We start from the raw sequence: 71,082 nt of genomic DNA on the forward strand, positions 1-71,082 counted from the left end.
TTTTATTTAATTCTTCCGCTGTTATCATGGAAGCGATTAGTTGCATACAAGAAGAATGAGTTCATCTGATTGCAGAAGAGACCCACGTTTCTCCATCTCCCAGAAAAATAGACTGAAATCCATGTAAATGAGGCATGCAGTTTATAATGAATTGGCCTGAAAAACATGATGATCTATCTGTTCATGAGCATTTCATTAACTTTATGTACTATATAAGAGAGAACTGCACCATGTCTCCTATTAAAGTGTGAGTTTTCAGATTTGGGGGGGGGGGGAGTGGGGGAAGAGAACTGTTGCATTACAAATCTCTCACTGTGCCCAGGTCCAAAAAGGACAAAAGTGAGCTTGCTGGTTCCCTCCCGTGGTTTATAAATTAATAGAAGGGCTATGGTTCAATTTAGTGTGTTTTGATTAGCTTCCGCAGTGCACAAAACACACTGAAATGTTTAAAAATTAACATCTATTTCTGACACATCCCTCCAAAAACAAAGTCCATATGGTACACAGTTTTGTTATTTAAGGCCCCAGATAGAATGAAGAAATGTCGGGAAAATACAGATTTTAAAATACACATACGTGCATACGACCCACTGGCATGAACTCAAATGAAAGAACTGCAAAGACTTGAAACAATACTTGACCCTGTAGATGCTGCTGCTACGACAGTAGAGGTTGAATGAGTGAGAGCAGCCCACAGTAGGCTCAGAATAATTCTAGGGTTAAGGCTTTGTTCTGCTCTGTACTCAGTGCTTATTAACAAAGAAGTGGATGGAAATTGAAGAGATAAAGAGTATATATTGCGAGGCACCGTGAGGCATTATATAGGAGATGTCATTTCTGAAGCTATAATCACTATTTGTTTGACTACCCTGTGGTTCATTTTGTATACTCCTATGCATTAAGGAAGCAAAAGGAGACACTCTGACACATGTACTGCGTACAAAGTTATATTTGTAGAAGATACTTAATTGAGAGCGGGAACAAAATATGTGAATAAAAAAAGAGGGATTTATTTTAAAGTCAAACTCCGAACAGGTGTTTTGTATACTCAGTGTTGCCATTTAAATGTTTAATAGTGGTGTGGCAGGATTAATTGATTGATAAGTGTGGCTTATCAGTCATAGGTTGTTGTTTTTAAGTGATTTTTTTTTAAAAAAAGATGTTTGTGAAGGAGTGTTCAGCAATGATGGTGTCATGGCAGACAATCTGTGTGCAGATTTTTGACTCACATATAATCTTGACCCAGATCCACATGTACACGTGTGTGTGTGTGGACAGAGCTTCTGTTGTTTACAAACTGCCCAGGTTATTGCAATTGAAGGATTGGATCTCTGTGCACAAAAGAATATGGATTGTGCCTGAAGATCTGCTCCTTTACTGAAATGTGAATGTCTCTTGTTGACATGGGAGCTCCACATGCACACCAGAGATTTCATACCTGCAAGAAATCACTGGAATCGAGAGGATGGGCTCCAACACAGAAAATGTCTGCATTTTCAGTGGCAATGTGATCATCTTTTCCAAACAGCAGGCATGAACATAATATTGCAGCTCAAGTAACTTTGGAAATCAAAGTGTTTCAGAACCAGCTTATGATGCTAGAGTGGAGATTGTGGGTTCCTATCCAGGAAAATGTGTTGAATATATCTAAAAGGTCCTTGCTAGTGGGTGATCTTTGTTGTTAATCTCTGGCATTCATTCAGTGGCTAACTGAAGCATGGCCTTCTCTGCAGTGGCATCCTGTCTATTAGAATTCCCTTATAAAGGATCCCTGCTAGGTAGGGCAGATTAAAGCACTCTGTGTCCTCTGATTATTAGCACTGGACAATGGGAACCATTACAGTTGGAAAGAGATATGCAAAATGCTGTAATTAAATCAATAAATTTAATGGTTTATGCTGACTCTGCCATCTTTATTACTTTCATTTTTATGATTGTTCTATTTCTGTAAGGTTATGATTTTTAAATCTTTTCATCCTCTGAGTTGGATCCAGAGTTAACCATGCTTAAACCAGACCCATTAAAATCAATGGAACCTTAAGTTTGACACAACTAAATTAAGTCTCATTGATCTCAGTGGGTTTACTCTAAGCATGACTATGATTGGATCCAATGCACTGGTGTAACATTCTTTTGATTGTGAGTGAAGGTGAGTTTCTAGCTTTTGGTACTTTGTACGATCCCCATAATTGCCAATGTTTGGAATAATCCATTTGTGAGAGCCAGCATGGTGTAGTAGTTAAGAGTGTCAGACCAAGAGTGTGAAGACTTAGGTTCAAATCTAGCTTGAGCCATGGAACTCACTGGGCGATCTTGGGCTTCTCACCATCTTTCATTGCATTTACCTCAAAAGGTTATTGAGAGAATAAGATGGTGGGGAAGACCCATGTATGCCTTGAACTTCCTGGAGATAGGGTGGGATGTAAGTATATAACCCCTCCACCATCCAATCAGCACTCAGGCATTCAAACCCCCTTACGAACCCAACCTGTGGCTAACAAATCACAAGTACATTGAGGCCTACTTACTTCCTGGAACTTTATGCATAATATAAACAATAACTTGACAAATATTTACATTCAATGCATAATAAGCAGCTGAACATCACATGGATCATTTTATTTTTTATTGTTATTTATTTATTAATTACATTTTTATGCTGCCAATAGCCGAAGCTCTCTGGGCAGTTCACAATTTTAATTCTAAAATACATCTAGTCAGAACATAATACAAAGCTATAAAAAAAAATTGGGTGGGGGAAGTACCACATAAACCCCAAATAAATTACAATCCAGGGAAAGCCTGTGTGAAAAGACATGTTTTCAAGAAGCGTTTAAAGGATGTTATAGCTTCTGCTTCCTGAATGGCACAAGGGAGGGTTGTCCAGAGGGTGGGGGACACTACAGGGTAGAACCACCTTGAGGTTCTTCATGGCAACATTCCATTCATTTTGGAATGATCTTCAGAGGAGACCAGACCTCCTCTGAAGATCGTAAATGTCATCCAGGTACATATAAGGGAAGGCAGTCTCCTAGGTATCCTGGTCCCAAGTTATTTAGGGCTTTATAGAATAATAACCCAACCTTGTATGTGCCTCAGTAGCTAACAGGCAGCCAGTTTTTAAAAGCAGTTAAGACAAATTCATGGATAAGTCCACAACTATCAGTTGTGACAGCTATACAGGAACTTCAGTTTCAGAGGGAGAATGTCACTGAATACCAGTTGCTGGAGTGCAACAGCAGAAGGAGGCTATAGCCTTCTTGCCCCAATGTGGGCTTCCCAGAGGCATTTGGTCAGTGACAACCTCTCTAGGAAGCAGGATGGATCCAACCCAAGGTTGAAAATGGCAAGGCCTTCCCTTGATTTCAGTTTCACTGCAGAGTAGGAAAGGCAGGCTGTAAAAGAAATCTGCATCAGTGATGGTGACAAGGCTGACACACACTTCCATACAGGAAGAAAAGGGTAAAATGTGAGAAAAAGCCATTCCCAAAGTGGTCCAACACAACAGAACAAAAGTGGGTGGACGACAAAAAGACTACTTCTGGTAGAACAAATCTGTTCATAGGAGACTTAAAAAAAAAAAGCAGTGAGGTTTAAATGTGATTGTAAATCCAGCTTCCTACGTGGCCATGAACTGATTTAAAAACCTAAAAGTAGTGCATTTAAGATTGCATTCTTGTCTTTCACACATGCACACCAACAGCAGGAGAGTGGCTCAAAAGTTTTTTAAGTGGCACGTGTGAATTCTGTCTAAAACAGGAGCATCTACAATGGTACTTGCTTAAAATGTCTGCCATTATATGGGATGCCAAGAGACCACCTCCTGCTGTTTCCTATACAAATGAAAGGGAAACCCAAAGATAAATTACCACCCACAGTGCATGATAGCGGACATTGTAAGCAGCTGTCACGGCGGCTCTATAATTATGCATGTATTCTTCCAATATTATACAATTAGATGGCCCCATCTCTCTTTCTTTCCACTGATAATGTTTTTGTAGGTGTCAAGAGCACTGAACTATCTACTTGTACACTCACTTATGGATTAGTGGACCATATCCAGTATTTTGCTGGATACTACCAGAAATGGCATAGAGGCTATGTGACTGAGGGTGTGTGTTTCTTTTTCATTGTCATTTCCAATGTCAAGCTGCAATTTAATGAACTGGATTCTCTTACTAATTCTTTTCTCAGAATAGGATGAATTGATGTTATAGGGGTGCAAATAATAGTCCAACCAAGAAAGTGCCTTGTTTTTAACCCCCATCCTTCCACCCTTGCCATTCCCTAAAAGCTACTTGTTAATATAGAAATGTTATTGTTTTCTGCAGACAACATCATTGTAAACTAGCAATACCCCATTGTGTGGGTAGCCCTCTTAGAAATTCTGCACAACTGGGGAAGTCAAGATTCATGAAGTGGAATAATCATAAATTACATTTTGTACAGCCAAGTTTCAATTTCACTGTCTTGGTGGAGGAAGGTGTATAAGAAAAAGTAACCATACAAGAATCACAGTGGACTAGCATCTTATCGTGACCTTTTCTTGTCAAGAGAGATCACTCTAGGTCTGCTTCTGTTTTACTAAATAGATCACAGTCAATCTAGGTTCAAAAGGCTCTTGAATAGTACATGTCCAGCTCCCAGGCAACTGATAAAAGTGAAGTAATGTTATCAAGGAAACTCCTGGAGAACATATTCACGGGGAACACTATAGGGGAATACTGTACTTTGTATTGTTGACACAAAGGTAACCTAAGATAAGACTAATATGTCTGCTAGTTTTGTGCTAACTAAGTATGCACCCTAGAAGATGTCCCAGTATCCTTTTCAAGGGTGCATGGCTTCAGTGGCACAGAGGTTAATATAAAAGTTTTTCTGTGGGGGTGAGTATGAAAAACCACTGGCATAAGTGATGTCCTTTTTCATCCCAGTCTTTTCTTCTTGAAGAGTTCCTTTTGGAGCTCTTTTGTTAACCTATTTTGGATTAGCAGTCCTAAATAATGTGCTGTCATCAGCAGACTTGGCTGCCTTACTCTATCAGGCTGCAGCAGAGAGAAATGCAAAGTAGGACCATTCTATCAGCTCTGCTGAAAAACCAGCTCCATTAAATTCCTCCTTTACCTGAACTGTTATGAGAAGAATAACAGTTTAACTTCAACTATTTAACTTTAACTATTTAACTTAAATACTTAGTGGCTGCATTTTCCCTCTCTTTTTACCTTTTGTGTCATGCCTTTTCGATTGCAAGCGCACAGGCAGAGACTATTTCCTTCTTCTTTTATTATATGAAAACCATTTTGGGAGCCTCTTTGTTTGAAGAGCAGGGTAAAAATGCTTTAAATAATGCTTTAAAAATGCTTTAAATAAATAAATTGATTATACACAATAGCCCACTTGGTGTCATGATCCCAAGCTTGGAGGCTTAGTAGCACCATAAGTATGACTCAGTGTTCAATGTTCCACAGTTTACCCTACATAAGAAAGAATCCTCTGCACCTCCTCATATACCTCCCAGGCCTTAGGATGTAGGTTTACCCTCATCCTCAAATGCTGAGGGTGACTTCCCCACAGCTTCTCCTGTTCCTCAAGGAGCAAGAGTCTATAGAAAGAATGGGTTACAGCTAGCATTCAGTAGTGGTGAAGCCTCTGAATATTTTGGTCCTGCCAGCTTTCTTAAGGGCCTCAGTTGCTTACAGCTCTGTACTGGGACATCAGCTCTCTTGTGAGGAGACATTTCTGTCTGTAACTAGTTGTGTGCTGAAAAATTCTTTCACTTGTTTTTCTACCATTTATATTTAATTAAAACAAAAAGGGGGATATTGCTTTTGAAAAGAAATTCAAGGGAGAAGCAATTTCAGATAAATTCTCATGGGTTTGGTTCAGGGTTCTTTTGCTTACCTTACCTATGAGATGACAGAGGAGTGTCTATGAATGTCCTGTCTTGCATTGTATGATCAGCATTCTGGCAGCCTGTAGTTTCTTTGGTTTCCCACATTTCCTACCCAGAGGAAGACATTTTGAGGAAATTCCTCCCATAGGACATTCTCAGTTCAGGAAGTGCAGACAGACTTGGAGACTGCAAAGCAATGGAGAGATGCATAATAGAAAGTAAAATACACATGCAGTGCCTTTAGCCACCAAATAGTGAATAAGTCAGGTCACAAACACTACCAAAAGAAATTAAAAATAAATGATAAAATGCCTTGGGAATGGCAGAAAAATGGAAACCTCTTTCATGAGATTGGAGGTCAAATTTTCGCACAGCACTAACTCCACTTCTTCCCTGGAGCTGGGTGCAACACTGCCACTGCCCCCCCCCCCCATTACAGGACTTGCAGGGAAGGAACAGTGTTTTCAGCATCTGCCTTAGAGAAAAGATGTATCCATAATCACAAAATCAGAAATATAACATTTGGAAGATGCTGCAGAAGGTGCTGAACCCTGAAGAATGACAACTGCTAAGCCAAAATTATTCAGAAGACATTTTTATCAGAAAAGTCCTGAGATTTTTCTTTTCTTATCCCCCTAGAAATAAAAGGCCACTTCTCCGTTATTTTTTGTGGTGGCTGCATTCCTTCCCCATCCTACAATGCCGTGGAATAACAATTGGGTTTGGTGGAGGTTACAAAATGGAGGCCAGGCTGCCAATACAGTTGATGCTGTTGCCACTTGCAGGGGCAGTGGGGGGAAAGCAAAGGGGGGGAATCGGGTGGGGGTGGGGGTGGGAGTATCTGTGTTACAACCCATGCCAATGATCAGCCCTACCTGTGAAAATTATTAGAGAATTTTTCTTCCTCCTGGAGAATTTGGTGGAATCTCTCTCCCCCCACCCACCTGGGTTTCTCTGCCCACAAAAAGGGTGGAGAATTTCAAGAGGCTGTTTGCACACAGCGTGATACATTACGCTGTCCAGGGTCCTGACAGTCCTTACCTTTCTGTGACCCAGCCTTACCAGACCTGACAGCTCACTAGCTGACCCTCAATCATTTGTGAGTGCCGGTTCTGTGGGTTTCTTCCTCTGGGCATCTAACCTAGTCAGGACAGTTAGCTGGTTAGTGTCAATAGGACTGTAGTCAAAACAAGACCACTGAAAAACAAGGGGGAGCTATCAACATGCTCAGGGGAATTTGCAGGCTTAGAGAAGTACAAAATATCTTCAGGGGATTAAAAATAAATAAATCCCAAAACACTCCAATGAGGAATGAGCATGCTAAGTGGCCACAGAATTCTGAATGTCGGTGGTGGTGCTGGAACACTGAATAGAAATACGTTCTGGAAGGTCCCACTGAAAGAACAACAGCAGTAATCCCATATCCAGCACTTTGGCTTGTGTGTGCAGAAGAGGCTCCAATCCAGTATTCTCCAAGTTGTCCTGTTTATTACGTAGGAGATTATGTGATTCAGAGGAACCAGCTGCCCCATTTCCCCAATTGCTGCGTCCCATGGATCTTAGAGAAAGGAGGGGGGGAATCTAGGATTGGGACAATAAGTATAAATGTCGGCAATGATGGTTTTGCATACATATCTTTAGGAGTTTTCTTTAAAGACCATTTTAGACTTCCAAAACTTTGATAACATGATTCTATATTCACTCATACAATAAGCTATGGTGGATTAGAAAAAGTACCATGGCAACCCAATGCTGCCTATGGCTTTGGTACATATCCACAGTAAGATCAGACAGACAGATAGACTCAGACACACACACACACACACACACACACACACACACACACAGAGGCACACACGCATTGTGCTTTGGCTCTTCTAAATCAATGATGTTCATAGGTACTGCAAACAGCTGACATTTATCATCCTATCTACCTTAACAAAAGCATCATTGCTTTCAGGTTACTCTTTGATGATATGATAACTCAGTTTAAGCCAAAGGAATACCATAGTATCCATGTTTATGTCAATAAAGTACACATTCCTACCTTCACATAGAAATGAACTCAATGAACATTATTCATTTCTCCTCCAAAGTGACAGGTTCAGTTGTATTATATTAAAACAACCACTTGGTGGCAACATTCTGTTAAACAATAGGAAACACAGTTGTATTTGACTGTAGAAATTCTGCAATTCAAAGACAGTGTACAACACTATATATCTGTATTTCTTGGGGCATTTCAAAACATAATACAATTTCATGTCTTGCTCACCATAGTTTTGTATAAAGGCAATATGATACTGGCCGTTTTATTCTCAATTTCTTTTCTAATAATGCCTAACATGGAGTTTATGTTCTTTACAGCAGCTGCACACTTGGTTGACATTTTCATCGAGCTGTCCACCATAACTCCAAGACCTTGCATTCACCAGGACTGTGAATTAGCAATATTGAAGCCCAACTCCCCACATGAGTTACTACCCCAGTACAACTCAATTATGACTACTATGCTAATGTGATATTGCACAATAGTGAAAATACAAAACTGTGAAGTAGCAATGTTGAAGCCTCCCTTCTACACAGAACTGAAGCAGCACAACTGAGAAACAGAGCAAAGTAAAAATAAATGGGAAAACCAAGAAGCGAAACAGCGCTACTGCATAGTAGTGCTAAGTGGGAAAAGAAGCCTGTGTCCAAAGCAGCTACTGCCAGTGGGGGTGGGGACAGGAATGGGGGGAAAGAGGGATGGCCCCATCTGTTGACCAGGTCACAACGAGGTCCCAGACATATCCCTAGGCATACCTAGAATGCAGGATTTAATTTGGGGGAACTGGGCACACTGCAGCAGAATAGCATGGGGGCTGCATTTAAGGGAAAAAATATGCCCTAAAAGGACTTCACAAAAATCCACCTTTTTGAGATGGAAGCTGCAGGGTTGCTGCAGAGTGGTGACATTCATGTGTCACAAATGACCTTGATGTGCTCTCGCTTTGCACTAAATCATCGATGTATATTGGGTCCTGCTACTGGAAGGAAGAATGAACTCTATCCAGACTTTTCCCTTGCAAAAAAAGGTGGATACCACTTATCAATTATTGGAATAGGTTCCAGCCAGGTGATCTAGCAACTATAGGTATACTATATGTGTGTTAAGCTGAAGTATTTTAACTATTTAAACTATTGGATTGGGAAACAAAATTTTTAAAAAATGAATTAGGGGGAGAGCCCTTATGACTGGTTCTGGGAGACTGCTGGATGATTAGTCAGGATAGCAGGGAAGTAGTTGGAATTCCTTTAAGTGGATTGAAGTGGTAGGGGGGCATTCCTCTTCCCCCCATCCCAGTCAACTAAGGATAGTCCAAGACTGTGTCTGTGTGAAGAGTTATAAAAGAGAAATAGCAATTGGAGATAGAAAGAGGAGAGTTCGCTTTATATTGATTGATTGATTGATTGCATTGCATTGCATTTCTATACCGCCCAATAGCTGAAGCTCTCTGGGCTTTGAGCTTTGGAAAGGATCATTGGGTCTGCCACCTTTGGCACCTCAGAGAAGATGGGAGAAGAAACACCACACATCTCTAGTCTTTTCTCCTTCCAGATAGAACCAAACCCAGATAATCAGTGTCCCCAGAACTGCTTGAGTCAGTGGCGAGTGCACAAAAACATGTGTATGTACATACATCTACATACATACCCTGGCAGTTGTAACAAAGGACAAGATGGTGCACCTTTCTACCATTCCACCTACAAAAGCTGACTGGGCTGATAGCAGAATCTTACTTCAATGCAGGTAGAGACTCAGGATGTTCTTCTTCACCTGGAAGAACAGTTTAGCTTCAGGGGTGTATGGCAGGCTTTGTGACACACACAGCTCTGCCCTCCAATAGACAGGAATGGCCAGGGGCAGCTCAGGTTGAGGGAAAACCTGGAGGGAGTTTATTCTGCCACCCTCCCAACGTCCCCAAATACCTAATAACAGGTCAGAATCTACCATTAGGGGCCCATTTCCCTATCTCTTTAGGTACAGAAAATTTGTTTGAGGAAGTGAGGTCAGAAATGCAGTTTACGAATAAAGCTATCCATTTGGTGCTTGTGTGGGTAGAGGACGGATGTGCAGCCCATTCAGGGAAAAGTGGTCTGCTGGCAGCTGAATCCCATCTCAAATGATACATTTAGATTTTGTGAACTACTTCTTGAAGTTGCTGTAAATGCAATAATACAGTTTTTAAAATAATAATAATAATAATAATAATAATAATAATAATAATAATAATAATAATAATACACCCACATGTGGCAATTCTTGTAGGCACACAAGCACCAAACACAGGTACAAAATCCTGCTGCTTTTAAGAAATTTTCCATTTTCTTCAGCGGAGGGGACGGTGCCATGTTCTCACATCTTCAGGTGTCCTCCATAGTGCACATGGAGTTCCATTTCTGGAGAGGAGGAAGAGATCTAATTAGCATTTTTATTTTTATTTTTGCATAGCAGCTGGGATTTAAAAGTTTTTTAAAAAACAACAGTCTTCATACATTATAAAGCTAGAGATATACAGTGAGCTGTGTGGTCAATAGAAACCCTGAAGGTTATTTACTTATCCATAATCTAGGAAACTTCTTCAAAAGCATGTCATGTCATTAGCTTTCCCAGGGTACAGCACAGCAGAGCTAATAATGCAAATAAAGTTCATGTAGTTAAACACTGCTATTGATATTTTTGTTTCCCAGGAGGCCTCCTTGTCTAGCAGCTATAATCACCCTCATTGTAAAGTGGTATGGATTCTACATTTCACTTAGAAAAAATTAAAACTACATACAAATATCAAGAGTGCTGTCTTAATGTTTTTGTAAATGCCAGATTTATTCACCATTTGCCAAATGCTAGAGCCTATAAAAGCTCATATATCTGTTCCTAAGTCCCAAGGTTATAAGCACTTTTAAATTGGGTAGACTGTGAATACAATTATGGCCATTCTTTGATAAAAACCAAATACTGATCTTTTTCCCATCATACCCTCTTATAGCAAAGTTGGTAGCTCTGTGCTGATTAGTTCAGAAGCAAAACAGGGTCGCTAAGGAAACCTCAAAGTATGAAGAAGTATTGTTTCTTTTTTTCAAACAAACATCCCAGCTTTATGGTTTTTTTCAAAAAATGTTTGTTATCAAATTGAACCTTGGGGGCCCCATGGAAGTCCAAAAAGTGGGCTAAAAAGTATATTATAAATTAATCCATAAATGACAGGCTGAATCTTCAAGAATTCTAAGTTGCACATGCACTAACGACATATCTTAACCTCATCCCCAAATATGTCCAAATGGCAAAATAAGAACAATGAATTGTTAGAGACCAATTGCACAAAACAAGTTCTCACTGGCATGAACCACCTATGCTATTGAAATTTCCCACACACAATGTCTTCTTCCCATAAGATTCACAGTCACTATAACTGATGTGACAAAGGAAGGTGAGGATTTTCTTCGCTGAAGGTCAAATGTGTAAATGCAGAGATCCAGAAGGCTTTATTATTACATGAAGATAATATGCAACAACAGTCCATTCTTGTTGCATATCTATGGGGTAGGACTTTGAAGGGGGAGGGGGAGGCCATCCTTGGATAGTTTCTCTGGCTCACCCGCCACCTTTAGCATGGGTAGCAGATGGGCAGTGTAGAATTCCACTGATCGCTGGTGAGAGAAATACAACACTCCAGATTAAGCAAGGAAGTATTCCACAGGTGCTGTTATGCAGAGAGACAATTCTTTTCTGCAGTTCTTGGTTTCCATCCTATGCAACTTAATACCATCAGCAGCATAGACCTTGCAGCTACATATACTACCACAGCCCAGAGAGGGTATGGAGGAGGCTGGGGATCTTTTTGTGTTCCTTACCAGAAACATGGGATCATTCCCCTGCCAAGTTTTTTTACACTTAGGCCAGATCTACACCAAGCAGGATATGACACTTTGAAAACAGATTGAAAACTGTATATGGAGTGTGTCCTGGGCCCCAAAAGTCTTCACCACTCTTATAAACTGTTTTAAAGAAGTAGTGTAGATCCTGCCCAAGTATGTTTTCTTGGAAACGTTATCAGATGCTAAGGCGTGGGAAGTGTTTGAGGGAAGAGGTGTACATGCCACACAGCCCATGCTGCACCCCCCTGAGCTAACCTGCTGTCCTCAGATACGGGGTAGAGGATGCTGTCCTAAACCAGTGTTGAAGTTCGATTCAGGTGCTAATCTGGTCAGCTTCTATCCATCGGATGGGGAAGGATGCACCATTGTGTTATTTTCCTCAGGGAGCACAATGTCTTGGACCAGCCCTACCCATTAGCACAGATCACTCAAAGTTCCTTTGAAAAGGAATTTTGCCCCAGAAAAGCCACACTCTATGGGCCCCTGTTCTCTGCTTGCTTCATATTGTGGCCGTGGGAGTGGCTTAATTTGTGAGGGGCCTCATTGCACAGGTAAGACTAGATGCCCTCTGGGTTCCTGCTATCCATGTGATCCAATAACATTTATTTATTTATTCATTCATTCATTCATTGGTATGTTGCCTATTTGTAGCTCACTGGGAACTGTTTTTTTTTTAATAAAAACTCTGATAAATGTATAAATGAAAAGTATCTGATTGATTGGAGAAGTTCTTGAAAAAAACCTACATCTCCCATAGACCTCTGTGCCTCATCATGCTGCAAGCAAGAATGTGGTTAGGGAGTGAAGAACCTTTTCTTCACTCTTTTCTTGTGCCTTTGTTGCTGCTCTGTCTCTGAATTAAGGGAATGCAAGTATTGGAGAGGAGGCAGGGACCGGGAAGATGAAGTGGGGAAGAATGGAATTTTCTTTTGGCTCTGATCAAAATGCAAGGCACCATAGAATTTTAGGGCTTGTACAGTTCACACTGGTTTTTAATGTACAACCAAGGTTCATTTTCATAACTGGCTCTGGAAATTTCACCAGAATTGCTAGGGTGTGTAGAGATATATGGGATATATATTTTGTTAAATCCATTCTGTCTGTATTTCACAGAGTATCAGGGTCTTTCACTCCATCATCCACTCATTGAAGGAAATCAATTTTTTTCACAATTTTTCACAATTTCCCAAACTTGCACTCCCATTGGAAAGTGCATGCTTGCACAAATGTGCACTTCCAAAAATGCATATTTGCCCAAATGCACTAATCAGCTCCAGAATATGCATTTTTACACTTTCGCCTTTGGGGGGAAATGCACATTTTTGGTCAGAAGGTAAGACTCTGGAGCCCTTGCCATTGGAAGCCCTGGTTCATAACTACTTGCTCTCCTTGGCAACTAACAGAGCAGGGCTGCACCTGCCCTGACTTTCCCACATGACATGTTTGAATGACACTCTTCCTGATGTGGCATTGTTCCAGAACAACACCATAAAATGATGGAGCATCATTCAAATAATCAATGCTGGGCATGGGGGAACATGGTGGTCTGCAGAGCTGCCACACTCAGCTCTGTCACCGCTTAGAGTAGACCATTGACATGAATAGGACTTATGTTGATCATGACTAATTTAAGTCCCATTGATTTCAATGGGTTTAGTTTAATAAGACAAAATCAGTATCCAACACATAACATTGAAGAAAAAGCAAGGAAAACAAATAAAAACTAAATGGAAATGCTGCTTTCCTCCCAGTAATCCCTACCCTGAAAAATGTAAGAGTCCCATCCTCCACCCCTAAAAAAATGCCACCAGTTTTCTTCCCCTATTTACCTCCTTTCCCACCCACTCACCCACTTATTCAGAGAGAGAGAGAGAGAGAGAGAGAGAGAGAGAGAGAGAGAGAGAGAGAGAGAGAGAGAGACTCAGAAGAATCTTCGGCTCAGAATTAATTTAAATGCTCCCTTTCATAAATGCATCTTTTCCCATTTGGGAATTTAACCAGATTTTTCTCTTCCCAGCACTGCTCTGTGCACAGACAATTGCAAAATTTCACCAATGTGGTTTGAACTAAAACAAGACAATGTGGTAAAATCCAATAAATAATTAGGGACAGAATGATAGGATAAGTTACTGCATTTCAACTTGGTCATTCAAAAATTACTGATCAGATGTGAAAATCTTGCTGAGTGCAGCAAGTATTCCCTGTGGGTTACACATAGGGAAAAGAAATAAGTGAATGCATTCAAAGATAAATTAAGGAGATAGGTTCGCCTCTTGTGCATTGCAGAGTATTTAATGGGCAATCCTGCTCCTTGCATTTATAAAAAAAAGATGTTCTGGGATTTGTCCGGTAATTTATCAATTGCTTACTGACCACTGAATTTACCAGGTATCTTCAGACATAGTGAACCTGCTGTGATGGGAATGCATAAGCTACAACCAAACCTGCTATTCATTCTAATGGAATGTTAATGGAAAACAGCCACTTGAGCTGATCCCTGCAAAAGGTTTTTTTTTTAACAGCCCATATACCCTTCTTTTTGTTATCTGCATTAATAGCAGGGGAAACAATATGAAGAATGAACTGATTTGATGCCTAGGAGAAATAACGACTGCAGGGGAACAGAATAATGTTGTCATCCATGCCATCAGGAAGATATTTGAAAGAAATTAAGCACCAAAAAATAAAACTTTTATGAATTAAAAAAGATTACTCTGCAACTACATTGAATAGCTTCTCTAAAACATTGCTATTAAATGTAGAAAATAAATTGGATTAAGACCCTTAATTCCTTTTATTATTTTTTTAGGAGATGAAATGTTTTATTACAATTAAACTCATCTGAAACTTATTATTCTTTCAGTATGCTAATTAATAGAGTAAGATCATGGATTTGTTAATTAAAATACGATACCTCAGGGAAACAGAAATTAATTTTGATGTCCTAATAGAGCTAACATTATGTCATTAAATCGTCCCGTATACTTTATCTGTTGGTTTTGTTTGGTTTTTTTATAAGGAGAGTAAATGTTTTATTTCATTTGCATTTGTAATAGAATTGTAGAATGACACAACTCTAATGTGTGTAAATGTGATGAGTCAATCGACTTGTAGTATAGATGAAACCAGAAAAAAAATCTGGGTAATTCAGGGGTTAAGTCAGGGCTGGAGTCCAGGGCAGGAATGGTTGGGCACCGGCGAAGGGCCCGTAGTCCAGCAGGGGCCCATTGACAAGCACCCACTGGAGTCGCTTCTCCTCTTCACCATTGCTTCACCACAGCTTGTTCACCTGCCCTTCACCATGGCCATACAAAAGAGGTGGTGAGAAGGAGAAGCATTAGATGCCACTGCCTACTCATTTGATGACTCTCTGCCTCCTTGGCAAGCAATTCATAGCAATGCTAAGAAAGAGGATGAGTAGCAATAGCATCTGATGACAATGGTGGTGAGAAAGTAGATCACTGAGAGAGTCACTCAATGATGGTGCCTTGGCCAAAGGCTCTCAGCACTGTTGCCATCAGTGGGCAGGGCAGCAGCAGCGGCAGCAGCCACAACAAAACAAACCAACCAACAGGTTAGCCAGCAAGCATTACTGCTGGCCCCCACCATTTTAATTTCCTTATTATACCACCACTGGGGCCTTGACGTAACAATGCTCCAGAAAAAGAGAAGGCAATTCATGGCCCTCCAGATGTTTTGGCCTACAACTTGTAGGGTCACAAGTTGCCTACCTCTGCTAGCAACACTACATTGGTTTTGTTGTGGGCCTGAAATGTTAGGTGCCAGGTCCAGCCACCTGGGCTTCAGCATTGGCTGTAGCTCTCATTTGGGGTTTCTGACAGGCTTGGTGGTGGGCCCTCCTGAGGACATGGGCCATTGACAACTGCCCAACACTGCTGATCCCAGATGCCAGGCCTGATTGAATGAATACTCCTTGTAGAATAGGAGGCAACCAATGAACAATCCTGGAAGTTCTACAGTGGCTCTATCAAGGCATTTCCAGTTTTTAATCCTTCGATGTCCTTACAGAAGAGGAAAACAAAGCTTGAACAAAGTTTTCCTTATCTAAAACTCATTACTATAGGATATAGGATTTAAACATTTGCTCTCGTTTTGCCCTGCGATTCAAAATCTATGGTTAAATTATCATCATGACCTAGTTCTTCATTTCAGTTAATTGCCAACATAAATAGTGAATTAGCTACTAAGAAAATTTGCAATAAACTGTTAATTGTTATTTTAAAAGATTTTCTTCTTTATGTTTTACCAAAAAAAAGTCCTGATTTCAGCTCCAAAGAAGAGCAAGGCAGACTGTTTTTTCCATGATGAACTACCCAGAACCTGCTGTACAAGCAGTGCGTGACTTGTGTGTTTTTAAGTCAGCCAAGGCAAAGACAGCATAGTTCGGCAACATTTTCAGTAACTGTAGTCTCTCTGCAAGAAACCTTGTTTCAGTGGACTTACAGAAGATACTAGCTATAGCACGAGATACCCAACAAACCAAAATTCAAGGTGAATTACAAAAGCAGGTGATGCTTTTTTAGGGCATGGAAAGGTAAAGAAGATGGGGGAAGGGGAAAAAGTTGTTGGAGATTTCTAAAAATAAAAGAAAGCCGTTCCAGACTCATATGTAGATTGCTGCATTCAACTCATACTCAGCATTTTTAACAGCAACTTGCCCGCAAATGATATAGGGATATTTGCCATAGAGATGAGCGAGTCCGTGTTTAATTAACAGTTCTGGGGTCTGCTTGACTCAAATCTTGGTGAACGTATTCCTTCCCCCCAAGTCCTGCAAAACAAATCATTTGGGTTTCCAGCTAGTAGCTGCTAGGCAGGTTGTTGCTCACATCTATCCACAAGCATTTTTGTACCTTTGATTCCCAACCATCTTAAGAAACGTACCCTTTGCCCCTTTGCCATTGGGTGAGAGCTGTGTTGGTTGCTAGGCAGGCAGTTCAATATGAGGAGAAGTTGGGAATTAGAGTAATTCCTTTAGACCAGGGATAGGGACGCTGTGGTCCTCCAGATGTTTTTGGACTGCAACTCTTATCAACCATCACCATTGGTTCCACGGGCTTGAACTGATGGCAGCTGCAGTCTCCCAATATGTGGAGAGCCATGTGTCCCCCACCCCTACTTTAGACACTATTGTAGGGGAAGGCAGAGCTATCTCCCAAGACAGTTCTTGGGAGGGAAGGGGCATTTGGACAGATTCTCTCTGGATTCTCCACACAGGTTCTCCATACAGAGTCTGTAATCTCCTCCTTCTTCTCAGCTTTCAGGCACTTCCCTTCTGGCACTAGCAAAACAGATCCTATTTTAATAGCTTGATAATAGGTAACACTCTGATCCTCTGCATATTGATTTGAATTTGGAAGTATACTTAATGGGAACCATTATACTAAAGGAAGGTTTGCCCAAGTAAGTGTGCCTAAGATTTCATCCTAAGAGAGTGAGCCCAGTACCTTGTTCAAATCTCACCTCAGCTGTGACTCATCTTAAGTGTTACATATGCCTCATGTCTACACCTGCAAGCCTTCCAGGGGTGGGGAGGCTTTTCCACTTCCAGGATCATTCCTCATGGTCTAAATGGAAATGAGTCCTCAGGTGTGTTCTTTTTTTAAAAAAAAAACAACAACACAGGGATGTTTGCGCAATGGTGCGGGTGCAATCCTGCATCAAAAGTAAGCTTATTTTTTAAAAAATAAAACCTTCTGAAAACCACTGAGAGCCATCCCAGGGATGGCAAAAATGCTGCCTCCACCCCACCCCAGATGGGCACAGAGCCCCCCCTACAGCTCTGTGCCCATTTTATTATTATATATTTATATAGCACCATCAATGTACTATTGATGGAGCCCTGCTACTTTTGGGGAAGAAGGGACAAACCTGTGAGCGGGCGCCACACTACCCATGGTCCTTGGGAGTGTTCCGGGACTGCAGAAAAACCAGGAAATCTGCAGTCAGTTATCCCAGGGAAAAATCTCTGGTTGTCCTTGCTTGACCCTGGGATCCCCTGTGCATCATTTGGTTGCACAGCAACATCCTAGAGACAACCCTGGGATATATGCATGGTGTAGACATGCACTTAGTCTGTCACAGTCCCAATCCTGAAAGCAGAAAAAGAGAAACTAGTTGGATCAAGAAGACAAGTGGGGCAAGCCATGGAGGTGCTGACCCTGCATGTACTAGGACCAAGCGTGGCCCTGTCAGCCAGGAGTCCCTTGAGCCAAAAACCCACTGAACTGGGACCCCTGGAGACAGCACCCCCTAGCCTGATTCCAGAGGTATCAGGCCTCTTTGCACCAGGGGCCTCACATTCACCAGTGCCTGTTCACCAGCACTAGCAATGAAGACATTCTGCAGCAGAGACCCTACTGAAGTCACCTAACCTCAGAGACAATATGAAAAGGGAAGGGATTTCTCCTGTGTCACTTGACTTCCTCCCAAAGTGTGGAACATGCTCCCTCAAGTATGGAGTTCTAAAGGCCCTCACTCTCTTGGGCTTTAGAAAGGACACAAAGACACATCTTTTTAATTTAGACTTTTAAATTATCTAGTTAATATTTTGTTGTTTTACTGTTTTTAATGTGCTTGGTTTTTTATTGTTTTAAGGTTTTGTTGTTTTAAATTGTTGTGCACTGCCTTGATTTTTTGTAGTAAATAAGGTGGCATATAAAAGTTAATAATAAATTAAAAATAAGGCAAGAGTTATAGTAATATAATATAATTTGTCCTTCATTGTCACCAAGAATCCCTCCAATAATGTTTTTCATTGTTAAAAGTTGTTTTGCTACATGCATTTGCATGTCAGGTGAAATTTGTTTCTGACACTGAACTAATTTACAGGAGTATTATGTGTATTGTGGATATAATCTCTGTGGAAGCTCTCTGAACAATGAATAAAATTCTACATAAATGCTAGGCAATTATTACTTTATCACTGCACTCCTTCCTGACAAGGAGCACAGGCTTCTTCTTTATTATCACTGTGCAGTCCCATATATGGTTTCTGACCTTCCACATTGACAGGACATCTACATTCAGGAGTGATCCTCACCCTTTCATCTCTTCTGAGGGTCTTTGGTATGGTTAGCCAATATTAACCCAATGCCTCATGTTGGATCTTGTTCACTGACTTAAGAACATAAGAAGAGCTATGCTGGATCAGACCAAGGGTCCATCTAGTCTGGCACTCTGTTGAAATAGTGACCAACTAGCTGTCGACCAGACACCCACAGGCAAGACATAGGTGCAACAGCACTCTACTGCCGTGTTCCCCAGCAACTGATGCATATAGGCTTACTGCCTCAGATCATGGAGGCAGCACATAACCATCAAAATTAGTAGCCATTGATTGCCTTTTCCTCCAGGAATTTATCCAACCCCCTTTTAAATCCATCCAAATTGGTGGCCATCACTATGTCTTGTAGTAGCGAATTCCATAGTTTAACAATGCACTGTGTAAAGAAGGCCTTCCTTTTATCTGTCCTGAATCTCCTATCAATCATCTACATGGGTTGACCCCAGTTTCTAGTATTATGAGAGAGGGAGAAAAATGTCTCCCTATCTACATTCTCCACACAAACTGGCTCCATTAGTAGTTCCATGGGGAGGGTGCATATCCTGCAAGAGCCCTCACATTCTCCGTGGTCTTTGTACTAATTTGTCATCAGACATTATATACTGAATGTACAGGCTTGGCTGGATGCCTTTTTTTGATGGGTGTTGCTGACTTCCAGGGTTGCATGATGCCACCTTCCCCACCGTTGGTTCAGTCAGCTTACATTTCTCCCCTGTGTGGGACTGCACAGAGACTACAGAGGAAAGACTGTTGCTTACAGTGGTAGTTTTTGCAGTCTGATAACCCACCCTCCTTCCATACTGCCTGTGATTTCTTCTCCCGCTCTGGTATATAGCAGCCTGAATGGTCTGTTAGAATCTGAGTGGAAAGGTGAGACCCTTGCTTCTTTGAGCATGAATTCGGAGGGTCGGAGCTGTCCATCAAAATTATTTTGCCTAAGTCTAGATTCTTCTCTAGAAAGTTCCAAATGTTGCTTTATGCCAGCACAGAATCCATTTACATCACTGTGCAGATGGCAAAGTACAACATGTAGAAGTAACCAAACTCTCTATGCTTCCTGTTGCTTGTTTATCTCCTATTTTCTCCCTCTCTTCCTATGTAAAGGGTTGCACAGGAGCTGACAGGTATTTACCACCTACTTTCAGTATTTCTGTAAGCAAGCTCTTAAAAATATTAGAGGCATAGAGAGTGACAAGAGGCTGTACGCTCTCACCGTCATCTATTTGACAAGATGGTTTCATTTCTTTATTCTTTTAGATGAAGTCAATCAAAGGTAGACACAGGAAGCAACAGCTTTAAGTGGTGTGCAAATGTCAGAGTCCTACAGCACTGTGGCTACTTTTGAAAGAGCAACAAAAATTAAACAAAAATACCCTGCTATGCCCTAGTTCTATAAATCTGCTGGTGGCTTGTCAGCTTGAAGCCATCCTATCCCACAGATAACAATTAGGACTGGATTCATCAAAGGGGAGCAATTATTCTAAGACCTTCGTTCTAAGGAGGTTTCTTCTGAGCAGAATTCCAATTAGTAACTCTGTACTCCATTGTAATCAGGGAGGATTTATATTGTGTTTTCCCATATTGGAAGGGAGGAGTCTAACTTCATTTCACACATACTAAAGCCAACAGTCAAAGTAAGCTCTGAATTCAAAGAAGACAGTGCTTTCAAATATTAAATTTGGTTTTGGATCCAGCATTTCCAGGTCTTTTCAGTACCAGATGAAGACATCCGTATTGACTCAGGCCTTTTAAAGCATGAATAGTATGGGCTTCTCAGTAATGTGCAATTTAACTCTCCGTTTGTAACTGTTTTTGTTGTTATATATTGTGTTTTATTGGTGTATCTGTTTTATCATCTCTCCAGGGAACTTCTTTTATGAGGTGGCTATATAAATACTGCTAATAATTGTGAACTCCCCAGAGAGCCTTGGCTATTGGGCAGTATAAAAATGTAATAATCAATCATCAATAGACAAATATTCCCTAAAATATAAACAGTGTTTATAGTCTGGATAATCTGAGGCCAGTAAAGCCTAAAATCTTAGTTTTAGAGGTGTACAAAATCATGCATGGTGTGGAAAATGTATATGGGGAGACATTTTTCTCCCTCTCTCAAAATACTAGAACACAGAGTCATCCAATGAAGGTGATTGGTGGGAGATCCAGGACAGATAAAAGGAAGTACTTCTTCACACAGTGCATAGTTAAATTATGGAACTCACTACCACAAGATATAGTGATGGCCACCAATTTGGATGGTTTTAAAGGTGGGTTGGATAAATTCCTGGAGGCTAAGGCTATCAATAGCTACTAGCTCTGATGGTTGTGTGCTATCTCCAGTATTCGAGGCAGGAGCCTGTGAACACCAGTTGCTGGGGAATATGGGTGGGAGGGTGCTGTTGCACCATGTCCTGCTTCATTGATCCCTGGTCAAGAGCTGGTTGGCCACTGTGTGAACAGAGTGCTGGACTAGATGGACCCTTGGTCTGATCCAGTATGGCACTTCTTATATTCTTACGTCTCAGTTCCATTTCCTCCCCTTCACACCATTCTAGCATTTGCCTTCTTTCCAAAGTGCACAAAAAATAAGTTGAGGTCACGTGATCGGATGCTTCCAAACTGTAAAGGTAACTCATTCTAGGATCCCCGGGGATCTTTTCTTCCTCCCTCATCTGCCCAGTAAGTAGTTATTATATTCAAAAGGTATTTTAAAAAAGCATGTGATGATGATGGTGATTGAAATTAATAGTTAATGAATCTACTAGTTTTGCTTCATAAACACCAGCTTTAATAGTTCCCTTCCTTTTCATCCCCCCCCCCCGCCCCGGCTTCCTTCCATCTGTCCCAGAACTCCATCCCTTGTCTTAGGAATTTTCACCCTCTCCTTTTGAAAGAAGGACCCTCTGTTGAGTTACGCAGTCTACTAGCATTCAAGAAAGCTATAAAGAAATAATAATAATAATAATAATAATAATAATAATAATAATAATCTCTTCCGGCAGGCCTATCCAGTGGAATTTTAAGATGTTTTTAGAATGTTTTAGGACATTTTTAACAATGTATATTATGTTTTAATTCAGTTTTATGTATTTTATCATTTATTGTTGTTCTCTCGATCAAAATGGAGAGGCAGGTAAGAAATTATTATTATTATTATTATTATGTTTTAATTCAGTTTTATGTATTTTATCATTTATTGTTGTTCTCTCGATCAAAATGGAGAGGCAGGTAAGAAATTATTATTATTATTATTATTATTATTATTATTATTATTATTATTATTATACACAGCAGCCTTCTCCAACCTGATGCCCTCCAGATGTATTGGACCACAATCCCAGCATGCCCCAGCAGCCATGTAGATCCACACATCTGGAGGGCACCAAGGTGGGGAAGGCTGGGTTACAGAGAGGCTTCTTATGCCAATAGGTTACACTGGGCTTGTGGATTTTCTGCTCTTGCAGCAGACAACTCTTCTACATCCATGGAAGCTAAAGCCTTCAGGCTATCAATGGATAGTCTGCCATTCATTTGTCAGAATCAAGCCTAGCATGGTGGGAAGGTGAGCATAAGTAAGTCAAGAAAACGTGTGCATATTTGGTAGGAAATAATGAAGTATTTTTACTTCGCCTGTAAAAATACGCAAAGGGTAAAACTCCTATTGCTTATTCCTATGCTGGGCTTCATTTTTACATTATTTTTGCTGAAAAGGAAAAAGCAGCAATCAAATGAGCATTAGCCACCCATGATAACAAATCATATTGACACTTCAATAGCAAATCACTCCATTAGTAAAACATGTTTGAACTGCAAATCCTGTAGATATAAGTATTCTCTGTCAGTGCTGAATGGTTTTGATATCTGAAAGGCCTTAGCAACAAAGCTTACCAAAATTACTGATCTTCCCTGAATTATAATAAATAAAAAGAGGGTCAGATCTTAAACTAGGTGTTTATATGCAGCCTGGACAAGTTCATATACAACTTCTCTTTTGATGCCATGCTATCTAAGTCACTGAGTGAATTTCGTATGTGTCATTAGGTTCTGCAACAAATGAAGCTCTTATGGGTGTTTCCTTATTTGGACAAGGAATCATTTTTTAAAAGGAAGCATCAGTATCAGGATACAGGAAGACATCTTGCCTTTTATAGCTTCCTTAGTTCTGCTCATTAACCACTTTGATAGGGACGGGAGAAACAGCATGTCTCGAGCTCATCTAAAGTCTCCGAAAATCACTTTGAAGCTGTTTCACCTTGCTTCTGTTTTGTTTTGGGGTCTTTTGGTAACCTTTTTAGGGGGTTCATTTGAATGGGAAAAGAGCACATTTCTGTGTGTATTTTTCAAAGAGTGCACTTTTACCCCTTTGACTAAAGTGAGAAAATAGGTATTATTATTATTTTAAAAGTGCCTTTCAGAATGTGCATTTTTATTTTTATTTTTAAATGCAGTTTTTGAATGCAATCACAAATTTGGGAATTTGCAACCATTTCTTTGGGGTGGGGGAAGCACTCCCACAATCACATATTCTTTTGATTGTAAATAAGGCATGTTTGCATGATTTGTGGATAGAAATGTAATTCTCAAACATCTCTAGTTGACATCCTCTTAGACTTGTTAGTGCCACCCTTTCTGGTCTATGCTATTCATTCTAGCCGATCTTCTGTTATTATGGTTTAATTAAATAACCTTCAAGCATCTTGGAATGCTCTGACACTTTTGGCTCTCCCTTTCAACTTCCTTTTAGACAAAACCCCTATTTTCTTAAAAGATGTTTCGTTGTTGTTGTTGTTGCTGTTGTTAAAAAATGACTGTGTTGGACTTCCTTGGCAGCTTTGCACATACATATCTGTTGAATTTGATAATGCTGTGGACTCTATGCCCAATCAATTCAACAACACCGACACCTTGCACCAAATCCTGAGCTCTACTCAGGATTAAGGTCAGCATCACCCCCATTTAGTTGGTTCCATGACCAACTGTTCCTAGGCATAATAATTTGGGCTGCAATTCTGTACAAACATACCTAGCAGTAAGTCAAATTTAACTTTATGGGGCTTGTTTCTGGGTGGAGGAATTTGTTCCACATAGGTTATCTAGTTTATTGGATTATATGCCCTGTTGGATGTAGACATGAAAAACACCTCCAATATGACTTCCCCTGTTTTATATTTAGTTAGTTCTTCAGTTAATTTTTTTAAAGCCGCCTTTCAACCATGCAGTTATCAAACAAAGTAAGCATAATAAAACAATTGATAAGCAGCTAAAAGAATAGATGACCAACATAGCTCTCCTTAAAATGCCTAGGCAAATAAAAAGTTTTGATCTGGCACCAAAAAGATAGCAAAGTCAGCATCAATTGTACCGCTATGTGAAGGGTATTTTGCAATTGAGGTGTCACCACAGATAAGGGTCTCTCTTTCTCTAGGTGAACCATGAAGTGTTTCCCTATCAAGGGGTCCTGGAGAAGAACCTCCCTGAAAATCTCAAGACATGGCCAGGCTGTGATAGGGAGAGGTTATTCTACACCTATTTGGGTCCCAAGCCATTTAGACCTTTAAATGCAAGTAGCAGGAAAGTAAGCTTGAAAGTAAATAGGCAGCCAATGCAGTTAAATCAGAATCAATGTAATATTATTCCACCTAGCTATACCACTTAAAATTCTGGCAGATGGATTCTGCACTAGCTGAAGCTTCTGAGTCATCTTTAAGGGCAGCCCAGCATATAATGCATTACAGTAATCCAAACATGATGTTACCAGAGCATAGGGGTTTTGTGAACTGCCCAGAGAGCTTTGGCTATTGGGCGGTATAAAAATGAAACAAAAAAAAAAATAGATAGATAGATCACTGTGGCCAGTCTATCCCTTTCCACAAATGGTCATAATTGAGAAACCAGAAAAAGCTGGTGAAAAGTATTTCAAGCCACAAAGGCTACCTGGGCCTCAATTAACAACGCTTGATGGAGGGGATTTTATGAAGGTGATAGTGCCACAGTGCCTCCTACACCCAAAGTACAGAACTGATTCCGATATCCCCACTCTATTTGTGTTATCATTTAGCACCCCACTTCACGTTCATACATAGCACCTGTGTGGGTGTCATAGAATCATAAAATCATAGAATAGCAGAGTTGGAAGGGGCCTACAAGGCCATCGACTCCAACCCCCTGCTCAATGCATACTGTATGTTTCTCATGAAATGAAATATCTCCACTATGCAATTAACATGTACCTTTGCTAAAGTCAACAATTGTTTACTTAGGGGAGGAGGGTTAGAAAAAAATATGTGAATGGGAGCCTAAGCAATGCATTTACATGTTATGCATCCAAGTCCAATACACATTGCATTATAGCCTGTGTGCATGGCTGGGGAACATTCACAAACACTTCGCCACATGTGGTATTTACATACTGGGCTGGTGGAAGTGATTTCACTGCCCCTCTGCCCCGTGGCACCCCCTCCAGACCCCTGAAAATGCTACAAAGAAAGTCAGGGTCCCCTGCTGCATGGGTTGAGCTATTGGGGGTGGGGAGAAAAAATTCAAAACTTGGGTAGAGCCACCTTCTGTGAGTGGAGCCCTTCTGTCAACCAAAGGCAGATCCTAGATCCTTGAATCACAAGTCTTCTAGAATCAGAGCTTTACTATGTAGTGATGGCCACCGCTTTAGATGGCTTTAAAGGGGAAATGGACAGAGGATACGGGCATCAATGGCTACTAACTAGGGATGTGCTCTGCTTCTAATCAGACCGGCAAATTAGAAGCGGAGCGGGGGGCTTCGCCTGCCCTTAAGGCAGAGGCGAAGAGGATTGGGGGGCCGGCGGAGTGTGGCGAAGAGGATCGAGGTGAAGGCGGATCCTTCACCTCAATCCGGAGCTCCGCCGGAAAGGTAAGTGGGGTTTATCGGGCCCTGCCGCTGTTGCTGTCGTCCATGCGGTGACAGCGGCAGGGCCCGGTAACCCCCCCCCCCCGCCCTCCTCTCCCTTACCTGCCTCCGTCCGCGGTCCGTCGACGTCTTCAATTGAACCGCGGGCTCAATTGAAGATGCTGACGGACCGCGGACGGAGGCAGGTAAGGCCCCCCTCTCCCTTGGTCCCTTACCGTGCACACCCCTACTACTAGCCCTTGCGGCTATGTGTTACCCCCAGAATCAGAGGCACTATGCCTATATATACCACTTGCTGGAGAACATGGGCAGGAGTGTGCCATTGCAATCATGTCCTGCTTGTGGTTTGCCCTTGGACAGCTGGTTGGCCACTGTGTCAACAGAATGCCGTACTCGGTGGACTCTTAGTCTGATCCAGCATGCCTCTTCTTATGTTCTTATGTCCATTTCCAATTGATAACACATTTAATGATGACTGTTGTCCCCTGTGGTTTATACCCAGCACCTGGCATTGATAGGTATTCTGCTGCTAAAGACAGAATCTCCTGTTGAATTATCATATGAGGACTTCAGATGATCCCTTCCATGTGTTGAAAAAATTCATGAGAGGTGTGTGTAGAGCTGTGTGGACTAGCCCTACCACACCCCAAGGATGTGCCTGAGGCATAGCCTTTGTTGCCAATGTACTTGGTGCCTGTGACCACTGCTGTCTACATGTTTGGAATGTGTCAGGTGGGGTTCTACATTTACATGTAGGTACATGTGTGTCATAGAGTTTCTCCACACAACGGTGGGATTCTGACTGGTTCAGGTTTCCCCTTGTGTGGAAGACACATGTACAGCCCCTTACTACATAAGCACACAGTTGGCGGAGGTAGTCCATGTGCCCCCAGAAATCCCCGCGTGCACACACACACATTTTTTCCAACATGTGGTTGGCTTGTCTGACTGCATCCCATTCCCCATGGCTGTTTATGCATATATCCTTCATTAATATGTCCAATCCTATGGACATATTAATGATCTATGCATTAATTATATCATGCAGAGACCACTTGAAAATGGCTTCCATACTCTGGTATCTAATAAATATAATGCTTCAATCAACTCTGAGCTAGTGAGTATATTGTGCCAGTGAACTCTTAACGGCTTATCCACATGGGGCTTTTATCCTGCAATTAAGATTGATTACTCACAGAATTTTACATGACATTGTCAACCTCCAGTGCCTCTCCTGTGCTTCTGACCTCTTCTGCAGCTTAATTTGGAATAGAAATAATGAGGTAATTAAAAGATCTGATTTGAATAGGCTTGAAATTATCTGTGAAATAGGAAGTGGCACTATAACAACAGTGCCATCTAGTGGTTCTATAATGAAACTTATAGAACTCACAGATAAAGCAGAAAGTGGTGGGGGGAAGGTAAGTGCAGGTAAAGGGCCAATCTTAATCCTGAATAGAATCTAGAAGCAGAATCCCCTGCAAGAGAAAAAAAAAACCTCTGTGTGCAGAAGCCCTAAGTTCAATAATGCTCTTGACTTTGATGAGTGCAAATAAGAGAAAGATGAACCTGATACTAGAGAGTATTTATCTGATTAATGGGGGAGGGCATCTGAGGTAGCCATAATGTCAGCAATGGAGCAACAATTTACAAATAATGGGGAAGGATCTAAAGGGGTGTCCAAAGAGGAATATCAGTATAGACAACTATCAAGGAAAACAATGATAATATTCAGTCTGCTAAGTTTTGCATGATAGCCTTTTTCTTCTATTGCCCTTTGTGTGGTCACTTAATAGTTGCGAATCATGCCTGTGTGAGTCACACACTGATACAATCTCCATGGCAACGTGGTCACTTGAGTTAGAAATATGAGCTGGCAATTCAAGGTGTCTCTCTCTCTCTCTCTCTCTCTCTCTCTCTCTCTCTCTCTCTCTCTCTCTCTCTGCTTTTAGGGTAACCATTAGCTTTTTGGTATAGTCTCCATTCTGAAGCAAGATCTCCATCTCTAAATTCCATTTCCATAGCAGTTATTGCATTCCAATGTGCAAGGCAGATGGCATTATTTCCTGGAAATAATTTCATTCTGCAAAGGAGTAATCACCCTTGACGAACGCAGGCTGACGGTAGGACAAAACCCTCTATTGCACATACATGTTTTCATCCTTTTGCGCTATAGAAAACGTCGTGTTTAGCTTTGGGCAGACATTTCTTTAGCTCATGCACCTTCTGAATGCAGATGTGGCCCACCGATAACTAAGAACAGACAATATCTAAGAACAGACGATATCTAAGAACAGCCTCAATCCCCAAGTCCATAATGCAAACATGTATTCTGCAAAAGTAATTTCTTTTTTGTGCCCTGTTTATCTTTCTCATTTGCACAGGTGCAAAATGCTTCGAAAGCGAGCAATATTTTCTCTCTCTCTCTCTCGATTACAAGCATCATCTCCCCCTGTTGTCCATACGCACAAAATGCAGGGATCAGAAATATGAGAAAGGCGATGCATTTCCTTGCCATTCTTTTGTAAGCTGACATGAAGTAGACAGACATCTTCTGAAGTTTGTGCATGCTGTGCTTCCCCTCCCCCCCTTCCTTGCTGCAACAAGAAAAGCCTTTTCTTTTAACCTGGCTTCCTTTGAAGAAGTGACTTAGGCAGCTTCATGGCCTCTCAAGGTAAGTGATTATAACCTATAAAGGGATGTTTACTTTAAAAGGAAAAGAAAAGAAAGCTACCCTTAATGGTATATAGCAATCAGCAATCTGATTAAATGGGGGGAAGTGACAACTCCAAGACATGGTAATTTCTGCTCTGACTATGCAGCGACGGAGGCATAATATAAGAGAATGTCAAATATAATATCTAAACTTAAACCTGCATTTCCTCGTGGATGTCTGATGTGGGTTCCATCTCAACACCTGCCTCGGTCTGCAAATGAATGCATGCTCTTTATTTGACAAAACAAGGACATGGAAAGGTCATGCATCCGTTAAAAGGTTTGCATCCTTCAGACATACCTCACTTGAGAAATATTGCGTCAGCAAGTACCGAACATTTGAACATGCGTGACAAAATTCCTGTTAACGAGCTTCTGAGGGACAAGTGAGTGCATTTGGATTGAAGGGTAGTTTGTGTCATGTCTCCTCTTTAGTTTGAGACAGCTAAGTTCTCATTAAAGGTGAAAATTGCAGCCAACTGAAAAGCCTTTCAAACCCTTTCCTTTATAAAAAAAAAAGATGAAATGTTACACTTAAAATTGAAGTCAAATTCTTCTCTCGCACCTACCAGCTTGCCTCTTTAAATAGCACAGAGTTTAAAATTTGGCACAAGAGTTCTCTAGAAGTACTAACAAGTTCACAGAAACCCAGTTTCTTTTCCCCATCCTCAGCCTGCCTTGGAAGAATGATAAATAAAATGTTCCTTTAATGTAGGTGGTCTTCAGTGCTGAGTCGTTGGCGCACTGTTCGTTGTATTTATTTATTTATTTATCTATCACAATTACATACCGCCCCATAGCCGAAGCTCTCTGGGCAGTTTACATTTGTATGCAGTCAAACAAATTATCATCTTGGTGTATGCAAATGAATGCACTTCCTAATACAATAAAAAGTCAGTTTCTCCAGCTCTAAAATAGAAGAACTACCAGCCAGCCTCTCATGGTCGTTATGAAAAGAAAAATCCATGGTAAATATTGTCAAGCACTTTACAGAATTTAATGCTCTGTTTAAATAGTAAGGTATAGTTCTGTGTAATGTTTACATGGAGTTAGCAAAATCATGGAGTTAAATATGCTTCCAACAAAAAAGGAGAGTATGACATAAATCCACCTTTAATCTAATCTGTTTGTTTGTTTATTTAAAAAAAATACTATTGCATCAAGTGCTGTATTTACACAACATGGTATATTTTACATATGTGGAAAATGACTGAAATAGGATCCTCAAAGTGCCACCACAGCAGATGCACAAAATAATACACACCACTCTTCAAAATGCCTCAGATTTCCATGAATATGTAGTGCACCTGCTGCTTGATTTTCTGTAGTTTAAGTCTGACTGACAGGACAGTCTTCACTTTGCTTCCCCCCCCCCCCCCCGCCCCACTTCCTCAAAAAGACACTAACACTTGGCCAATAAAACTTCACGGCATTTCACATAACATGAGTTTTGAGCAACAACAGAACTCTGTGAGGTAAAATGATGCAGGAGAGCAGATGAAATATTTATGACCCAGTTATACATTTTTAAAAAGCTAGATTGAAATTCAAAGGGATTCCTCCTTCTTCCTGGGGTCTTGGGCTTTGAAGCAAAGCTGTGGCTGCAATGATAAATTAAGATCAAAATACGATTACAGGATGAAACAGCCACACTCACATCCAAATAATGGAAAGGGGCCTCTTCTAAACCCACAACAGCAGTTGTGAGAACTTCATCCTTATGTCCGAATTGTAAAAGACATACCATCATGCGGGGTGGGTGGGGTGGGGTGTTCTCCAAATGAGGGTACCTGAGTTCTTAAGAAATGCAGGGGAGGGGATGTGAAGAGCATGAGTAGGAAATGAGGAGGGAGGGACCATTGCAGCTGTCTGGGTTTCCTGTGACATGAAAGGATACAGGCAGGGTGGAAGGCTGGAGACCATAAAAAAAACCTAGTGGGTATGCAGATTGCTGTGCAGAACTGGTGTCTTCCAGATGAGTTGGGCGACAAACTCCCAGCATTCCCTAGGTTGAGGTAGTCTAGGAGAAGTGGGAAGGGGGTGAGATGTTGGAAAGAAAAGCTTGGAGCTCATTGTGTCACATGATGGGGGAAGAACTAAAGTCCTATTTATTGATCCCCTCCATATTATTGAACCCCATTGGAAATCGTGTTGCTTACTCAGGGCTTTTGTGCTTCCTACTTTTGGGCATGATTGTCATGGGCAAAAACAATCAAACCCAAAACAGCCCAATGAGCATTGAGCATGCTCAACGGGCATGAGATGCTGACTGATGGGGGAGAAGACTGAGGGGGATGGGGATGGAATGGAGTATCCTGAAAGAAGGCATGGCTGATTGGCTGTGATACTGAATAGTAGTGCTCCTTACTTCAACATTTTGTTATAACCCCCGCTTGTAAAAGTAATAAATCTAGTATAGAAAATTAGACTATTCATCATAGGGTGAACATATTTTGGAAACCAAAAAGGAGGACAACATGGTCACCCCCAAGGGGGCGTGTCCAGTACCAAGGGGGCATGCCCACCCGAACATAGCCTTGGTCACATGTCTGATTTTACAGCACACATTTAAAACAAATCTGTTCTACATAACATCTTAATGTTAAAATCACTGAAATAAAGAAAAAGTGAGAGATTCAATGTATCTGAAATTAACTTCACTCACTCCTACTTTTGTAGGTTTTGCTGTACTTTGTTGCTATACTCTGTGTGTTACATTCTCCCCTTCCCTCAAATATCTTTTCTGACTGTATCTTCACTCATTGCAAGCTGCTGTTGTTGTTAACAGGGTTTGCTACTGGCCCCAGATCTGTTTCAAATTTGGTATGGCTAAAGCTCTACCTAAAAGCTATCATGGTGCCAACTTTCAGCTCTTTATCTTTAAAAATGACAGTTTTAAAAATAATAATTTTAAAACCTCATTTTTAAAAAAATTCCTAAAAAATCAATGGATGAATGGATCTGTTTCAAATTTGGGGTGGCTAAAGCTCTACCTAAATCCTATCATGTACAAAGTTTCATCTCTTTATATTTAAAAATGACGATTTTAAAAATAATAATTTTAAAACCTCAATTTTTAAAAAATTCCTAAAAAATCAATGGATGAACTGATCTGTTTCAAATTTGGTGTGGCTAAAGCTCTACCTAAATCCTATCATGGTACAAAGTTTTATCTCTTTAACTTTAAAAATGACAATTTTAAAAATAATTTAACACCTCAATTTTTAAAAAATTCCTAAAAAATCAATGGATGAACTGATCTGTTTCAAATTTGGTATGACTAAAGCCCTTCCTAAGAGCTACCATTGTGCCAAGTTTCATGTCTTTATCTTAAAAAATGACGGAGTTATAAGCATTTTTGTTAATTCCCATTAGAGCTGCTCTTTGGAAAAAAATCCGGATTCCCCCCCCCTCCCGGATTTGCCATCAAAAACCCAGACAAATCTGGGCAAATCCGGTCATATGGTCACCGTAATTCATCATCATCATGCCATGTGATTTAGCCCTGAGATTAAAGGCCATTTCTACATGAGACATTAATCATGTACAACCATGGACAATCATGGACAACCATCTGTCAGGGATGCTTTACGTTGGATTTCTGCATTAAGCAGGGGGTTGGACTCAATGGCCTTGTAGGCCCCTTCCAACTCTGCTATTCTATGATTCTATGATTCTACTTGTGATTGGTCATTCACGGAAGTTCATGGGTCCTATACACTATGTAGCCATCCTCCAGGGCACTTCCCTTTCTTTGCAAGCTTTATAGCACTGTTTTTCATGATGACAGAAGTCCAGCATTTTTCCTCCTCCCGCCATGAACCATTTTATAGAGTACTGACATCTTGGCGGATAATTGCAAATAATACAACAGCATCATCTAGTGGCCTCGTAATTAATATATAGACCTTGCTGAGGTGAAAAGAAACAAAGAAAGAAAAAACACATGGAAAGGATCCGATTTAATCCACACAAAAACTGGAAGCAGAAGCCCCAGCAAAACTGTGCGATTTTTGCTAGTATAGAAAGGCTGAAAGTGTTGCAGGCTGTAGACTTATGTACATTTATTGATGGGCCCAATTTACTTACTCCAGTTTACATAGGATTGAGCTGCATTTATACATGCAATCTGATAATACCATAATTGACAAACTAACACCCATTTTCATTTCCATTTTGTGGGTTCTGATTTGCACAGATCCTCCGGGCCAAATTCATAAAACCATACAAGACCCACTTCCTGGTTCTCCAGAGCCTCCAGATCAACTGAAGCCTTCCGAAACGACCATCATTTGGAAACAAGCCCAACTTCCTGCCAGTTTGCCTCCTGGTCTGGAATACTTATGCCAGGTCCTGTTCTCTTTCCAAATACTAACCTTAACATTCAGCCCTGTGGGGAACTCAGGGGCCTCTGGGTATCCAATGCCCTGCCAAGCTGCTGTTGGCAGGGGCGAGGGGGGGAGATAGGCAATTTTCACCTCTCCATCCTCCATGTTTGTTTGTTTTCTCTAGACAGGCCTCCATGGTTATTACACAGATAAACTTTGTACTGGAACATTCTTTAATATTCACTGATGTACATTCTCTTTTAAATTGATTACTTGTTTCATGAAAATTAACCAATGGTCAGCATAAATGGATTCTCTGTGCCCTTTTCACAGGTAAAATACTGATATTAAAACATAAAAATGGTAAACACTCACCTCCTGTAACACAATGGATTGTGGACCATACAAGGCTTTCAATATTTGAATGGACAGCATACAGATCCCCCATTCAAATGGATATTTAGGGTGAAGTCCTACAATGATGCCCATAAGTCTCTCAACTTGGAGGCTTACAGGCATTCTGTGCAGAGTGGGAAGAGCAGCAAAGGTGATAATCACCTCTGTGCTCTTCCCACTCTGCATTTTGGCTAGATGGGCTTTTTTGCCCATTTAGCTGGAGAGCATCAGAGTGAGAGGAAAGGAGGCTGGGAAGGCCTGGGGATATGTCATATCCTGGTTTCCCTAGTCCCCTCCCCTCCTTGCCTGCTGCCACTACCCCTTTACCCCTTCAAAGAGTTCACCTTTGCAACTTCGGACAGATTTTTGCATCAGCTGTGAGGGAGAGGGTGGAAAGGAAAGCATGGATTCCTGGATTCATGGTTGGAGTGCTCTCAGCGACCTCAGGTCCAGGAATCTGGATCATCTTATGCCCTATCCCAACTCTCTCCAGGGGACACAGGATTGCTCCTGTCTTCAGATATTTGGTCCACTCTTGTTGTAGCCTATGTATAATTGCTAGAAAGTTGTATGTATTTCATATGAATCCATGTATATATATTAAAAACACACAGAGAAAACAGTTCTTTAAAAGAATTTTAAAAAATCAGGTGCCTGAAGACACTTTCATGGGCACCACTGGAGGTGCCCGTGGACACCATGGTGCCTGTGGGTGCAACATTGGGGACGTCTGCCATATATAGGTCCCTGGATGCTGTAACGGGCTCCTCTCCTGAGCCATTATTTTGTATCTTGTTCTACCCCTGAGCCATTATTTTGCACCTTGTTTGGGTTGGTGGGCCTTCACATCCTAATAAAAAACAAAGTAGATCTCACTAGCCAGAAGTTTTCATATGTCTGCTATAAATTTTGGAGGATGGATGGATGGATGGATGGATGATAGATAGATAGATAGATAGATAGATAGATAGATAGATAGATAGATAGATAGATAGATAGAATGATTATAGGTATAATGGACCAACACAGGCCTAATCTACACCTGCCAGTTATCCCGGGGTCAGCTCGAGGTTGTCCCTGTGTATCCAAATGATGCATAGGGGATCCTGGGTTTAACTGAGGATGACCCCTCAGTTGCCCTGGGATAACCAGGCCTGTGGTTTTCCCATTTTTTTGCCACAGCCCTGGGAAAACTCCAAGGACCACAGGCAGTGCGCTGAGCACTCCCAGATCCTCCCACCTCCTCACAAGTAGCAGGGCTCTTCAAACAGGCACAGAGCTGTGCGCAGGGTGTGTGTGTGTGTGTGCCCATCGAGGGGGGGCAGCATTTTCTCCATCCTTTGGATGGCTCTCGGCATGTTGGGGTGCTGAGATGTTTTTAAAAACTTAAGTTTCCCCCAGATGCCAGGAATGTTCCTCTTGACTTTTGGGATGACGCGCTGGCATTTAGATGTAGGGGGATGATCCCGGAAGCAGGTAATCCCAGGATCCTCCCACCACCACATCCCAGAAGGCCTCAAGGTGTACATGAAGCCACAACTACCTATTTTTTTTAACTTATTGCATAATATTTGTGAGATGAGCAACAGTTTAGGTATTTTTTTGCTGTTGCCTACCTCTTCATGCAGAAGACCTGCTTATTCCATCTGGTATTCTGCTGCAGGCTCAGATTTGCTGAATGAAAGAAGTCAGCTTTGAGGTTTTCTAAGAAGCAAAACTTTTGATTTTTAGCTGGACCTAACTCAAATGGAATCAAATCTAAACGATGAAGCCTTAGAACTCCCGTCACACCATTGCTGCACTTAGATCTAAGGCTTCTTGCCTGGGAATATCATAACTGATCAAACACTTCCAAATACTCCATGAAAATTGTTAACTGAAAGCCAATTCAATAACAAGGATATAGCAGGTTCAGAAAGCAAGAGTTTTTGAAAAAATTTTTTTTTTACTTTTTCAGAATTGCACTTGGGGTTTGCCCCAATTTTCGTCTTGCCTTTCCCTTACCTTGAAACAGAGGAAGAACTCCCAGACAATCAAAGGAACATACCTGCAGATTGTCAAAAGTGCTCATGCCGATGGCATTATTGGGAGAGGCTTTTCGGTTCTTTGTATTCATGTTTCTGATTCTGATGTGGTTTTTCTCCTGAATGTTGTGTTTCTATAAAGTGGGCGTACATCACATTCCTTATCTGAGCTACAATTTTGTATTTCTGCATAGTCAGCTGTTCTGGATGCCCCATAAGTCATTTCAATAAATGAGGCTACAGTGTGATTGAATTCACTTACCGGCCTTCCAAAATGATTTGAGAAATAAGTCGAGTCCATAAAGCATCAATGATCTTGCTTAAAGTAAGCATTTCACAGTGTGGCTTCTTTCTGACACTCCAACTAGAGAGTGATGGGATTATTTACTAATGATGCCTCCTGCTAGAAAGGCAATTAGCAGAGAAAAACAAAATGACAAAACAGAATGAGTGTTTACCAGTCCCATGTGCACAAAGGCTATTTCAGCATAATAAAGATGACACCTTTCTTCGGTGAAGAAAACAGTTTTTCTTACAAATATTCTTGCAAATACAATGAAGGTAGAGCATAGAGCTTTAAAAGAATTTGTTCAGTCCATTTTGTGTTCCACTACATTGGCAGGAGCGAGAGAACAAAGACATGTGCTTCCAACAACAGAGGAGTTGTGGGGGAGGAAGGGGAGGAGCAAAATGAAGAAATCACAGGAAATCACATTATATGCTACAGAGATCTTGAGGCTAGCTGTGGTCAAAATTCCCATGAACTAACTAACTAACTAACTGCAACACTGGCCTCTTTCAGTAACTTGCAGACAAGAATGCAATATTCCCAACAGGGAGAACATAATAAATGGCCCTTGCTTGCTTGCTCAGGATTGAATTTCGTTAGAGTCTGGGAATAAATTTGCATCCACATCAAATTGGCTAGTGGTTCTGGAGATATCTTCCCCCCTTCAATGTTATCTTTCATACTGTACCCAAGGCATGCCCAGTTAGCCCAGTTTGGTACTTGAACCCACTGTGTTCTTCACTGCACCTGACCATAGTGGATGCTACTGGAGTGCCAATGCTGAACCAATGTGATGCCCTTGCTCAGCTAGCCATGGCACTGCAACGTAAGGACGCGACAGGTTCATTGCCCACATTGCCGTGTGGAGTGCACAACTCCCAGGCATAAATCTTCTGCACATCATTTAGGCTGCAATCCTATACACAAGAGGTGGGTGACATGTGATGAATGGGCCCCATGCACCCCACACCACCACTTCCATTGTGGGGGCCCTGCCCCAGCCAAATTCAGGTCATGGCAGCTGTCTTGGCAGGAGTGTAGCTCGCTGGGGCTTCTTGGGGATGAAAGTGGCACCCAGAGCCCTAAAGCTGCCCATCCCTGCTATACACACTCACCTGAGTGTAGGTTCCATTGGAGTCAGTAGGATTTACTTAAGATGGCACCGCTAGACAAACGTACTGTTGTCAAACAAGCACTACTGGCACATTTCCTCAAGCTGATTCCCTGGGCAGAGCTGGACGGGGCGACGTCCCAGGGCGATCCCTTGGGGTCATCCCTGTGTGTCCACATGATGCACAGGGGATCCCAGGAGCAGGGCGGGATCATCCCTGCCTTTCCCCAGGATCTCGCCCTACCTTTGAGCCTGCTTTTTCCATGGTCTAGGGCTGATCCCAAGGCCACAGAGCGTGTGGGCGAGTGTCGCGGTTTGTCCCAGCGCCTTGTGGTTACTCACGAGGAGCCAGGGCCCGCAAGGAGCTCTGCGCCCATTGGGGGTGGGGTGGGGGGAACGGGAGAAAGTACTGAAAACAAAAAAGCTTACCTTTTGCTCACGAGCGTTCGTGCGCTTTTCTCCTTCAACAACAAAAAAAGGTGGTGGGCGCAACGTCCTCTCCCTCTGAGGTTGTTACGCGCCACGTGTAAATGGGGGGGGGGGAGAAGTCTCGCGATAAAAATATCACGAGATCCTCACGCCTCTGTCACACTAGACCCGATAGGTCTAGCTGAGGCCCCTGTGTCTCCCATCACAAGGGAGACTGGACAATAGTATACTACTAACCCTATACTGCTACTGTGTTGTGCAAAGCAGTCTTAGTTATTAGCGTTGACTACCGATCAACTCAAACACCTCTAAGTATCTTCAGCTGTCCACAGTTCTTATGCTGTCTTGTTTATTTTCCTTTTTTAAACAGTTGGACCAGATAATTATTCATCAAGAAGTGGAACTTCTCCAAGGTATTGCTTAACTGAATTTGGCCATTAAATTTGGGATCATCAAATCTGTTTCTTTTTGGTGCATATCAATTTTGCATGGGTTCACTTATATCCATTATATTCCTGACTCAATCTGCTATTATTATTATTATTATTATTATTATTATTATTATTATTATTTAAATTGCACATGAAAATTCATTCAAATATGTGTTTAAATTGCATGTTTTTGTAATGTGTTTTCTATCAGCTTGTTTAAGAATTGTAAAAGTTAATGGATTAATTGGCCTGCACATTAGTTTAGAGGTGCACATTGGCTCATTTCTTATCTTAATTTATGACAATCAAATGCTGCAAGCATCCCTACCTTAAATATTAAAAGCTGCTGTGTTCCAGTATTGGCAAACCATGAGCTTAGTCCAGCCAAAGAACTTTTATTACAGCAGGAGAGAACTGACCAAATGCTTAAAGCTCTCACTAAAACAAGGGGATTTGATTTGCATTATTTAATACAGTTAATACATTTGTCACCTTTCAAGGCCATGGTCTTCCCAAGACAACTTATAATATACAAAGAGTAACATTCAATATCAATTTTTTTTAAAAACAACAACAACAACTTTTAAATTCAAACCATTTTAACATAAATCAGTTAGAATAAATATCTATTAGGAGCAAATGCCACACAATCTTTTTAATTATAACCCAGAGAGAGCAAGTATGTCTTTAAAAGCCCTCTTAAAATGGCGACAGATGGAACCAGCTGTATATATCTCAGGAAGGAATTCCATAGGTTAGGTGCCACTGCTGAGAAGGCCCTATCTTTGGTGCCCAGTTACCTTGCTGATTTTAGGCCATAGCTAGACCTAAGGTTTATCCCTGGATCATCCAGGGGTCAAACCTGTTCATCTAGGTGACACACAGGGGATCCAGTGCTCAGGCAGGGGTGAACCCTGGATGATCCCAGGATAAACCTTAGGTCTAGCTGTGGCATTCGTGGTGGACCAGTGAGTAGAAAGGTTATCTTAAAACACAGGCAGGTTCATAAGTGGCCCTTCAAATAACCTGGACCCAAACTATTTAAGGCTATAAAGGCTTGTAAGTTCTTGAATGACGCTAGATCATGCCTCAAAGGTGGCTCATATTATTATTAAATGGTTTTAAGCATTTAATCCAGAAAGCCATAGTTTCATATGTAGCATGGAATCAAAATGGTCATCAGATACATCTCAAACCAATAATGATTGCACAAAATACATGTCTACATGTTTGACTTTATGCAGTTATAGTTGGGACAGAGACATGCAGCAAGTATGAGATTAAAAACCACATGGGACAAAGAGTTTACTTTGCCGTGGAGGAAAATGGCTGCTTTGATCGTAACTTCTGTGCACCATTACGGTCTTTCACCATGAGGATCTTGGACAACAGCGGTCAAGAGGTGATCACTGTGAACAGACCTTTAAGATGTAACAGCTGCTGGTTTCCATGTTACCTACAAGAGGTTAGTAAATCCTAGTAGTAGTCCATTTTATTTATTCATATATTTACTTTACATACATATGTGCACCTTGATGTGAATGGGGATTTTACCTACAGGTAAGGGATTGTGTCCCAAAAGTTTATACACACACACAAACACACATTCTGTATTCCATTGTTTATGGTTCAAATATTTGCTTTTATTAAAATCTATAGCAATTATGTTTGTAAGCCACGTGTTAGTTCTATCACATTTTTTTTTAATTTTCCAATAGTTAGAAGTTCAGTCTCCTCCTGGGACCACTGTTGGCTACGTTGTTCAGAAATGGGACCCTCTTCTGCCTAAATTCACTATCAGAAATGAGAGCAATGAAGACATATTAAAGATAATAGGCCCTTATGCAACTTGCGGCTGTTTTGGAGATGTTGATTTTGAGGTACCTTGGATAACATTACTTCACATTTGAGTGTTAAGTGTTTAAATCCCCACTGGATGTCCCAGGCAAAATATTGGAGTGGGGGTAGAATAAGTCAATATAACATTCTTCACTAAATCAACTTATAGTTCTTGTATGTTATATGTTTTATCAGGAAAAAAAATCCTCTACACCAAAAATTCTGTAATGTTTTCTAAATGTGCACATTTTCAAAATATCTAAACTAATATGATAGGTTGCAATATCCTAGGGTGACCATATGAAAAGGAGGACAGGGCTCCTGTATCTTTAACAGTTGCATAGAAAATGGAATTTCAGCAGGTGACATTTGTATATATGGAGAACCTGGTGAAATTTCCTCTTTATCACAACAGTTAAAGGTGCAGGAGCTATACTAGAGTGACCAGATACAAAAGAGGGCAGGGCACCTGCACCTTTAACTGTTGTGATGAAGAGGGAATTTCACCAGGTTCTCCATATATACAAATGAGACCTGCAGAAATTCCCTTTTCAATACAACTGTTAAAGATACAGGAGCCCGGTCCTCCTTTTCATATGGTCAACCTACAATATCCAATGCTACTCACAAACCAGCACAACCCACTGCTACCGCAATGAGAAGTTAGTGGTTCCCAAAGTGACTGGAAAACAAGCTGAAATGCTCATTTCCAGAATGAGGCAGAACCTGCAGCTGACATGTCCCATTCCAGAAATGAGTTTTCAGATAATTTCTGCCGTTGTTTTCGTCCGTGCTAGCTTCTAGTTGCACTAGCAATGGGTCCCACTGGTGGTGGATCCCACTGGTGCAATAGAATGAGCAGAAGTGCAACGGCAGTATTGAGTCCTGCCCTTTAAATGCCATTTAAATTAATGGTTTGTGCAGCACATCCTAATGTTCCTTCTTTCCTAATGCCAACACAAATGGCTCCTGTAGGATAAGAATGTCAGGGGGTGGGAAGCAGTAGCATGCATTCTCCAGGGTGTACAGCTCACACCACGCATGCCCTCCTATGACCAATACTGTTAGCTCCAACAGTTCCAATTGCCTGTTAGGCAACAGAGTGATGCCTTGGTTTGGAGAAAATGAATAGAGGGAAGTTTTCCTCCCTCCCGTCTGAAGCTGTTGATTGAAAATACAATCAATGAAATTGATTGACAGTATATTCAGGATGGACAAATAAAAGTACTTCTTCACACAATGTGCAATCAATTTATGCCATTCACTGCCACAAGATGTGGTGATGATGGTCACTAAATTAGATTGCTTTAAAAGAACATTAGAAAAATTCAAGCCCACGGAAGAGAGGGCCATCAGGGGCTATTATTAACCATGATGGTTATATGCAACTTTCTATGCCATTGAATGCCCGTCAGTGGGAAGCAACACAGGATGAAGGCAATCACCTTTCCAGCAACTGGCTTTCCCAGATGCACCTGGTTTGCCACTGGGGAAAAACAGGCTTGATGGGCTTTTCATCTGATCCAGCAGGTTTCTTCTTCTTATGTTCCTATGTGCTTAGGTGGGTTCTCTATTAACCTAAGAACAGAGGATGATATTTTCAATGGGTCCTGGGATTTTATTGTCAATCGTTCAAAATTGTTTTATACTTTTGTATGCAAATAGTTTTCATATTGCATTATTATATTATATTTTTAAAGTTTTAAACTTTGTAAACCACCTAGAGGGCAATATATAAATGGAAGGAATGAGAATATAAGAAGAGTCATGCTGGATCAAACCATTGTCCTATCTAATCTGGCATTGTGTTCGCACAGTGGCCATAAAGATGTCCATGGCAACTCCTTTTCAATGAACCACCACTTAACACAGGGGTGGGCAATTTGTAGCCATACAGATGTTTTGATCTACAGTTCGCATGGCCACGCTCCATTGGCCATGCTGGATAGGGCCGTTTTGAAGTTGTTGTAAGCCAAATATCTGGAGACCCACATGTTAAGAAGTGATGTGTATTCTCAGATTTGATGGTACTACTCATATAATTCGCAGCGGTGGAGTCGGGGGTGGGGTGAGGTGGGACATGGACTGGGTCATCAAGTGTAGCAATTCCAGCCACTTGCATCTCAAATAAAGCTTGTTCTTCAATGTATGCTTTATTTTGTTTTAAATTTCTGGTGTCTGAAAAATATGAGGGTAAAAATCAGGATAAAAGGATGTATGAAAAAAAGAGTTAGAAATGTTTAAAATTATTTTTCACGTTTGTAATAATTGTACCTAGTGCTTTAGAATTGTTAGTAATGGTAATAATAACCAGGATAGTAAAATCAAATTGGTGTTCAGCTTCAACCAGTTGGAATTTCATTTTCAGCCTGGATTATATTGTGGTGTGCATTACTTGGTAAGGTTTTACTGGACATAAAATATCTGTACTGAATTTAAACCTATTGATGATGTACTAAACATATAATGCAACTGAACTACATTACTGATTTTCAATAATTCAAAACTCCTAATTTTTAAAATTGATTTGCTGCCTCCTAAGTAGCCCCATTGTCTTTGTTAACCATGCAGTGTGGCTTGACAACCACCCTGAACAACCCATCCTCAAACCATATGTACTCAAGGTGGCTTGTTCAAGAAAATAAGCCACACTGCATGGTTAACAAGCCACCCTGCAGATGTTCAGACAACACGCTAATCCCACAGTTCAACAAACAACTCATGGTTCAACAACAATCCACTACTCAATCACAGAGTGTGGGTTAATGTGTTGTCTGAACAGCCCCACTATCTTAGGCTTAATCCCATTTATCCACACTTCCAGTTATCCAAATATTTGGGAGATGTTCTCTGTGCATTCCTTCAATGCTTATGTTATTTTTCTTTTCTGCAGGTAAAATCTCTAAATGATATGTCAACCATTGGCAAGATTTCCAAGTATTGGTCTGGATTTGTCAATAATATCTTTACCAATACAGCCAACTTCGGTATCCAGGTTCCTGTAGATCTTGATGTAAAAATCAAGGCTGTAATGATTGGTGCTTGCTTTCTCCTAGTAAGTATACCCCCCCCCAAAAAAAGGGAAAGTCCTCCCATTTTTTATCCCCTCCTTCGTCCATGATGTTCAAGGTAACATTGTAGGATCACAATGATCCTGTTTAATAAATTAGGCTGAATCTGGGTTTCTCACAACCAAACCCAACAAACTATTCACTGGGGCACACTGGCTTACCTCCCATCATAGGTTCTAAGAGACAATTCTGAGCACTGTACACAACTGCATGGAGAACCCATTTATGTAAAGCTAAGATGCACAGAGACAGCTTCATAGCATCATCAGATGAGCATCTTTATAGCACATTCATGGATTTTCATGGGTCTTTTTCACGATGCCATCTGCCTCCCTCCCACATGATCCCACCCAATTTTGTGTCATCTGCAAATTTGATAAGTGTTCCCTGCACCTCCTTGTCCAAATCATTAATAAAAATGTTGAAGAGCACTGGGCCCAGGACTGAGCCCTGCGGTATCCCACTCGTTGCCTCTCCCCAGTTTGAGATGGTTCCATTGATAAGCACTCACCACCACTGCCAACAAAGAACTATGGTATAAAAATTACAAAGGTGCATAATGATACAGGTGTTCTTCCTCCTTTTTAGTCCAACAAGGCTTGAATAACATTCTGCTGGTACTTAAATCTCTCTGATTTCTCGCTATGCAAAACTCTCTTTGCTCAGAGGCACCAAGCAGAAGAACCGCTGCCTACTAATAATAAGAATAAAAAAAAGTCTTTGGTGTAATGAAACCCTACAAGTCAGCCTTTTGATATTAATTGTTGCCTTTTTGTATCTTCCTCATCATTCACAGTTTATTTATTTGTAGGACTTAATGTTCTTTGAGAACTCCTTGGATGGATTGTAACAAGCAAGATGATAGGAACAATAAAATATGCAAACTACATTTCAGTAAGTAAGAATGAGACATAAATTGGTTGCTTTTGCTTTGAAGATTTAGACATAAGACACTTCCTAATTCTTTTTCATTTTCTTCCAGCAGTCCCTTGAGCTCTGGATATTACTTTTGAACTGTGCAATCCTATGGTTTTTGTAAGGGGGGGGGGGGCAACAATCATGTTTATTAAACTATGACTTATGTAAATAATTATTTTCTCATTTTAATTATGTGGACAGTTGCTAAATATACCGTATACACACAGAGAAAGAGAGAGCGCACTACATTGCTTTGGAGTCTTACAATTCTCTTTGGACTTGTTTGATGTCATTGCGTCAGAAAGCATGAAAGATTAGAACTAAGACGTGCAGCTCCACTGATGAAAAGTCTTTACTTACAAAGCCGTTTGAAATTTTGCAAGTATTGGCCCCAGCTATTAGCCCAAAAAAAGAGGGGTGGAGGGTGCGATTTATTTCATTCTATCCCAAGAAAGCTTTCAGATTTAGAGTTCAATTAACAGTAACTAACGGAGACGCCATGCACTGGGAAAGCTAAAGATGGATGTCTGTAGGGATGCTTGCGGGTGATGGTGTTAATTGCTCAGATTTAAGAGATACTTAAGCAACACCATTAAAATTTATAGGCTCACTGTTGGTAATTGTCTGTTTCCTGCAACAAATGATGGATCAGATTTTACGAAACCAAACTATAGGAAATGCATATAGTTGAAAGCTGCAATTCTGAAACAAGCTTCCAACAAGATGCATATGGTATCTGGACATGTTGGGCTTCTTTAGATTGTCTGCCTTACCAGGGCTTTGCTTCCTGCTTCTCTTGCCCAATTGTAATGGGTTGCATTACATGGGCAGAGAGGGGCGACCATGTGGTCTGTAATTGAAAACTTCCCCTCCTCTCAGTGCTCATAACCTTGAATGGGACAGCACTCTCTAGTGGGTGCTTTGTAGTGCAACTTCAGCTGCACACAGTAGGAAATCCCATGATATTTCAGAAGAATCAGTATATCCATGTTGTTGTTGTTTTAGAATGGAATACCTATGGAAAGATGCGAGCAACGTGCAGGAAGTTAACAACATCATCAAAAGGACCCACAAACTTCCTTGAGAGATCAGTCATGAGTGTGCCTTATTTTGGTCGTGTGAAGAGCCCCATTATCTATGGCAAGATTAGGTTCTCCTATGTTAGATTTCATTATGAGATATGTTAGCTAGCTGAATTTTACAAATCCATTTCCAGTGACTTATCACAAGGAACTTAAAGGCCTGTTAAAGGAGGGTATGCAGATTGTAGAATTCTCTACTTTACTACAGAAGATGTAGAGCAGGTACCTGTCCCTGAACTAACTTTTGTGAGGAATGCATTCTGGAGAACTGAGGTAAATAGCAATTAGGGCTGTGATCCGCTTCTCTTCAGTTCGGAGAAGCAGAAGCGGATCAGGGTGCTTCACCTCCGTTACAGGCCGAGGAGAAGCGGATTGGGTGGCTAGAGAAGCATGGCAAGAGAAACAGCCACAAGTGAATCGATCCTCTTTTTGTGAAGTGCTCCGCCCACCATTTTGGATATTTTCTCCCATAGGATTCCATTGCGGAAAAGATTAGCGGATAACTTTTTTGTTTTTCAAGCTACCTCCTTGAAACTCGCTGTGCTTAGAGGGTGGTGGGTGGGGGTCATTTGTGCCTATTTTCAGCACTTTGCGTGCTGCAGTTTGCTTGCTATTAATTTGTTTAGAATGTTAAAAGCATGAGGGGGTAAGGGTTTTTTTAAGTGATGACAGGCAGATTCAACTCCCAATCGTGATGAGAAGTGATCACCTCATGTGAAGCATCCTCCAATCCCAATGTTGGAGGGGGGACTAAGGCAGAGCCACCCTGAGACCCTTTTCCTTTCTGTCTCTTTGTTGGGTTGGTCTTAGTGGAGGGAGGACATAGTTCTGTGTGCTGCAGCTGTGTTTTGGAGGAGATATTAGGATTTCGCTTGGGTTGTGTCTTGTGTGTTCGTTATTTCTGACTGTTTGGTTAGTTTGCTCTATGCTTTTCCCTTACTTTGATTTATATAAACTTTAAATTTTTCATTATTATTATTATTATTATTATTATTATTATTATTTATTTATATAGCACCATCAATGTACATGGTGCTGTACAGAGTAAAACAGTAAATAGCAAGACTCTGCCGCATAGGCTTACAATCTAATAAAATCATAGTAAAACAATAAGGAGGGGAAGAGAATGCCAACAGGTACAGGGAAGGGTAAGCAGGCACAGGGTAGGGAAAAACTAACAGTAGAAAGTAACAGTAGAAGTCTGCACAACATCAAGTTTTAAAAGCTTTAGGAAAAAGAAAAGTTTTTAGTTGAGCTTTAAAAGCTGTGGTTGAACTTGTAGTTCTCAAATGTTCTGGAAGAGCGTTCCAGGCGTAAGGGGCAGCAGACGAAAATGGACGAAGCCGAGCAAGGGAAGTAGAGGCCCTTGGGCAGGCGAGAAACATGGCATCAGAGGAGCGAAGAGCACGAGCGGGGCAATAGTGTGAGATGAGAGAGGAGAGATAGGAAGGAGCTAGACCGTGAAAAGCTTTGAAGGTTAACAGGAGAAGTTTATATTGGATTCTGAAGTGAATTGGAAGCCAATGAAGAGATTTCAGAAGCGGAGTAACATGGTCGGAGCGGCGTGCTAAGAAGATGATCTTTGCGGCAGAGTGGTGAACAGAAACCAACGGGCTGATGTGAGAAGAAGGAAGGCCAGAGAGAAGAAGGTTGCAGTAGTCCAACCGTGAAATAACCAGTGCATGAACAAGCGTCTTGGCAGAAGAGACAGACAAAAATGATCGAATCCTGGCAATATTATACAGGAAAAATCGACAAGATTTAGCTACTGCCTCAATATGAGGAATAAAGGAGAGCGAGGAGTCGAAGATAAAGCCAAGGCTACGAGCTTCCTTGACCGGAGTAAGCGTAACATCATTGACAGTAAGAGAGAATGAGAGATGAGGAGAAGGTTTAGGAGGAAAAACAAGCATTTGTGGAGTGTTTGTTTGTTTGGTTTCCCACCCCAACCCTTTCCCCCTCTTTTAACCCCCTGTTCTGTGACTATGTTTCATCTTCCTTCTTTCTTCTATATATAAAAAAACTTTACAAGAAACGCCAATTTTTTTTATCCTTTCTTTCTTCTGTCTCTTACTCTGTGTGTGTGTGTTTCTTTGGACTGTGTGTTATTGTGTGAGTGTGTTTGCCGGGCGTGCACTGCTTGCTAAGTGTAAAAAAGCAAATAAAGTTTGACCATTCAAATCAAGTTTTTGCAAGGCATACACACTTGTCCCATTTCCCCAAATAATAAATACATTTATTATTACTATTATTATAATTATTATTTATAGTAATTATTATTCATCATGAGAAAAGGCAGCAGGCGCCCGTCTGTGCCTGCCTCTCTGCCTGCCTGCCAATGCCCGTCTGTGCCCACCTGCCTCCCTGCCTAGGAGCCATCCTTGTGAGGTAGCTGCATCTGCTGGGATTGACTTCCCCAGAGATCTATGGCTTACCTGTGCAAGGTACCAACTCCTCTGTGCCCACCCGCCAATGCCTGCCAATGCCCGCCTCTCTGCCTGCCTGCCAATGCCCACTTGTGCCCGCTTCCCCATAGATCTATGGGTTAGTCGTACATCGTGTGCGTGCCTCTCTGCCCTCCTGGTGTCTAGGAGATGTACTAGATGATGGGCTTTTGGTGTGGATCAACCCCACCAGCCTCTGGTATGCTTGCTCCCAGTGCTACAGGTGCACAGCCACCTGCTGACTCTCCTCCTCTGTGCCCGTCTCACAGGGATGGTTTGTGCATGGCTTGCTTTGACTCAGGGGATAAGTCCTTCCTGCGCTCACTTAGACTTCTTGAAGTTCCAAATAATTTTTTCAAGTGTGGAAGAGGATTCATATTTAGGTTTATCTACTCCCCAATTCTTGGCATGTTGGGATTTCCTTTGAAATGGCCATAAATAAGGAAAGCCCATTGAGCTGTCTGCAGCTTTAAAAATCCCTGAGATACTGGGGTGTCAGATTTTCAAAAATCCCCCCAAAATCAGGGGCTGCTTGGATTTGCTCGAGGCTTGGCATGCATGTGTATACATGGATAAGCTGTCATGGTGCCTTATTTGAGGTTTCTAACGTGAAAACTGACAGAGTTCTAGCATGGGATTTGAATTGGGGTGAGTTAAAAGGGAAAAAATTGCCAAAAATCAGGGGATGATGGGATTTGCTTCCAACTGGGCATGAATGTGGATCTGATGGCTTCTGTGAAGGAGCCCACTTTTAAGTTTGAATCTGTCAAAATGTCAGAGCAAATCCCATTTCTGAAAATGGGGTGTCAAATTTTCAAAAATCCCCCCAAAATCAGGGGATGCTTGGATTTGCTTGAGGCTTGGGATTCATGTGTATACATGGATCAGCTGTCATGGTGCCTAATTTGAGGTTTCTAACATGAAAACTGACAGAGTTCTCGCATGGGATTTGAATTGGGGTGAGTTAAAAGGGAAAAAAATCACCAAAACTCAGGGGATGATGGGATTTGCTTGAAGCTTACCATGAATGTGGATCTAGATGGCACCTGTGAGGGTGCCCACTTTCAAGTTTGTATCTGTAGAAATGTCAGAGTAAATCCCATTTCTGAAAATGGGGTGTCAGATTTTCAAAAAAAAACACACCAAAATCAGGGGTTGCTAGGATTTGCTTCCAGCTGGGCGTGAATGTGTATACATGGATAAGCTGTCATGGTTCAGATTTTGAGGTTTCTAACGTTTACAGTGACGGAGATATCAAAAGGGGTGTGAATTGGGGTTAGGGGGTGATGCTTTAAAGGTTAAAAAATCACCAAAATTCAGGGGATGATGGGATTTGCTTGATGCTTGCCATGAATGTGGATCTACAGGGCATCTGTGAGGGTGCCCACTTTCAAGTTTGTATCTGTAAAAATGTCAGAGTAAATCCCATTTTTGAAAATGGGGTGTCCGATTTTCATAAATTCCCCAAAAATCAGGGGATGCTTGGATTTGCTTGAGGCTTGGCATGAATGTGTATACATGGATAAGGTCTCATGGTGCTGACTTTGAGGTTTCTAACATTAACAGAAAAAAACTTATAGGCATTTGGATTTCAAAGCAAGTCTATGGGGGGGGAAACGGAGCTCCGATTAGGATCCGGAGCTCCGCAGCAAAGCGAAGCAGACTATAGGCGGATCGCTGCGGAACAGAGCAGACCCGAACCAGAAGTTGCGAATCTGGAAGAGAAGCGGATCTGGTCTGGATGATTTCCACCTGAGCATTCTTCATTAACTCAAATGTGAAGTTGCTAATCTTCTTACAAATGTATGAAATGTGTCCCTAATATCAGCCTCTGATAAAGAGGACTGGAAAGTAGTCAATGTAGTACCAATTTTTAAAGAGGGATCCAGGAAAGGACAGCCTAGTGAGCTTACCAGCTGTTCTGGGCAGGCCGGGCCCAACTTGTTCCCACCACCCAGGGCAAAATGCCACCACTGCCTGTCCAGTATAGCCTGCCTGGATCGGGGTGTGTGTGTGCTGGTGCTGGCCCAAAGTCCTGTGTGGCTTCAACTGAGCTCCCTGACACTTTAGCCAAGCAGGGGCGCATACCAGGAATACAAGCAGCTGTTCCAGAGAGCCTCACCAGCTGCTTTCTGTCTCTGCAGCAAATGTCTCAGCAGGAGAACAGTTGGAGGGACCGTCAAGAGCACCCACTGGAGGAGGCAGAGGGCCTCTCGGCACGGGTGGGGAGGGGCAGCGGAATTCACTGCTCCTCCCACTCCACTGCCCAATGCAGCCACACAAGTCCACATAATGCCCTGCTCCCGGGGTAAACTGGTGGAAGGCATTATTAAAGATAAAAGTTATCAAGCATGTGGAACAGGGGTGAGCAACTTTAGAGGGTCAATTTCCTACCTCCAGAACCCAGTATGGGTTACACACTGCCACCACCATCACTGACAAAACCACCACCACCAAATGGCTGCCAAAATTTGGGGGCAACTCCGCAGCAGAAAGTGGGGAAGCTGCAATTTCATGCAGAGATCTTGCACCTTGCTTTAATGAATAATTGCGCTCCTAGAAGCTAATGAAGATGGAAGGTTCTTGGGTGCGGCCTCCATTTATCACCACCATTGACCTCAGTTAGGCAGGCACACAGGAACTGCCACGTTTGGGCTCTCACTGCCCTCACAAAACCCCAAAGCCTGCATAACCTGAGTCCTTCTGCAGCAACTCTGATCACATGACAGTGCAAGCCCAATACACCTTGGTGCCCCTGAGGTAGAACATCCCACTGAAACCAATTTCTCACAAATTTACTTGAGCCTGGGAAGTGTGCCTTTGCAAGCTCCTTTGAGGTGGCAGCAGCAGCCAGAGGGCCAGCGAGATGGCTTTGTACTTCCCTCCCCTTGTCCGCTCCTCCGTGCCTTCAGGAGACACTGCCCAGAGCAGTGTGACAGCAAGCACACCTGGTGAGGACTTTGGAAACCATTTACCTCCGAAGGTCACCCTCTGCCACCAAAGCTGAGGAGAAGGAGCAGAACCAGGAGTGACATGAAACCATCTATAGATACCATTGATTTCCCACACACACACACACACACACACACACACACACACACACACACTTTTATTGTGAATGTAACAAAACAGAACAGAAAATAAATCCTGAAAAAGGAAAAAAAGAACAAACATTACATACATAGGCATGTCATCATTTCCCCCCATCAGATACACCATTCTTAACAACAACAACAACAACACAACAGGAGAGTTATGCATATGTTTCAAGAAAAGCAGACCAAATATATAACACCTGTTCAAATGTTAGTGTTGTTAAGTCTTCAGCGCATTGCATTATGGAAGGTAAACATTTATCCTTCCAACATAATAATGTAAGTCTTTTAACTGTCATAAGGGCTCTGAAAATCTATTTGCATTGACCATGCGTTAACTTCCCAGAAATCCTTCCATATTAAACTGTTACCATTGATAGCAGCTGGTGTTCTGTAGAATCAGAGAACTTTTTCCTTTTTTTTAAGACTCATTTCCCTCACTTGGGAACTCCCACAGTCCAGCAGAATAACAATATTCAGAAAAAATCTTCTCCCATGCATAGAGACTACTCACTGTGAAGGGCAAAATTAATCATATAATTGTACTTCTGGTTTTATTGTTGTAAACAGCTTTAGGAATCATTGCGGATGAAGCCATACTATGAAACAAATAAAATATCAAGAACACAAGTGAAGTTAGAGTAGGTTGTAAGTACATTGTGCATTCAGAATCAACTGAAGCAACCACCTGATTCTTTTTTCCCCTCGGGAAAGGGTCACCTCTGCAGAATTGTATTGTCCATATGGAGGTTTCAAGGAGTGTGAAATAACTTGGTTGTCACAGGACCATAGGCAGCTGCCATATTCTGAGTCTGTTTAGCTCATATTGTCTACACTGACCAGCCATGGCTCTCCAGGGTTTCAGGCAGGAGTCCTTCCCAGCCCTACCTGGAGATGCCAGGGATAGACATGGGGACCACCTGCACGTACACTACTGCTGAGCTAGGGTCCTCCAAAATGCCCACAACGTTGACTTGATCTGTGCTCACTTTTCCAATACATTGATAGGCATTAATTTATTTATTTTATGTATTTATTTATTGCATTTATATACCGCCCCATAGCCGAAGCTCTCTGGGCAGTTTACAAAAGTTAAAAACAATGAACATTAAAAACAAATAAAATTTAAAACCATCAAAAGCATAAAAACAACAATATCCTTTTAAAACAACTATTCTGGGGTCAGTTAAAAACAAACAAACTCAGCACATGTTGTTAAATGCCTGGGAGAAGAGAAAAGTCTTGACCTGGCGCCGAAAAGATAACAATGTTGGCGCTAGGCAAGCCTTATTGGGGAGATCATTCTATAATTGGGGGGCCACAACTGAAAAGGCCGTCTCCCTTGTTGCCATCCTCCGAGCTTCTTTATGGCATAAATACTGGCCCTTTGGACTGTCCTGAGAGAGTGCTGAAATCCTAAAATAATCCCCAGCCAAATGTCAGGTGTTGGCATTGGGTATCTGCACAATTACTTAGAAATACTGATCCTGTTCAGACAACATGCTAAGCCATGGTAGTTAAGCATTTTGAGCTAAACAATATAGCTTAGCATGTTGTGTGAACCATTCCTATCCATGGTAGCTACATAATAAGGTTTAACCACTTACTAACCATTTGCTGCAAAAGGGTTAGAGACCTAACCATTAGGGGTGTGCACGGACCCCCCGCTCCGCTTCACTTGCAGATCCGCCATTTTTCGGAGCGGGTCGCTCCGCCCCGCCCCCGCTCCGCCCACTTCCGCTCCGCTCCGCCCGGAGCTCCGGATCGGATCCGGAGCTCCGTTTTTGCCCCCCCATAGGCTTGCATTGAAAGCTAAAAAAGTAAACAACTTTTTTTCCGTTGAAGTTAGAAACCTCACGTTTGGCACCATGACACCTCATGGGCGTATACACACACACGCCAAGTTTCAAGGCAATCCCATCATCCCCTGATTTTTGGCGAATTTTTGAAAATCGGGCACCCCATTCACACCCCTTGGGATAGCTCCGTCAATTTGCATGTTACAAACCTCAAACTCGGCACCAGGGCAGCTTATCCATGTGTCCACATGCACGCCAAGTTGCAAGCAAATCCCATCATCCCCTGATTTTTGGCGCGGCTCTACCCTCTAACGCACCTCCCATAACCCTAATTCACACCCCTTTAGATAGCTCCGTCAATTTGCACGTTAGAAACCTCAAACTCAGCACCATGATAGCTTATCCACGTGTCCACATGCACGCCAAGTTTCAAGGCAATCCCATCATCCCCTGATTTTTGGGGAATTTATGAAAATCGGGCACCCCATTCACACCCCTTGGGATAGCTCCGTCAATTTGCATGTTAGAAACCTCAAACTCGGCACCAGGAGAGCTTATCCATGTGTCCACATGCACGCCAAGTTGCAAGCAAATCCCATCATCCCCTGATTTTTGGCATGGCTTAACTCACCCCAAATTGTCCCATTCTACAACTACGTCAATTTGCACGTTAGAAACCTCAAACTCAGCACCATGATAGCTTATCCACGTGTCCACATGCACGCCAAGTTTCAAGGCAATCCCATCATCCCCTGATTTTTGGGGAATTTATGAAAATCGGGCACCCCATTCACACCCCTTGGGATAGCTCCGTCAATTTGCATGTTAGAAACCTCAAACTCGGCACCAGGAGAGCTTATCCATGTGTCCACATGCACGCCAAGTTGCAAGCAAATCCCATCATCCCCTGATTTTTGGCGCGGCTTAAACTTTTTAACTCACCCCAAATCAAGTCCCATTCTACAACTACGTCAATTTGCACGTTAGAAACCTATCCTTTGGTCCCATGACAGCTTACCCATGTGTCCCCATGGACACCAAGTTTCAAGGCAATCCCATCATCCCCTGATGTTAGGGGAACTTTTGAAATTTGAACACTCCAGTATGTCAGGGATTTAAAGTTGCAATTGCAGACAGCTCAATGGGGCCAGTTCCAAGGCAATCCCAACATGCCACGAGATAACCCTAAATCTTCTGGCACATTTGAAAAAGGGATTATTGAATTTGATAAAGTCTAAGTGAGCGCAGGAAGGACTTCTCCCCTTAGTCAAAGCAAGACACATACACCATCGCTGCAAGGCGGGAAGGGGAGAATTATTATTATTATTATTATTTATTTATATAGCACCATCAATGGAAAGCAGGCAGGCAGCATGCATTGTAGTGCCGCAAGGATGGCTTGAGCACTAACGCATAGCAAACCAACCCATAAGTGGGCGCAAAGTGAGGCAAAGATGGCTGGTTGTTTCTTTCTAAGCCAGCAGTTACGCCTTGAGGGGCACAGAGGAGGACGATTGGGAGCAAACCAGGCACCAGGCGGGCAGAGAGGCAGGCAGAGTAGGCGAGGAGTCAGTCCTGGCAGATGCCCCACCACAGCAGCACCCCGGGGGAGGCGGGCAGGCAGGCAGGCAGGCTGCGGGCATTTCTGGGGGCACAAGGAAGTGATGGCTGGTTTCTAAGCCAGCATTGCAGTTAGTCACGCATTGCAAACGCAAACCATCCCAGCGAGTCGGTCACCGAGGAGGACAGGCTAGCAGAGGGGCAGGCAGAGTGACATGTCATAGATCTAGTATTGGGGAGGAGTCAGTCCCGGCAGATGCCCCAACACAGTAGCACCCTGGGTGGGCATTGGAAAACGCCATCTTGTGGGTCAATACTTCCCCCACCCCATGTCCTGCAGGGTTGCCTGCCTAACCCTTGTGGGGATGGGAGATGGAGAGCTTAGAGTGGCAGTGCCAGCAGCAGCCTTCGGCTTTCCCCTGGAACCAGTCGCCTTGCCCGCCTCTTTCCCCAGCAAGATCGCCTGGTGCTGCCTATGAAGATGCATCTTCATGCTGCTGGTTCCATAATGCCCTGTCGATGAACCCCTGCTTAGGCTGAGTTTGCAGTGGCGACAGACAGCAAAGCGGGGATCCGCTCCCAACTCAAAGTGGTCCCACACGATGCTTGTCTTTCGTTTCTGTGGTGACACCACCAATTGCCCGCCTGAGCTCTCTGGTGTTGCCACAGAAACAGGGGTGTGGGATGAGACTGGGGAGAGAGCCTCGGCCTGCTGCTGCTCCTCCTCAGCCCCCACATCCTGGAGGCCCACCGCCTCCTCCTCCTCCCCCCCCCTCCACTGTGCTGAGGACCTCGTCTAGGTCCATCAGCGGGCTCGTGGGCTGAAAGGAGAATGAAGGAGTTGGGGATACTCCTCCTCCTCTAATGGCACTGCTGCCACGTGCCTCTTGCAAACGGGCACTTTTCCCATTCCCACCCTCAAAAAGAGAACGCCGGGCACAAGTTGCAGAAGAGAGTGGCTCTGCCTGCTGCTTGTCCTGCTTCTGTTTTGGAGCAGTCAGCCAAGGAGTTGCCCGTTTGAGTTTCACAGGAGGAGAGGAAGCCCTGCTGGCAGACTGAGCCTTGCTGCTTTCAGCACGCCTGCTTTCTCTTTTCATGATGACTAACAAAATATTAATACTACTAATACTATGTATAAGGTACTACTAAGAATATGTATAAGAAGAATATAATATGTTTAAATGTAGGGAAATGGGACAAGAACAATAAAATATACTACTACTAATATGTATGAGAATATACTACTAAGAATATCTACAAGAATATAATAATATGTTTTAGAATATTACTAATAAATGTAGGGAAATGGGACAAGAAATGGGACAACCACTACTATAAGAAGAACAAAATATGAATACTACTACTAATATGTATGAGAATGTATACTAATAGACTACTAAGACTATGTCAAAGAATATAATAATAATATGTTTAAGAATAGGGAAATGGTGTGCGTATGCTTTCCCCAAAATGCTCAATCTGTGGCTGCCTGTTGAACTTGACAAAAGCAGCCCACTCCGTCGAAGTTACACAGAGAAGAAAAAGAGAATCCAATTTTTTTGGTATATTTGGTATATAGAAGATAGAAGGAAACACAATCAGGATTTAAGAGAGGGGAGGGGGAAAAAGAACCAACCACTACTATAAGAAGAACAAAATATGAATACTAATATAATATGTATGAGAATATATACTAATGGACTATGTGAAAGAATATAATAAAATATGTTTAAGAATATAAATGTAGGGAAATGGGACAAAAAGTGTGTGTATGCTTTCAAAAGAAAGCTTTCACAAAAGCAGAACAGTCAGGCTTTAATACAGGGAAGGGGGGGGGCAACCAACCCAACCACACACTCCAAAATTCAAAAATAAAGTTTATATTAAATCAAAGTAAGGGGAAAACACAGGGCAAACTAAGCTACAAGTCAGAAAGAAGCAAACAAACACACACACGCGCCAAACTAAACCTATATTAAATTAATCTATCTCCAAAGCAGGAGCACTAGCTAAGTAAGTGTTCCCTCCACGAACGCCAACCCACAAAGAGACACAAAACAGAAAGTTCTCAGGGTGGGTCTGCCTTAGTCCCCCCTCCAACGCTGGGATTGGAGGAGGATGCTTTCTGAGGAGATGAATTCTCATCAGGATTGGGAGTTGAATGTGCCTGTCATCGCTTCCAAAAAAATAATAATAATAATAAAAAAAAACCCAAACCCCGATTTTTAAAAAAATATTGCACGTGAACCACAGCACGCAGAAAGTTGAGAGTGGTCTCAAAATGACCCCCATCCACGACTCTCTGTGCACAAGAATTTTCAGAACGATAGCTTAAACCCCCCCCCAGTTATCCCCGATTCTTTCCCTCAATGCAATCCTATGGGCGAAAAGCCGAAACGCCGTTTGAGCCCTGCGGTTGACCCGATTTTTAAAAAAATATTGCACGTGAACCACAGCACGCAGAAAGTTGAGAGTGGTCTCAAAATGACCCCCATCCACGACTCTCTGTGCACAAGAATTTTCAGAACGATAGCTTAAACCCCCCCCCAGTTATCCCCGATTCTTTCCCTCAATGCAATCCTATGGGCGAAAAGCCGAAACGCAGTTTGAGCCCCGCGGTTGACCCGATTTTTAAAAAAATATTGCACGTGAACCACAGCACGCAGAGAGGTGAGAGTGGTCTCAAAATGACCCCCATCCACGACTCTCTGTGCACAAGAATTTCCAGAACGATAGCTTCAAAAACAACGTAGTTATGCGCGATTATTTGCCGCAATGCAATCCTATGGCGAAATGTTTTCAAGATGGCGACCGGAGCGCTCCGACTGAACTCGGAGCTCCGAAAAATGGTCGCTTCTCTTCGCCTTGCTTCTAGGGGGTCCGCGGTCCGCTCCTACTCCGCCTCTGGGTAAGGCGGAGCAGGCCAATCCGCTACTGCTTCTACGCTCCTAATCGGAGCGGAGCACATCCCTACTAACCATGGCTTAGTGTGTTGTCTGAACAGGCCCACTGTAATAAATAGTTGGCATATTTAGATTTTGACAGTGCTGATGCATTCTAGTTCCACCACCTCATCAAGGATATAGCATGTCCAGAAGCAGCAGTGGAAAGGGCTGGAAGCAATAGGATATGTCAAGGAAGTGGAACAGAAGTAGTACATGAAACCATCAAGAAAGGGCTTAAATTAAGGTAAGGCTTTTACTTAGAAAAATGACTACTGAACACTTGATAGAGCAGAGGTGGGCAACTTGTGGTCCTCCAGATGTTTTGGCGAACAACTCCCATCCTCCCTTACTATTGGCTATGCTGGCTAGGGCTGACGGGGGTTGTAGGCCAAAACATCTGGAAGAACACAAGTTGCCAGCCCTATGATAGAGAGCTGAGAAATTAATCATTTGTTCACCACTAAGTCATTTGGCAATGAATACTTGATGTCAGCGATGGCTGGCTGGCCGGCAAAGGTGTCGCAACTCTTCTGGATGTCATTGGCTTAGCTGCTCTGGTATCACAGAAAGGCTACACTGCCCCATTGTTCAATGAAATTAAATCTCCCCGGCATCATCTGAAGGCTTGTGAGATGGCAACAGCAACCTTATTGAAACTAAGAAGGTCTGGATCTGGTCAGTGCTTGGATGAGAAACTGCTTGGGCACTCTGAGTACACCAACACATGGTCCATGGTGGAAGCAAGGCAGCATGAAATAAATAGGGTTCCTACCTCTTCTGGCAATCTCTTTGTCTGTAATAGCTAGATGGTAGGCAGGTAGAACATGGTCCTCATCAAGCTAGGAATAGCTGTACCTGTTGAATTTGGCTGTTGCAGATGTATGCAAATACAAGTGGAGTAAAATATTAGTCCCTAGCACAGTCTATGATCCCAAGCAAAGGGATGCACAATATCCTGAGTGCATTGCTCTCCAAATACATGCAAGACCAAGACCTTCTTAAAAACAGGTCTGTATTAGGGGTGTGCACGGACCCCCCGCTCCGCTTCACTTGCAGATCCGCCATTTTTCGGAGCGGGTCGCTCCGCCCCGCCCCCGCTCCGCCCACTTCCGCTCCGCTCCGCCCGGAGCTCCGGATCGGATCCGGAGCTCCGTTTTTGCCCCCCCATAGGCTTGCATTGAAAGCTAAAAAAGTAAACAACTTTTTTTCCGTTGAAGTTAGAAACCTCACGTTTGGCACCATGACACCTCATGGGCGTATACACACACACGCCAAGTTTCAAGGCAATCCCATCATCCCCTGATTTTTGGCGAATTTTTGAAAATCGGGCACCCCATTCACACCCCTTGGGATAGCTCCGTCAATTTGCATGTTACAAACCTCAAACTCGGCACCAGGGCAGCTTATCCATGTGTCCACATGCACGCCAAGTTGCAAGCAAATCCCATCATCCCCTGATTTTTGGCGCGGCTCTACCCTCTAACGCACCTCCCATAACCCTAATTCACACCCCTTTAGATAGCTCCGTCAATTTGCACGTTAGAAACCTCAAACTCAGCACCATGATAGCTTATCCACGTGTCCACATGCACGCCAAGTTTCAAGGCAATCCCATCATCCCCTGATTTTTGGGGAATTTATGAAAATCGGGCACCCCATTCACACCCCTTGGGATAGCTCCGTCAATTTGCATGTTAGAAACCTCAAACTCGGCACCAGGAGAGCTTATCCATGTGTCCACATGCACGCCAAGTTGCAAGCAAATCCCATCATCCCCTGATTTTTGGCGCGGCTTAAACTTTTTAACTCACCCCAAATCAAGTCCCATTCTACAACTACGTCAATTTGCACGTTAGAAACCTATCCTTTGGTCCCATGACAGCTTACCCATGTGTCCCCATGGACACCAAGTTTCAAGGCAATCCCATCATCCCCTGATGTTAGGGGAACTTTTGAAATTTGAACACTCCAGTATGTCAGGGATTTAAAGTTGCAATTGCAGACAGCTCAATGGGGCCAGTTCCAAGGCAATCCCAACATGCCACGAGATAACCCTAAATCTTCTGGCACATTTGAAAAAGGGATTATTGAATTTGATAAAGTCTAAGTGAGCGCAGGAAGGACTTCTCCCCTTAGTCAAAGCAAGACACATACACCATCGCTGCAAGGCGGGAAGGGGAGAATTATTATTATTATTATTATTTATTTATATAGCACCATCAATGGAAAGCAGGCAGGCAGCATGCATTGTAGTGCCGCAAGGATGGCTTGAGCACTAACGCATAGCAAACCAACCCATAAGTGGGCGCAAAGTGAGGCAAAGATGGCTGGTTGTTTCTTTCTAAGCCAGCAGTTACGCCTTGAGGGGCACAGAGGAGGACGATTGGGAGCAAACCAGGCACCAGGCGGGCAGAGAGGCAGGCAGAGTAGGCGAGGAGTCAGTCCTGGCAGATGCCCCACCACAGCAGCACCCCGGGGGAGGCGGGCAGGCAGGCAGGCAGGCTGCGGGCATTTCTGGGGGCACAAGGAAGTGATGGCTGGTTTCTAAGCCAGCATTGCAGTTAGTCACGCATTGCAAACGCAAACCATCCCAGCGAGTCGGTCACCGAGGAGGACAGGCTAGCAGAGGGGCAGGCAGAGTGACATGTCATAGATCTAGTATTGGGGAGGAGTCAGTCCCGGCAGATGCCCCAACACAGTAGCACCCTGGGTGGGCATTGGAAAACGCCATCTTGTGGGTCAATACTTCCCCCACCCCATGTCCTGCAGGGTTGCCTGCCTAACCCTTGTGGGGATGGGAGATGGAGAGCTTAGAGTGGCAGTGCCAGCAGCAGCCTTCGGCTTTCCCCTGGAACCAGTCGCCTTGCCCGCCTCTTTCCCCAGCAAGATCGCCTGGTGCTGCCTATGAAGATGCATCTTCATGCTGCTGGTTCCATAATGCCCTGTCGATGAACCCCTGCTTAGGCTGAGTTTGCAGTGGCGACAGACAGCAAAGCGGGGATCCGCTCCCAACTCAAAGTGGTCCCACACGATGCTTGTCTTTCGTTTCTGTGGTGACACCACCAATTGCCCGCCTGAGCTCTCTGGTGTTGCCACAGAAACAGGGGTGTGGGATGAGACTGGGGAGAGAGCCTCGGCCTGCTGCTGCTCCTCCTCAGCCCCCACATCCTGGAGGCCCACCGCCTCCTCCTCCTCCCCCCCCTCCACTGTGCTGAGGACCTCGTCTAGGTCCATCAGCGGGCTCGTGGGCTGAAAGGAGAATGAAGGAGTTGGGGATACTCCTCCTCCTCTAATGGCACTGCTGCCACGTGCCTCTTGCAAACGGGCACTTTTCCCATTCCCACCCTCAAAAAGAGAACGCCGGGCACAAGTTGCAGAAGAGAGTGGCTCTGCCTGCTGCTTGTCCTGCTTCTGTTTTGGAGCAGTCAGCCAAGGAGTTGCCCGTTTGAGTTTCACAGGAGGAGAGGAAGCCCTGCTGGCAGACTGAGCCTTGCTGCTTTCAGCACGCCTGCTTTCTCTTTTCATGATGACTAACAAAATATTAATACTACTAATACTATGTATAAGGTACTACTAAGAATATGTATAAGAAGAATATAATATGTTTAAATGTAGGGAAATGGGACAAGAACAATAAAATATACTACTACTAATATGTATGAGAATATACTACTAAGAATATCTACAAGAATATAATAATATGTTTTAGAATATTACTAATAAATGTAGGGAAATGGGACAAGAAATGGGACAACCACTACTATAAGAAGAACAAAATATGAATACTACTACTAATATGTATGAGAATGTATACTAATAGACTACTAAGACTATGTCAAAGAATATAATAATAATATGTTTAAGAATAGGGAAATGGTGTGCGTATGCTTTCCCCAAAATGCTCAATCTGTGGCTGCCTGTTGAACTTGACAAAAGCAGCCCACTCCGTCGAAGTTACACAGAGAAGAAAAAGAGAATCCAATTTTTTTGGTATATTTGGTATATAGAAGATAGAAGGAAACACAATCAGGATTTAAGAGAGGGGAGGGGGAAAAAGAACCAACCACTACTATAAGAAGAACAAAATATGAATACTAATATAATATGTATGAGAATATATACTAATGGACTATGTGAAAGAATATAATAAAATATGTTTAAGAATATAAATGTAGGGAAATGGGACAAAAAGTGTGTGTATGCTTTCAAAAGAAAGCTTTCACAAAAGCAGAACAGTCAGGCTTTAATACAGGGAAGGGGGGGGGCAACCAACCCAACCACACACTCCAAAATTCAAAAATAAAGTTTATATTAAATCAAAGTAAGGGGAAAACACAGGGCAAACTAAGCTACAAGTCAGAAAGAAGCAAACAAACACACACACGCGCCAAACTAAACCTATATTAAATTAATCTATCTCCAAAGCAGGAGCACTAGCTAAGTAAGTGTTCCCTCCACGAACGCCAACCCACAAAGAGACACAAAACAGAAAGTTCTCAGGGTGGGTCTGCCTTAGTCCCCCCTCCAACGCTGGGATTGGAGGAGGATGCTTTCTGAGGAGATGAATTCTCATCAGGATTGGGAGTTGAATGTGCCTGTCATCGCTTCCAAAAAAATAATAATAATAAAAAAAAAAAACCCAAACCCCGATTTTTAAAAAAATATTGCACGTGAACCACAGCACGCAGAAAGTTGAGAGTGGTCTCAAAATGACCCCCATCCACGAATCTCTGTGCACAAGAATTTTCAGAACGATAGCTTAAACCCCCCCCCAGTTATCCCCGATTCTTTCCCTCAATGCAATCCTATGGGCGAAAAGCCGAAACGCTGTTTGAGCCCTGCGGTTGACCCGATTTTTAAAAAAATATTGCACGTGAACCACAGCACGCAGAAAGTTGAGAGTGGTCTCAAAATGACCCCCATCCACGACTCTCTGTGCACAAGAATTTTCAGAACGATAGCTTAAACCCCCCCCCAGTTATCCCCGATTCTTTCCCTCAATGCAATCCTATGGGCGAAAAGCCGAAACGCAGTTTGAGCCCCGCGGTTGACCCGATTTTTAAAAAAATATTGCACGTGAACCACAGCACGCAGAGAGGTGAGAGTGGTCTCAAAATGACCCCCATCCACGACTCTCTGTGCACAAGAATTTCCAGAACGATAGCTTCAAAAACAACGTAGTTATGCGCGATTATTTGCCGCAATGCAATCCTATGGCGAAATGTTTTCAAGATGGCGACCGGAGCGCTCCGACTGAACTCGGAGCTCCGAAAAATGGTCGCTTCTCTTCGCCTTGCTTCTAGGGGGTCCGCGGTCCGCTCCTACTCCGCCTCTGGGTAAGGCGGAGCAGGCCAATCCGCTACTGCTTCTACGCTCCTAATCGGAGCGGAGCACATCCCTAGTCTGTATGGTCCATAGTTGAGTGACAGAGCACTTCTTCTGCATGCAGAAGGCTCCAAGCTCAATCTGCAGCATCTCCCAGTATGGCTGGGAAAGTCTCCTGTCCCAGACCCTGCTGTGAGTTGGTGTAGACAGCACTGGGCTAGATGGACCAGGGGTCTGACTCAGTATATGGCAACTTCTAACACAGTCCATACATTCATTTCTAAGGAGATATAGGCAGGATCTACACTATGGCTGTAAAACAGTTGATAAGAGTAGCGACAACAGTTGGGGGCCAGGACACACTCCATATACAGTTTTCAAGCTGTTTTCAACGTGTTAGATCCTGCTTGGTGTAGATCTGGCCATAGTGACTACTGTGGACATCAGTGGAGGCTGGTGGCTCATATTTCAGTGGGGTGATGAATCCACTGTGGGTTTTAATCAGAACCAGCCAGAACTCTAAAGCAGCTATCCAAAGCGCTGATCCCTTGGACAGCTCCATTAGAGTTCTGGCTGGTTCTGACTGAAACTCAGATTGGATTCACAGCTCCATCAAAACAGGCACCTCCATTGGTTGTCCCATGTCCTCGTTCACAAACACATGTGAATTTACATGTTAATATGTGTAATGACAACTGCTTTTGTATATTTCTAACATTCATATATCATTCCACATTTAAACAGATTCCAGAGCAGTGAAGGAAACTTTGATCAGAGGTGTACTGTACACACAGCAGATTTATTCACCATATTCTAACATACTGGGGAATTACTACTTCTGAAACAGGACAAATAAATAAATAAATACATACATACATAATATATTACCTGCCTCTCTTTTTGCATCAAGGTGGGAAACAACATTAGTACAACAATACAATATAAATCAAATGCATAAAATTAATTAAAAGAGCATATAAAACCAATACAATATCAAAATAACAACCAAGACATCTTAAAAATCTTGGTTTAAAATTCATCTGGGTAGGCCCGCCAGAAGAGACCTGTGTGTCTTTGTGTGTGTGTACACACACACACAGCAGATAGACAAACACATTTACAAGAGAAAAATGGCCTGGCTACAATAACAACCCCCCTAGCACAATAACTTCAATGGTTCCAATAACTTCATTTCAGTGGGCCTACTCTAAGTAAGACTTTAGTTGGATTCTACCCAAAGACAGCAACCTATACAGAGACCATAAGCTACCTGCATGGCTTTGCAGGTTGAGCTGCTTTCCTGAAATCTATGGGGACCTGGCTCTGGCCTCAACGGGCACTTTCCCAGGGAGTAGAGCTTTCCCTCTACGTGTGCAAAGCAAAGGGATCTCTCTGGGCAAAGACAGCAACATGACAGTGGGATAGGAAAGTGGAGGACTCTGGCCCTGGAAAAGTGGGGCAAGCACCAGAGTGGAGTGGAGAATTAGGCTAGGAAAGAGTTGCAAGGCACAATGTTGGAAGTCAGTAGGATCCAGGGTGATTCTTAGAGCAAAGACCCACAAGTGTGAGGGATGTGCAAGCAAAACAACAGAACAATTACTGCCTGAACTCTGGCGCAGTTATAGGGCTCAAAAGAAAGGGTACAACAGACATGATGGCTCAGAGGGCTGTCTCAGGATGAGTCAGAACAAAGAGAGCAACAGTTTGGCTCTGAGGAATGAAAAGAAAGCTTTTCTGACCACTGGATTGTCTCTATAGTGTTCAAAACAAATGGTATCAGTAGGCTCATCCAGAACATCTCAGAACCTGTTGCCCTGTCTAGAAGGTGGGAATCCCTCAGTATTGGGCAAAGTTCCATCCAAGGCTCTGGACTGGCCAATGCATAGGTACCCTCATGGATGTATCAGCTGGGGACCTGGCATGGCAATCAGGCAGGCATTGACTTATTTTCATATTATGGAGAGTAACTCCCTTCAGTCTTAGCAAGGAAGGATGTATGTACACTGTAGTAATACTCACGCACACACTGAGGGTTGAGGGTTGAAGTGACCGAAGTGACTTTATTGAGCATACACAGAGTTTTATAGCAAATCCTCCCTGCTCCTTCCTTCCCCCTCCCTCTCAGCCGAAACTCCTTTGATCACCCTGCTTGTACCCTGAATCCACATCTTTAATCCCCTCTGCTTGCTGAGTTAGTCTGCCTTGGTTGTTGATTCCGTGTTAGTCACTGGAAGTCTAGTAGGACATGTCTAGGATTTGAACAATGGTCAATTAACTCAGAGGAAGATAACAGCAAAGCCCTGCTTCGCCCGGGCAGTCTTCTGTCAACGTAACTCTCCAGGCCTGTGCTGTAACACCTCAGTACACATGGACCAGCTTTGCATGATTGGCATAGCACGTTGTGGCTTCTTTTAAGGTACACTGAGCTGCAGCGCCTATGGGCGCCATCCTGAAAATTCAAGCTGCAGCTTGTTGTGATGCTCGAAGCCAGTGGGGGTGGATTGTTCAAGGGTTAAATAACCTTCGAAGAACCCTAGGCCTGTTTTAGAGTTTGGACAATATGCCAAGCCATGGTTGTGGTTTAAATATCCAAAATGCCCACTGGCATGTGCCACAACACACCATAGCTTACAGCCTTTCTACATGACGCATTTATTGTGCACTTTTGATACCCTGGTTGCGGTTCCTTTACATGACATCATCATCCTCTGCAGCCTCTCCCAAGCTTTGCAACCATTTTAGCAGATTTTTCTTTCTTTCAAGGAAAGTCTGGTATTATTTGTAAATGATGGGATAAATCCTAGTGTATTTGTGCAATTCCGCTATGCCACAGCACCACCTAGTGCTTGTGTAATAGGCTGAACATAAGGAAAGGAAGAGGAAGAAAACTTCCAGGAAAAGAACGTGTGTAAAGGAGCTGACCTTAAGCCTGCAAAGAATCCCAAAACAAAAGTTCTTGATTAAGCTACCGTGGCTGTTTGATCATGTGAACAGCCTCACTGTCGACCCTGTAGCCATCCAGAGTCTTAGCAGAATCCTAACAGTTTTCTATGCTGTTTCATTCAAAACCGACATGGATTCTTGAGCCAAGGTGTTTGGGTGATGCCAATGGACTGCACAGCACCAGGGAGCTAGCATCTCTGAGCTCTTCTGTAACACTGCATTGCCTCATTTTACCTGGCGAACTGTTTTATAAGGAACAGTATTCACAAGGAAAAATGCTAGAAATTACTATGGCTAGATCTGTGCTGCTGCTTTATTGCAGTATTGAAGTCCACTGACAACTGTTGGGGCAAAATCCACATTCCATATACTGTTTTAATAATGTTATATCCTGCTTTTTATTCCGTATTCGTAATGACTTGACACAGGGTGTAGATCTGACCAACGTCAGAGGGAAATCCTGACATCACTTTTGGCTTGGTTGGTTATTTCACACCAGCTCCTTGTGTGAAACCAAAGTGGTAAAGTCACCATGTACACCTCACAAATAAAACACGAAACAGTCCAAGCATCAAAGCATTACATAATTGTGTGTTGTGCAGCTGGAAACATGACCAGTAGGTGGCAGCATTGCTTCATTATTGCAACACTGCTTGTATACATAGATTTGACTTTCTCTGCCAGAAGCATTTAAAAGAACAACATAGCTTTAACCTAAAATAGATTCTTCTCGACTTGGCATCTCAAATTCATATGTACTTGTAGGGGTAGGGAATGAAACTGTTTCATTTTATGGGAAAAAACTCTTTATTGTTCATCAGCTGCAAGAGGATTGTGATTAGTTGGGTTGACCAATAGCTGACCTTTGCCCAACTCCACTGTTTTCTGAAAAGGACAGGATCCCACTAACAGCTGGTTTTGCCAATAATTGAACCTAGACTGCTGTCTAAGACAGTACTCTGGAAGGAGCAGACTTTTCTTTTGCAGAGCCACTGTGTTGAATGTGCTTCTGATATATATCAATAGTCAAGGAAAAGAGGAGTGGAGGAAGGAAAGGAAAGGACTTCCTAAGACTTCCAACAATCCAAGAGCCGGACAGACTGCTCGACTGGTGTCAAATACGAGTGAACAAATACCACTCAAGAGAACATGGAAGTTGGAGCACACCAAGAAGACATAGCAGCTAACTCATCTGAGAAGCTCAAGCTGGCTGCCTTATACTGAGCCAAATGGTCCATCAAACCTAGCACTGTCCATTCTGACTAGCAGAGGTCTTTCTCATCACCTCCCATTTGATCTTTTTGACTGAAGATTGAGCCTGGGAACCAGGTTCTACTAGGGCTGTGCACTAGCCTTTCCCCCCGCCATAATTTGTCTCAGAGGCCAATTTGGAGCTTTGAAATTGACCCCTATTTGACTCAGTGCCTCGGAACTGCCTCGGATCACTTAACACGCTCCCTACCTTCACTTCTCCGCCCATGTTTTCCTTCCTCAAGTTACTTCCTCTTCCCCAATGAGCACGAGGCCCATTGAGTCCACTGCTCTAATGACGCTACTTCTCCTGTACACAGCAGGAGAGAGCAGCAATTCCGTATTTAAAAATACATCGGACTTAATGAAGGAATTTTTTGTTGTGCAAGGAAGGCCAGAAGGCACGCGGGAGGCAGATGGCGTCATGTGAGGAACCTGAGCAAACTCCAGTAACGAGCGTGCAATAAAACGCTCGTCGGATGGAGCTTAGAGAGTATGCAGGCTAAGGGTTTACTTTTAGCTTGGTTTTTTATGTATAAAATGGCTAGCATGGTGTAGTAGTGGTTTCATTCTGTTAGAAGCCTAACCTGACTTGCTCTGATATTTTCTCCTTCTGGCTACTTACCCAGGGAACCATATGGGACTCAGGGGGGGATCTACACTACTGCTTTAAAGCACTTTAAAGCGCTTTATAACAGTTTTGACAACTGTTGGAGCCCAGGACACACTGCATATACAGTTTTCAAAACATTTTCAAAGTGCTTTAAAGCGCTTTAAAAGCAATAGTGTAGATCCCCCCCAGTTTACCAAACTTTTGCTTTCTGGATTCAGTCTACTTCTGCTGACAACACATCTGTTTGTTCATGTGATTTAACCCTGCTTACCGTTGAAAAGAGGACTTCAGTTTGGGGCTCCAAATAGACAGCGCAGGAGAGTGGACAAATAGAGCCCAGGGATGTGCTCTCTCTCCCTCCCTCCCTCTCTCTTTCAAGCTGTTCTCTGGATCAAGAGATTTCAATCCTGGAAGGGATAGAGGAAGCTAAACATCAACCGTGATGAGTGAAAACTGCATGAGTGAAAGCTGCCCACTAGATCTAGAACCCAGTCCAGGCACAAGTAGTTTCAATTTAAAAGGTGTCTGTCAAGAAATACTTTTATAAGCTGCCGTGAGAACCTATTTTGGCTGAATGGCGGCATAAAAATGCTTAAATAAATAAATAAATAAATCCCAATGGCCAACTCACTTCTGACGCCTAAACTGTTTTTAATTTTAGTGCCAGACTAAAAATGACTTCGCAAGTGTATATATATAGTTATGTTGCTGCTTCTCCTCTGTATATATGTGACATGGCTACACATCCGTGTGCTTTTTCTGCATGGCACTGCAGAAACATGGATTGGGAAATTGGAAGCCCTGCAGGTTTTATAAGAGGGGTAGGTGAGCTGGTGCCCTCCAGATGTTTCTGACTACAACTCCCATCATCCCTGACCATTGGCTATGCTGGAGGGCATCGGTTTGCCTACCCCTATTCTATACTATCCATGCATGTTTTTCTGCTGTAATATAGAAAGGTGCTTCCAGATGGAGGCTCCTAGCACTACCAACCAGAAGTCATTGTGCATCAATTCCATCTTATTCCTCTTTTCCTAAGTGAACTTTCAGCTCTAAAAAAGGGGGAAAAGATGGAAGACATGATGGGAAAACACAGGTTATAAGTCTGAAATTGTGGCTATCTGGTCCCTCTCTCCAATAAAATTCTGTGATTGAGATAGGCCAATGGCACAATAAAAGCCTCCTCTGGAAGCACCTGAAGTAGCCTTCAGCTTAATAAAACCTAAAAACTGCCATTTCATGAAACATGAAATATGGGGAAAAAATAACTTCAAGGCATCACCAGGTGGCAGTATAAGGATATATTACTGTATTTCTTCAATTCTAAGACTTTTTCCCCCATATAAACATCTCTAAAAACGGGGTGCGTCTTAGAATCGCAGGTGCGTTTATTATTTCTTAGAATCAAAGCTTTTTTTCTGTTGGTGGTACTGAAATTAGTGTGCATCTTACAATTGATGGCATCTTAGAATCGAAGAAATATGGTAATATTCCCAGACCGCTCCTACTAACAGGCTAGGGAGACATACTATCTCTCCAACTAGTGGTTGAAAAGTGGGTGGTGTGGAGTGTGACGATGCTGTAAGTTAGATGCATTATTTGTTGTGAAAATTCTTGAAACTTGAGTAAGCAGGAGGAAAGATGTCATGCATTTACTCACCATGGCGATAAGAACAGCCATGCTGGATCAGACCAAGGGGTCCATCTAGTCCAGCATTCTGTTCCCACAGTGACCAACTAGTTGCCCATAGGAAACCCACAAGAAGAAGAACCTGGGTTCAACATCACCTCCCCACACATGTTCCCCAGCAACTGGTGTACATAGGCAGACTGCCTCTGATACGGAAAGTAACATATAGCCATCAGGACTAGTAGCCATTGCTAGCTTTATTTTCTATGGATTTCCTCAATCCCCTTTTAAAGCCACCCAAATTGGTGACCATCACCACATCTTCGAGTAGCTAATTACATCGTTTAACAAGAGGTGTGTAGAAAAAGTACAAATTTGGCCACTGGCTCGTCTTCCAAGAAATGTGTTTCTTCTAAGTGATCATTTTTTGTTGTTGTTTGTGGCCCTAATCTACACCAAGCAGGATATCACACCATGGAAGTGGTATGTAAAAGCCAGGAGCTACACTACTGCTTTATAACGGTATTGAAGTGCATTGACAACTGTTGGGGCCTATTGACACATACCATATACTGCTTTCATAGTGCTATATCTTGCTTGGTGTGGCTCCTGCCTTTTATATACTGCTTTCATACCGCTTTCATAGTGCAATATCCGGCTTGGTGTAGATTAGGCCTTGGTTTGTTTACCTCGAAAACTAAGATATTTACTAGGAGAAGGCAGGGAAGAATAAACTGCCCTGACCTAATTGCCCAGTTGCTAAACTCACATGGGTTCCTAACTGGCACAGATGCCTAAGTCTCAAGGGAGCTTAACTTCTTTTTACCTTGTTGCTTTAATTACAGGGGCTAAAGCACTTCATGAGTGCGAGTCCTTGTGCTTGGTGAGAAGAGCTCCCTCCCAAGCCTGTCTCCTTATATAGCTATCTAGCTTGCCCCAACAGCTGCTGCTGCCAATCAGATTAGAGGGCCTCGTTTATAAACTAAGGGACTACTCGCTTCTAGTGAATGGAAACCTAAGTCAAATGAGCCCCTGGAAATGGACGTTTCAAATCAGGGGAGAGGACAATAGACAATGGGCAGCAGACAATGGGTAGGTGATCAAGGAAAGTGTGTGCTTTGAGCTCCCCAGGGATTGCAAGGAACTGACTCATGGAGCTTGGCTCAGTGTTCACTTCCTTGACTTACGTTCGGTTTTGGTTTTAGAAACTTGGAGCCTGAGATCAGATAATTTAAGGAAATTCATAGAAGTAAAGTTTCCCATCCTCCCCTGCCCCCAACCCCTGCAGCCACCAGTGCACCACAAGTAAGCTCTCCACGGTGTGGGGCCCCTCTTGAACAATGTGAGGTGGGATGCAACAGACTGCTAGAGAAGGAGGACGTTTTCCAAAATTAGATTTGGGTCCTAAGATAAAGAAATCCACAGAAATAAAGTTTGCCGTCTCATTTCACCCCAGCAGTCCTCTTCCGCACAGTCCCTCCCTTGACACACATCTCAAGGGGCTTTTCTGGGGTGTAGATGACAGTATGGGGCAGGAAATGGGAAACTTTCCTTCTGTGAATTTTAGGGTAATGGACCTTAAGATCTGATCCACTATGTTATCATCATATACACATAAAGAATATTTCAATTTGCTTTGGAATTACTCATTTTCCAGCAGCTCATCTATATATATAAAAGCCCAGAGTCCTCCTCCAAGCCACTTATGCAAATAGGAGAGAAGGCAGAGGCAGTGGATTGGCCTACTGGTTGGTGATGTGACATCACCAACCAGTAGGCCAATCCATTGCCTCTGCCTTCTCTCCTATTTGCATGTTCTCTCCTATTTGCACTTATAGGCCAATCCACTGCCTCTGCATTCTCTCCTACTTGCATGGTTGTGCTTTTTATACTGTATTTTGTATTTGTGTTTTTAGATTGTTGGTTGTTTTTATTATGTTCTTCATGGTTGTAATTTTTATGAACCGCCCAGAGAGCTTTGGCTATTGGGCAGTATAAAAATGTAATAAATAAATAAATAAATAAAATTGTTTGGGCACTGCTGCTTGCTTAGCCTCCAAGGAATCCAAGGAAATTCATTTCCTCGGGCTGCAGTTACCTTTTTTTGCCATATTTATTTACTGAAGACATGCATCAAACGAACTGCAAGTCTTAGGTCTCTCCAGAAGCCAGGGTCCCAGAATGCAGAATGCATCTCCATTGCTTTTCTTACTGGGATATGGAGGGCCTGGTGCCACCCCTGGAGCCGTGCCGAGACAGCAGTCGTGCTCCTCAGGGGATCAGCCCACGAGCACTTTATAGCACACTCATTACTGGGCACTCATGGATTTTCACAGGTCCTATTATGACACCATCCACCTCCCATGTGTCTTCCTGGCCTTCTTCCTGTGACAAAAAAAGACCCCAGTAAGCCTGATTTATTTTTAAAAACTGAACTTGCAATTATCTCCTGCTGTGTGCAGAAGTGGTGCGATAAAAACACCCATTGAATGGGCCATGTGGTCATTGTTTGTTTATTTATTTATTTATTTATTTATTTATTACATTTCTATACCGCCCAATAGCCGGAGCTCTCTGGGCGGTTCACAAAAAATAGTATCATAGAATAGCAGAATTGGAAGGGGCCTACAAGGCCATCGAGTCCAACCCCCTGCTCAATGCAGGAATCCACCCTAAAGCATCCCTGACAGATGGTTGTCCAGCTGCCTCCTGAATGCCTCTAGTGTGGGAGAGTCCACAACCTCCCTAGGGAACTGATTCCATTGTCATACTGCTCTAACAGTCAAGAAGTTTTTCCTGATGTTCAGCAGGAATCTGGCTTCCTTTAACTTGAGCCCATTATTCCATGTCCTGCACTCTGGTAGAATCGAGAAGAGATCCTGGCCCTCCTCTGTGTGACAACCTTTTAAGTATTTGAAGAGTGCTATCATGTCTCCCCTCAATCTTCTCTTCTCCAGGCTAAACATGCCCAGTTCTTTCAGTCTCTCTTCATAGGGCTTTGTTTCCAGACCCCTGATCATCCTGGTTGCCCTCCTCTGAACACACTGCAGCTTGTCTGCATC

General features: G+C 42.6%; 1 protein-coding gene across 2 annotated transcripts; it reads left to right on the plus strand.

The window, feature by feature from the left end:
* Nucleotides 1-28,270: 28,270 nt before the first annotated feature.
* On the plus strand, nt 28,271-43,476 carry LOC134402144 (phospholipid scramblase family member 5-like). Of its 2 annotated transcripts, none has more exons than XM_063131483.1 (8): nt 28,271-28,456; nt 32,696-32,847; nt 37,445-37,487; nt 38,750-38,970; nt 39,224-39,385; nt 42,238-42,399; nt 43,227-43,309; nt 43,398-43,476. In XM_063131483.1, the coding sequence occupies exons 1-7, from the start codon at nt 28,444-28,446 to the stop codon at nt 43,263-43,265; spliced, it is 792 nt and encodes a 263-aa protein (XP_062987553.1). In that variant the 5' UTR covers nt 28,271-28,443; the 3' UTR covers nt 43,266-43,309; nt 43,398-43,476. The 2 variants fall into 2 exon arrangements, with proteins under 2 accessions (XP_062987553.1, XP_062987555.1); XM_063131485.1 differs by having other exon boundaries at nt 43,401-43,465.
* Nucleotides 43,477-71,082: the final 27,606 nt, after the last annotated feature.

The sequence above is a fragment of the Elgaria multicarinata genome, chromosome 8 (genome assembly GCF_023053635.1).
Source record: "Elgaria multicarinata webbii isolate HBS135686 ecotype San Diego chromosome 8, rElgMul1.1.pri, whole genome shotgun sequence".
In the NCBI taxonomy this organism is placed as follows: domain Eukaryota; kingdom Metazoa; phylum Chordata; class Lepidosauria; order Squamata; family Anguidae; genus Elgaria; species Elgaria multicarinata.

What these genes read in the sequence shown, in the direction of transcription:
- LOC134402144 (XM_063131483.1), top strand. An exon ending in AGAAGTGGAACTTCTCCAAG is followed by an intron (nt 37,488 to 38,749) that starts GTATTGCTTAAC and finishes GACTTTATGCAG; the next exon opens with TTATAGTTGGGACAGAGACA. An exon ending in TTCCATGTTACCTACAAGAG is followed by an intron (nt 38,971 to 39,223) that starts GTTAGTAAATCC and finishes ATTTTCCAATAG; the next exon opens with TTAGAAGTTCAGTCTCCTCC.